This window comes from Ambystoma mexicanum, chromosome 4p, assembly GCF_040938575.1.
Source record: "Ambystoma mexicanum isolate Mex_15411 chromosome 4p, UKY_AmexF1_1, whole genome shotgun sequence".
Lineage (NCBI taxonomy): Eukaryota > Metazoa > Chordata > Amphibia > Caudata > Ambystomatidae > Ambystoma > Ambystoma mexicanum.
The window spans coordinates 835852705-835924793 of NC_090927.1; positions in this window are offsets into that span (position 1 = coordinate 835852705).

The following is a 72089-nucleotide window of genomic DNA, read 5'->3' on the forward strand; positions in this document are numbered from 1 at the left end:
ACACAAATGGATGCCCCGTGTCCTGCTCAGTGTTCCCATCCACGCGAATGTCATCCAAAGTTAACATCACATAAGGGCAAGGGGCGAACCCACTACTGGATGCACTTGGTACGAGTTTCTACTGAGAAGTAAAGGATGAGAGGGGCCTGATGGCCCCTCGCTCCCACACACTTGCCTGCACGCCCCAGGCCCATCCATCCCACCCCCTCTATCAAAGGCGGTTTGCACCCGGGGATGAGCGCTGGCATGGGGGGCTGTCACGGGTGCAAACGGCCAAGGTGCCAAACAGCATGTACACTTCAAAAGGTATCCCACGCCCAGGGGCCATTGCTTACATGGCCTCCTCAGACCCCGTGTCTCCAGGCAGGCCTCCCCTGAGGCAGGCCGCCCCCCTGCAATCCACATAAGTGTGTCTCCATTTAGCAGTCTTCCTGTGCCTTATCTGCACGCCCCAGGCCCATCCATCCCACCACCTCTATCAAAGGCGGTTTGCACCCGGGGATGAGCGCTGGGAGCCAAGGGGGGTTGTCACGGGTGCAAACGGCCAAGGTGCCAAACAGCATGTACACTTCAAAAGGTATCCCACGCCCAGGGGCCATCGCTCACATGGCCTCCTCAGACCCCGTGTCTCCAGGCAGGCCTCCCCCGAGGCAGGCTGCCCCCCTGCAATCCACATAAGTGTGTCTCCATTCTGCAGTCTTCCTGTGCCTTATCTGCACGCCCCAGGCCCATCCATCCCACCCCCTCTATCAAAGGCGGTTCGCACCCGGGGATGAGCGCTGGCATGGGGGGCTGTCACGGGCACAAACGGCCAAGGTGCCAAACAGCATGTACACTTCAAAAGGTATCCCACGCCCAGGGGATATCGCTCACATAGTCTCCTCAGACTCTGTGTCTCCAGGCAGGCCTCCCCCGAGGCAGGCCGCCCCCCTGCAATCCACATAAGTGTGTCTCCATTCAGCAGTCTTCCTGTGCCTTATCTGCACGCCCCAGGCCCATCCATCCCACCCCCTCTATCAAAGGCGGCTCGCACCCGGGGATGAGCGCTCGCATGGGGGGCTGTCTCGGGCGCAAACGGCCAAGGTGCCAAACAGCATGTACACTTCAAACGGTATCCCACGCCCAGGGGCCATCGCTCACATGGCCTCCTCAGATCCCGTGTCTCCAGGCAGGCCTCCCCCGAGGCCAGGGTCAGACTGGGACAAGAATGAGGTCCGGTCGTACAAAAAAAAGTGACCCATCCCTTGACTCAAAAAAGTGGCTCACCCCTCGCCTCACAACCCTTGACCACTGAAGACATCACCAGAAGTGATGTCATTTGACCCCACCCCAAAGTGACATCCTGGGAAGCGATGCAACACGACCTTTCACCCCTTGACAAAACAGGAAGTGGCATAAAATAGCATTGTTCCTAAGTATATTAAATTACTGTGAATCCAAGCAGGCGTCCAAGGCCAAATGATAATATGTTATTGCATAGCACTTACGCTTAAGCTCTTTTTTTATAGAACAAATATGCATACAATATCACCCAACCTGTGTTGGTACTAATTTATCGACCTAAGAAGGATGAAAAGCTTTTTGAAAAAAAAAATGAAGGCAGGCCGCCCCCCTGCAATAAACATAATACCACGACATACACACGTCATTCATTCACAAACACACCCCTGTTTCTAATACTTTATAAACCACTTGATATGTCTCATGAGAACATCTTTGTGCTTTGCAAGTCAACTCCTGAACCTTCTACCTGAGAAGCACTGAGATCTATGTTAATCTGCTCCTCGCCGTGCTATCTGTGACCGCTTCGAGCAAACTCGTCAGTGTGCTACCTGTGGCCATCTACCTGTTCTCCAGCAATACTGCTCGGCCTGCTGAATCCAACTGTTCTTTGGTCAAGGTAAGGCCATGTATCATAGTCATATTTCGGTCATCTGTACATTTCAATGTATTTGCTATTACAGTACCCAATAGAGCTATGGTCATTAGTCTCATTGCTATTAACTTGAGTTTCAATTGTTATGCTATCAATAGATATATTTATTTTCATCTGTGTCAATTGTCATCGAATTGCATCCTTTGGGGGTCCAGTCTATAATCTAAGCATGGTTCCTTTTCGTGCAAGACAGAACATCCAAGGGACGAGTCACATGTTCAGAGTTTAGTCACGTAATTTAAAAAATGTCTGTAATTTATGCAAGTACTAAGCCGCACATGATGAACTGGTATAGTTCCGGCGACCAAAACTAACCTTGCATTGCGCATGGTATGGTTCATTTACTTTTTTATGACAGTTTTTATTCATCAAGGTTTTATAATAATGTTGATATTTACTCTTCAGAATTTTCAACAATGCTTGCCTTTTCAATTAGCGGTTGCCCTTCGAAGACCCATGCTAAATCTGAAGGCACTACAATGCATGTATTCCCGAAAACTGTTGATCGAATAAGAGAATGGGTCAGACATTGCGGATATCCACTGGATGAGCTGGAAAGTCCAACAAGTCTTTGAGGACAAGAGGGGTGATCGATACCGCATCTGCAGCTGGCACTTTCCCTCGGACATGTACACCACATCTTGGGTAACAAAGAAGAATAAACGGCGATCGACACGAAAATTGCTCGCAAACGCTATTCCCACTCTATTCGTCCACAATCCGCCACTGGTGAGTCAAGTGTTCGTTTTTAGCTTTAGGCCTTGCGGTAGTGTGTAGGTAGCCAAATGGATTCATTGATATTTTAGGTGTTGTTTCCAATTTGTAATACTTTCGACATTGATATGAGTGTATAGCTTTTTGAATAATGACATTTATCAATATATTATTTTTAGATTTCATAACCCACAAATGAAATCTATATATGGGCACAAGGAACTGTGCTATATTGCGCATTACTCAAGTATTCTGTCTCCTTACATGGCATTTTTAAATATTGGCATTTCATTATCAGACAATAATTTACCTTTACAACTTCTTGACTATCCCTTGAATCTGAAGCAAGAACATTCTACTTCTGTCACGTGCTCACAGTTATCAACCACTTCTAGCGCGTATCAGGTAATCATACTTGGCTATTCCGCTACAGACTTGTTTTATGCATGTCAAGTAATAGTTTGTATGTATCGTGTGATTATTTTACCAATTGTTTGGTTAGTGCTTTCCAATTGATATACACCTTAGTTGTCGTCCCCTGGTGTTTGTTTTCAGTTATAATTAGTGTTATCCATACTAATGCAAGTACTGTCTTTCAGGGAGATGCTGAAGCGTCCACCACATTGACAACAGCCCTAGATGTTCTTCAGCAGCACAAGGTATGGATACTGACAGCTCAATCGACCGTGATCATCAGGACTGGAAGACTTGTCGTTTGATTGTTCTACACCATGTTTCATTTGTGGTTAGCCGTTGATATGTACCTGTGCGATCGACCCCAAGTGCGTGTTGTGTTTTCAATATTGTAATCCTTACTAATGCAAATACTATGTTTCAGGCAGTTGTTGAATCGTCAACCAACGCACTTGATGCGGAGCCTGACATTCAAGTAATTCCGGTGGAAGCGGGACCATGCGGATACAAATCGGCACAACAGCTTTCGGAAGTGCGCACCACATTGACAACAGCCCTAGATATTCTTCAGCAGCACAATGTGTGGATATTGACAGCTCCATCGAGCGTGATCATATAACGTGATTCCATTTGCTATACTTTCTTCCCTATTAACGCAAGTACTGTGTTTCAGGGAGACGATGGAGCTTCCACTACAATCACAGGATCCCATTTAGATGATGCAGATGTAAAGAAATCGGAGAAATAAGTCGATTAAATCTGATCATATTTAAATATTCCTTGATTCTTTTAGACAATGCAACATTTGTGGTTATCTCTTTATATGTACCTGTGCCGTCGACCCCAAGTGTGTGTTATGTTTACAATACTGAAAACCATACTAACACAAGTACTGTGTTTCAGGGAGACGATGGAGCTTCCACTACAATCACAAGATCCCATTTAGATGATGCAGATGTAAAGAAATCAGAGAAATAAGTCGATTAAATCTGATCATATTTAAATATTCCTTGATTCTTTTAGACAATGCAACATTTGTGGTTATCTCTTTATATGTACCTGTGCCGTCGACCCCAAGTATGTGTTATGTTTACAATATTGAAAACCATACTAACGCAAGTACTGTGTTTCAGGGAGTTGCTGATGCCTCCTCTTCAATACAATCATTAGTGGCAGTCCATACAGAGCCATAGGTATGGATACTGACAGCTACATCGAACTAGGTCAACAGAGCTCGAATACTTGTCGTTTGATTGTTCCACACAATGTTTAAATCGTGTTTGGCTATTGAGATGTACATGTGTGTTCGTCCTCAAGTGTGTTTTATGCTAACAATATTTTGATACACAGTAATGAAAATACTATGTTTCAGGGAGTCGATGGAGCCTCATTCCTTGCTGTCTATGCGGATACAGAAAATATAGTCGTTGCAGCGCAAGAGTAAGGGGAGACATGCGAATACGTATCGGAGCAACAGCGTGCAGATGTTGAAGGTCGAGTCAAAAAAGATGCAAAGAAAAGAAACAAAAATGAGGTTAGTTACAAACAGTTCATAACTTTAGAAATTTTTTTGTGCTGGGGACTATTTTATGTTTTTTTCAAGTCAATTGTACTATACTTTATCTTGTGTTTAAACTGAACATCCCTTTTCCAATCTGTCCTCTAGTTACCCGTGGGTCTACGAACTATACATACACAGACAGTGAAGCGAATGAGAGATGTTGCTTGCCAGACCATTTACACTATGGAGGCTATGGAGGAACTATTAATTCAGACGAGGCGTGTTGAGACTCGGGATGCTCATGTCCAATGTACAGAAAATGAAATGAATGTATCCGGAGAATCCGGCAAAGTTGTGTTGGACCATTGCTACAGTACGACCGCACCACCGCAACAACATGATACTGGATGTATTGAAGATAGCTCTCAAGTAGTCGCAGATCAATTTACACAATCTACACCCGCCAAATAATTGCCACCAAAAAAGCTGTCGACATTGTTGTGTTCTCCCATCAATGTTGAAGTAGCAGATGTTGAAATGACAGAGAATGAACCAGCAGCAGCATTCACCGACGCATCAGAACTTGATAGCAGTGATATTTCTTTCAAATGTGGTGATATGTCCTCAACGTCAAAGGCCAAAACAACTTTGATGCAGGATGACAGTCTAATGAAAGAGGACAAATACATAGTATTCGACAGTTGTTTTATGGATATTATAAGTATGCTGAAATGTGGGCATTCCATCAGAGGGAAAGTATGTGGGAAGCCATTGATTCATGTGACTCGTCAAAAACAAGGCAGTAACGTCACAATACATGCCGCATGTAGATTACATCATACGTTCTCATGGTCTGCACAACCGATGCTGGGGAAACTGCCAGCAGGCAATCTACTGTGTGCAGCTGCATCACTTTTTAGTGGCTCCAGTTTTAGAAAGTTAAAGTCTTTCTTTCAGTTTGTGGGACTTCATTTCATTTCAAAAACTTAGTACTACAAATACCAACATGATTATCAGTTTCCGGCCATTAGTGATGCTTGGAAAATTGAAGAATTGTCTCTAGCAAGTACATTCGAAGGCAAACGATTCAGGCTAGCCGGCGATGGACAGTGCGACAGCCCTAGATTTTCTGCCAAGTACTGCACCTACCACTTTCTGGACATGGATAGTAAGAAAAGTGTGAGTTCGGTGGTCGTGCAGGTAACACAATGTACATCCTCAGTGGCCATGGAAAAACTAGGATTTATAAAATCAGTGGAATATCTGCAATCAACGGGAATGCACATCGACCTCATAGCCACGGACAGACATGTTTCAATTGCCAAGACAATGAGAGAGCAGTTCCCACATATTAAACATCAATTTGACGTATGGCAACTTGCTAAATCAATCAATAAGAAAATCTCGGCTGCAGGGAAAAAAAAAGGTTTGGAAAGTATTTCAGAGTGGTCCCAGTCTATCAGCAACCATCTTTGGTGGAGCTCCAAAACTTGTGAAGGGTCAGTGGAAATACTACTTGAAAAATGGTGGTCACTGATGCACCAATGTACCAACGTGCACTGCTGGTCAGAAAACCTATATTTCCACCAATGTGAACATGGCCCTTTGTCCCCAGTTGAGGTACGGAAGAAGAAGTGGTTGAATCCATCTTCACCGACACACAAAGCCATTGAGAAGATTGTTTTCGATAAAACTCTATCAAGAGATTTGAGGGGACTGACAGAATTCTGTCACACAGGAGGTTTGGAGGTGTTCCACAATATGTGCCTAAAGTACAGGCCAAAGCGCTTGCATTTCAGCATACAGGGCATGAGACATAGGACTCTACTTGCCATCTTGGCCCATAACGAGAATCTCGGCCGTGAACAATCTAAGACTAAGGGTAATGAAAGGATGCCTCGCTACACTAAGGCCTTTTCAAAAAGAAGTAAGCAACGGGTGATCAAACCAGTCTATGAGGAAATGGAGTTCGACTTTGTCAAAAGCCTTATTGTTGCTGTATTAGAGAAGCAAAGATATGGAATTTTGAACGTTTCTGTGCAGAGCACTGATCCATTGCCACCCAACATTGCCACTCTGCCATGTCCACCCAAAGGAGAGCTGGTTGTGAAGTACGAATCCCGGTTTAAATAATTGTAATACGATTGTCTTTTTGTAAATAAATGTTATTGTACAGTGTGCATACAAAGTACGCTAACCCTAACCCCTACCTTCACCATCCTTGGTGCCAAACAACCTGGGTGTCATATTTGAATTCTCTCTCTATTCACCTCATATTGCTGACCTTGTCTATATGTGTATGTATACATTTTTGTTGATGTAACTAATTTTCGCAATCTCTTCTAAATGCTGCGCACCGTTAACCGAGGCTTGCGTATTGCAAATAATAAAACAAACAAACAATAAATCTCACTTTCAACTCAACTCCTCGGGTACTTTATACTTTCCCTGACCTTCCCCAAAAAATTAAAAGTCTCAATAGTTATGGTTCTTTGGGGCTTCAAAGCTCGCAGACAACGAGGACAAAATTGGGGGCCTTAGAACGCGCCAAGCGAGCCGTTGCAGATAGGAGAGAAGCAGGTTCACATTTGCACATTGAGGCGCACTACATAGATGGATTCAAAACTTCAAGTTCTCACAGATGGCTTTACTACGGGATGTTGCAAAGAAAGAATGTATGCTCATTTCTAGTGAAGGTCAGCGACTTTGATTTTCAGCTCGCGCCCTGAAGAGGCCCACAACTCGCACTGGCACTATAAGGTTCTATTGTTTTTTGACCTTGAGAGACAGGGACCATGCCGAAAGAACTTCTTTTGAAGGGGGGGTGCAATAACGTAAGAGACGATAAGGCAGAAAATTCTGAAACTAGACCGAGTTTCATGTTAGTTCAGTATATGAAAAATCGTTGTCAAGAGCACAGTGGGATTTACGGACTGCATTACGCAGAGACACAATGGAAATTGCAAATATAATGTAATTAACTCTTTAGACGCTTTTATACCGGAATGAAGAATTAATGAATGGATGCATGAATAAATGAATGAATGAAGAGCTTGGAAAACGTTTGTGGGATCGTCCTTGTAGCGGGCACATGTGCATGCAGGTCCACATTCCACACGCATGTAGACAAAAAGTAGTTTCTCAAAGTGTACTAACCTCAATTTATTTTGTTAGTTTTCGCATTGATTTTAGAGCCGAACATACTCCATTGCACTATCCTTGAAAGCAAATAGTTTCAGCTCGGCCGTAATAAATAAAATGAATAATATTAATAAAGATCGGCTGGCGAGACTAATTATACATTTTATGTTTTCAAAACAGGTATATCCTTCCCTTTTGCTACTGTCACCAGTTTCAGACACCGGCAGATGTTTTTTTTAACCGTCAGCTGCAGCTTAATGTAAACAACTGCACAATCCTGATGATTTTATGGGACGATAGCCAAGGGCCCATGTGCCCTTATGTGGTACTAGCGGCTAGAAGCAACATATCAACATTTACGCTGGCCTAGTGCCTACTTGATGGAACAGCCTTGCGGTTCAACATGCGACAAAAGTGCTTCTTTGAACAAAAACCAACACCCTGTGTACCATAAAGGAACAGCGCGTGACTCACGATAAACCTTTACGGATTTGCGGATAGAGATAAAAGAAAATAAATTACTTTCGGAGTTCATATGGCAATTGCTGAATATTCTATAAACATTTAATGTCAAATAAATGTACTTTACCAAATGTACTGTGTTGCTGTTTGATTTTAAAGTACAGTTTCATATTCCGAATTGTGGCGCGCTGTGTTGTGAGTTGATCTGTGTTGGTTTCTGGGTTCTGTCTGAAGTCGCGTAGAAGATGACTGGGCGCGTTTGCCTACGCAGCACAGAAACGTCACGGGGAGAGGTGGGGAATATGAATGTTTTGATAATGTCAGGCTCATTGGCGGGGGATATGATTTAGTGCCGCAAAAGCAGGTCAGCCGGGGCGATGGGGGAAATGATAGGATTATCACAACATGGCAGCGCCCAGATGCCTGTTTTCGCGTGCGTTTAGTGGACGAAAACTTGGGTAAGGTCCATAGAAAATGTTTCTAAAATCGAGCGACTTAGGCTTAAAAACACATGGTCGACCCGTAGGGGCAATAACATTTTTTAACCGAACCATTCCTTTAACTCACTGCAGGGTACTATCTGGAAACAGTCATTTTTTCTTTCTTATTCTGTTCCTAACTGCATAATTAGGCATGAGTTTGGCCTGATGTCTTTGGCTACTGTTGTACTTAGGAATAAAGGATGCCTATTCCGAATAATGTTTCACTCCCCCAGCAAGTCACTCTTTGAATCTTTTTATAGTCGTTTGGGAAATAAATCCATTATGCCTATTCATATTTTTAACAACACTATGCTTTCAGCCGTGGCTAAATTAAGATCAGACCAGGGAGAACTAATTAATTATCCAAATAAAGTTTAAAATGCATTATTTAGATTGTAGTGAGACGGTCGACTGTATTAGCAGTTATGCACTTTATGTTGAATATTCTCACTTTCCAAGAAAGCAGACGTCTTTGGCAAGGTACATTACTTTATTTCCATGTAATAGAGCTTGAGATGTTTATGTGAGACTTAAACTTATTCAGCCCCTACCCTAGAAATGGTTGGCCCTATGAAGAATGTAACAATGATGACAGAACATATCGTTTGTGTAGAAATCAAGAGAGTCAAGAAACGCTGAAACATCCAGTGCTTTTCTGTGATGTTTCTAGGCCTTTTAAGCAGAGAAGCTTTAGATCATTGGAGGCTTCCTGCTCTCTGGATGCCGACAAATTCTTTTGGGTTAACTTGAAGAAGGGGAATCAAATTACTGAACTGCTAGATTTGTAAAGGTTTTTACAGGAAATATTTAAGATGCTGGATATACAGATTTGAATAGTCTTTTATTTGATCTTAATAGATATGATGTATTTTTCTATTTCTATTAAGTGCATTTTAAATCTTTTAAACAGCAAGGGCTGGAGCCCAACATCGCAGAAGCTGCAGGAGCAGCTCCCCCTCCTTGACGGCTGACTGCTGCAGGAGCAGCTAGACTTCGCCCGAATTCACTCTGCAAGCGCCGCTTCATGAAATCAGCTGATGACTACATTCATACGATCAATTGAAAGGCCCACTTGGCCTGAGACTGAGGTCACGTTCTGCCTGATTGCTGCATCCCACGTGGAGCCGCTACTCCGTGGTCCCTGCCCGATGCAAATTGCCCACTAAAATGTCCCCCGCACCAGTGTTCGTATTTTGATTAAACTAGGTTGCCTAGCAACCATTACCCTCACCGTGCCTATAGGATACGAGGGCAGCCGGAAGGTGGAATCCGGCCCCCCGCGCTTAAGGACCCCTAGCACAAGGCCCTACTGTCTGTGCTCTCATATAAACAGCAAGGGCTGGAGCCAAGCATCGCAGAAGCTGCAGGAGCAGCTCTCCCTCCTCGACAGTACACTGCTGCCGGAGCAGCTAGACTTTGCACGAATTCACTCAGCAAGCGCTGCTTCATGAAATCAGCTGATGACTACATTCATACCATCAATTGAAAAGGCCCACTTGGCCTGAGACTGAGGTCTTGTTCTACCCGATTGCTGCATCCCACGTGGAGATGCTGATCCGTGGTCCCTGCCCGATGCAAATTGCTCCCAAAGATGGCCGCCGCACCAGTGTTTGTATTTGATTATACTAGGTTGCCTAGCAACCATTCCTCTCGTCGTGCCTATAGGCCACGAGGGCAGCCCGAAGGCAGAATCCGGCCCCCCATGCCTAAGGCCCCCTAGCACAAGACCCTCCTGTCTGTGCCTGTCCAGGCCGCTACGGCTAGGGGGGCATCTTACGCTGACTCTTCGCCATGAACCTTAAATCTGGTACGCACAGTTCACTTGGTGCCCAACTTTCCCAAATATCACTTTGCACTGAGAGGACACTTTCAAACATTCAGGATACTCACATAAGAACCACTACACTACTGTGGCTGCCAAACCTTAACCAGAGTGCTACACCAACATATCTGCCGAATCTTGTGGTAAGCCTAGGAGCAGCTGATACTGTTAACTATGCGATCGATAGTATGATCCTTCTAATTGTAACATCCCTAATGTACTACGCTACAATCGACCTTGCCAATACCATTCACCAGCTACTAATACACCATACTAGTCTTGTCCCTACTTATGTTGTATACTAGACTCAGCTCGCTGCAATCATATTATATCAATTATAAACTCCTCTAGTTTGAAGCCTATGCTGCTATTGCCTACACCTCACCTTTTGTGGTAACATTGCCCTGGAGATCTCATAGCACTAGACCACACTACTTGATGACTGTGTCTGTATTGGATCATAAAATATTTTGATTGTGAACTACTGAATATTGGCTACACCTTAATACCTGTAGTTAGGATTGTACTATTGTTTTGAAGAACTTATATGTCAGACTGTCTAAATGTACTGTGACCACATACTTGTAGTTATCCTTCTAGCATTGATCTTCTTGCTGTGTTTTAACCTACAGCACACCCATCACCTTTTCCCTAAAATTACAAACTGAACTAACCAGCCTCCCCTTCCTGAACTATTGCTCTTCCCATCCCCAACTACAAAGAGAAGACCCTCATACATGCATATTAGACATGCTCCTGAAGTCATGTACTTCCTCACTACCACTATTCTACTTATATTGTCAGTGTTTAGTTCCCTACTAACACCAACACTACTCACACATACCATTGCTACTATGGCCAACCTCCAGTCACACAGCACCTTGGTGACAGCTAACACCACTATGGTATTGCCTCACAGACACCGGCTCTCTCTTACCATGACCACCCCACTACCTCAGTCGGATCTCATTACACTGACCAAATTCCTGCCATCATTTCATCCTGTCATCGCTAACCCCACTCAGATTGCCGAAACAACTATCAGCCCCACCTGTCCACTCTCCCCAGCTCAATGGATCCAATTATATGCCACTCTGCCTACACCCAACCAAACTTGCTCCACTAACCTCAGAAACTATAGGCTCCGATTTAGACTTAATAACACCTATTAACCATTAACTAATAACAGTGACAAATTAAATATCTCAACTTTACTAAAAAGAGAATTAAACAAAAATCAAACAACAACACTTCTACTAACAACCAAACCTGCCAGAATACTGTTTCCCAGCCGCCAAACTCACTTGACTATGACACACCATATATCAAAAGGTGCATTGGTAAATTCCAGATCCATGGTAGCTCATGCATTAGACATTGTGGACCTTATTGTTTGTAACCAACTAGATTTCCTAGCCATAACCTAAACCAGGCTTCATGCAGCAGCCGGACCAACCCTGTCACTAGCTATACCAGATAACTATACCATATTAAGGCTAGGCAGAGAAACCACTAGAGGAGGCAGCATTACATTCATTATTAAAACTAAATTGGGACTAAGGGTCCTCCCACACCTCCCTTTCCCATCAGGAGAACTCCTGAAAGTCAAATTGCCACTTACAGCATCACGCACCACAACCTTGCACATCATATATCAACCACCCAGCCCTATTTCATCTTTTGAGGATAATATCACTTCACTACTCACTATAAACATGAAACCTCGCTCTCAAGTCATACGAGGCTTTAATGACATGAACAACAACAATGCCTCAGTACTCGCTAATACTATCACGGATCTAGACTGCACCCACTGTATCAACACACTAACACACACCAAAGGAAGAACCTTAGACTGGCTAGTCGACCTCAAGTGCAATACTAAAATCATATCGAATGAATTGTGTGCTTGGACTGATCATCACCTTATATCCTTCACCTTACAAGACAGTTTACAATCTAATCTGACTAATCCACCACCCCCCCGGCACTTACTAGAAACAAGCGTAATATAACACTGGAGAACTCATTACTGTTACTCCAAACTATTGCTAATCCCACATCCACTAGCCTAGACCCTTCAGCACTAGTAGAATTAAACAATCAAATGATCAAACAAGCCACTGATAAACTAGTACCTTTAAAACTGAGCCAAGGCAAGCCTCAAACTCACTTAAACTCCTGGTTTACTCCTAATCTCAAAGTATTACGCCACGAAAAAAGAAGTGTGGAAACCTCATGGAAGAACAACCCTACAGATGCAAGTAAGGACAAACTCTCTAAAATTTCCAATAGATAAAAATCTGAGACCCTTCAAACCAAAAGGGACACCTATAATGACAGAATTAACAAAAGCAAATTCAAGTACTCTTCATCATCTTAAGAGAACTAGAGTCCCCTACACCTCCAACCTAAACTTGCATAAAGGAGAAGACCTGGTGTACAAATATTCAAATGGATGAGCTAAAAGATAAAGGGAAGCTTGCCCTCCTTCTCCTTCTGGATCTCTCGGCCGTATTTGATTTAGTTAACCACAAAGTCTTATGCAGTCACTTGACGTCAGTTGCACACTTCTCTGCCGAAGCCACTGCCTGGATACAATCCTTCTTGGATAATCAAACAAACAAAAAACAAACAAACAATATTTCACATGTTTAAATTGTGATTCTATTGAGTGTGAAAAGGTTTATCTATGCAAACCAATTCACCAATAAAAAAATAAGAATAAACATCTTGGCCAAACTGAGCTATAGGAATGCATGGATTTCTATTATAATATGCTCTAGCTAGCCTAATCTAAGCATATTCATGATGTAACGTTTTACAATGATTTAAATGTAACATTGTTTTTGATAGTCTTCCTGGATAGGGGGCTGGGCATTACCAAGGTGTGCCCAATGGGGAGCCCTAGCATTTCCTGTCCGATTTGCCCCCCTATTTGCTGTGGAATTTTCCAAGGGTCAAACTGTGCTTGACTCTCATGGCTGTGTAAGAGTTTTGCCATTCAATTAGGAGGCATGATTGCGGCTATCTATTCAGGAGTGGACACTACAGGCTCAGACACAGGAAGCATTTTAGAGTGTTTTTGGTCAGTTTACAAGAGTTTTCAAGCAATTTATTAGCTGTCATGTGGTGTTTGCAATGTTTCCCGATCCCTGATTTACCTCCTGTTTTCTGTTTGTGTGCCGGCATCTACTTTACTTTTTGCCTTTTAACACACTTCCCTTTTGAAAGACATTAAAAAAAAGCAAAACGAGTTTCCTAACACCCTTTTTCCAGTATTCATAGAAACATTTGCCTCGACCTGAAAAGTGTTCCTGTTTTGTGAACGAGTCAATCAGTCACCTTGTTTGCTGCTAGAGCCTTTTCCTATTTGATGAATAACGTGTGAATCCCTTTGTCTTTGTCATGTTTTGTGTTTTCAATTTATTTGCAAATTGACATCTAAAGCAACGCAGCCTTTTATTTGAATGCAGTACTGTGCAGAAGATGAGACACTTGACTGCTCCTCGCCCTCTATGTCAGGTGAAAATGGTAGTCTGCAAAGAAAGGGAGATTAAACTTGAGTAGGGGCAGATGAAAGATGAGATTAAGCATGGTCTGAAGATGATAATTGAATAGGGGAGAGGTATTAATTGAAGAGGAGCAAATGGAGCTGGAAGAGGAGGAGAAGTTGGAACAGGCTGGTCTTTGGTGGGGTCATGTCTGGGCAGGTGCAAAGTAAGGATGTGACTACAATTCTGGTAAGGTTGTGGTAGCTGACTTTGAAGGTGGAAGGGGAAGGTGTAGTCCATCAGCTGCAAGAAAATTTAGCCTCAGATGGGCAGAAGGCTCAGGAGAGGAGACTGGTGCCACTGCACTACTGCATAATTTATATCAGATCTGAACTTCAATTTTGGTAGGATACATACATCAGGGGTTCATTTGTTGATTAGTTAAGTACAACTGCGGGACATTTGAAGCCAGGGAAAACAAATGTTATTCTCTGTGTTTAAAATATATGCAATAATTATTTTGTTAGTACCATTTACAGATCTAAGTATACTTTGCTACTTTCAAAACATAAACAGGGTAATTCATGGAATAAATGTGCACCGAAAAGGGGAGCGCAAGCGTGAAAATCGCAGCGCACACGTGCTAAAGCCGCACACGCAGTCGTTCGTCGATTCATGGAATGCGCTGAGTGTGTAAACCCTGGGATGTGCGCCAAATCTGTGGGTGGCGCACACGGGCGCACATGTCACTAAACGCTGTGCGTGACACGCACAGCGAAAGCGCACAATGTGTAGCACACACAAGAAAAGGGGGCGTAACACGCGGAATGGGGAACAACGTGTGAAAATGTGGGCGTTATGGGGGAAGTACCGGAGGTAAATGCTCGCAATGCCCACATGCACGCTAACAACACGTATTCATGGAATCGAACAGGGGAAACATTTGCGCCAAAAAAACGCGCTAATCCAGAAACACGTACGCCAGCAGGAAGCAGGCATAAGCAGCCCAGCGCAGCATAAAAGTGCGTGCAAACAACAAACAAGCTCATACGCTACAATGAATATACCGTTCCTCGCAGCAGTGGTCGTGGGACACCGCAGGAGGAGGAGGATAGCCAGGCCCCGCATTTTCTTACCCAGGACCAGCCTTTTTGGGATGCCTGATGACCAGGTCTATGGGAGGTACAGTTTCCACCACTAATAATCCTAGAATTGGTCAGCCAGTGGGAGGATGACCTCACATCACCCACCCTGTGCTCCCAAGCACTGAGCCCCTTGGAAAAGGTACTCAATGTACTGCACTTCTTGGCAACTGGGTCATTTCAGCGGACAAGTGTTATAGTTGGGGGTGTCTCACAGGCCACACAGTCACGCTGCCTACGCCAGGTGTTGGCGATCATGACTGCACGCCCCTCAGTCTGCAGGCACATATGCATGCCCAGAACACCTGCAGAAAGGCAGGCCGTCGTCCAGGACTTTTACGAGGTGGCACACTTCCCCAAAGTGCTAGGTGCCATTGATTGCACCCATGTGGCTCTACGTCCTCCCAGGCCCACTGAGCACATCTAACAAAACCGCAAGCCCTGGCATTCCATCAACGTGCAGGTAGTATGTGATGCCAAGGGAATCATCACCTCAGTATATGCCAAGTATCCGGTGTCCAGCCATGATAGTTTCATATTCTGAATGTCACCCCTAAATTGGGACCTGGAAGCTGGGAGGCATGGCGACACATGGCTAATTGGTGAGTATAAATATCTCTGCACATGCATGCATGTCAGAAAGGAAGAAATGGGAAAACCCAACCAGTGACAACCATTATCACCTCCCCAGGGGACCGTGCCTACCCTCTGAGCACCTACATGATGACGCCAATACGGAACCCCACCACACCACCCGAGGTAAGATACAACACAGCCCATATTGCAACCCGGGGCATAGTGGAGCGCACATTCAGAGTGCTGAAGTCACGCTTTCGCTCCCTTGACCGCTCTGGTGGGCAGCTGCTATATGCGCCCCCAGTAGCGTGCAGGATCATAGTGGCAGCATGTGTCCTGCACAGTGTTGCAACCCAGTCGGGCGTGCCGGTGGACATGGTGGCGCCCCCACAACCCCAACCACATGCACGGCCGCTGTGCATGGGAGGTGAAATGGCATGTGGTGAGGCAGCCCGTACCCAGCTTGTGGCAAATTTCTTCACCTAAAATCCCAACCTTGCGGAGTGCATACAGGCCTGGCACATACCAGCTGACAATTTATGATGATGACAAAAGGGACAGTCAACTGTCACAACCATAGCACCCTGAGATTGTTTACCTGGAAGTGCTATATTGTGTGCATCCCTGGCTGCTTAAACACACCCAATGCTGTGTCAGTAAAAGGCACACATTCATGCAGCATGAAGGACTACCCCCTTGCAAAATACTACAACCAAATAGTGGCATGTCACCCAACCCCTCCCTAACCCCATCTCAGCTACCCAACACACCATGGCATGGCATGTGATGTGAAAGCAACAAAATTAATGCACAACACATGACACAAGTGTCACAAAGTGCACCGTCCCAAATGGAAACAGGCCACAGACAAATTTCTCTCACTAATGAAAAAAAACCAGCGCACATTAACAAATACTTCCCAGCAAGACAAAACATCAGTACAGGATCCAACAGTGGCAACATATGACAGTATAAAATGAAAGTAGTGCAAGTGTCAAAACCTGACAAAGGCAGCACATCGACCCCTTCCAACTGCAGTGTGTTGCTGGTAGGCAAATGTGGCAGTGTACTGCATACAACATGAACTGCATCTGCAATGGAGACGGGCTCGTTAAGACATGAAGAAGCCACATGTATATATACAAAAAGTCCTGTATGTAAAACCATATACAAATCCACCATGCAGTGGAGAAATCAACAGCAATCCCCACTAGGGATGTAGACACAGTTTGGACTACATACTTCCCACACAACTTATGGGAGCCCAATGCCTCTGTGTAAGTTACTGTCACTTGGTCACACCCTTTGCGAGCCCATGGAAAGGGGAAGCAGGAGGGGCGTGTGTGTCAGGAACCCAGGTTTCTACCCCAAAGACAGGACAAGCCTGCATGTGCCCAGCTGGAATACACAGTGGATGCCTTCGGGAGCCACAGAAAGCAACACACTGTAACATGAATTCACAATCTGAAAGAAAATGGTTATGAACAAAAAAGTTAATGCAAATTAAATAAAGAAAAAGAAAAAGTAAATGTAAAGTAAACCAAATAAATAAAATAATAAAGTAAAAATCAGAATACAATTTAAATAAAAAAATCTATGAAAATTAAAATAAATTAAAGATGAAAATAAAATTAAAATAATAAATAGAAAAAAGAAGATGAAAAAAAGATAATAAATGAATTAAATACTAATTATATTTTGCAATTCGGAATGAAATATGAAAAAAGCAAAAGAAAAAAATAAATAAAAAGAAAAATCAAAAATGGCAATGTGTGGACCAGGGAGGGGGTGGCACCAAGGAGGGAGGAGGTACAGGGTGCACCCCAACACCCACATGCGTGGATGTTGAGAAAAAAATAAAAAACCCTCCATGGGCTCATGGCCTGCACGGCTACCCTACAGTGGGAGAACTGCCGTTGCTGTCATCAACCTCTGGTGGTACATTAGAAGGTGGGTGTGATATGGGAGGCAGACCACGCAAAGCCCTGGCATGCTCCTCCATGGCAGCAAGCATGCAGGTCTGAAATGTTTGGTTCTGCAGGATGATGGTACGGAGATCCCCATGCAGCACCTCACGGGTAGCATGCATTTATGCCTGCAAGGCCTTGCGTGATGCCCGGTTCTCCTCACAGGTTGCCTGGAGCTCAGCTGACAGTGTGCATGTTAGCTGCTCAAGCTGCTGGTCTGACCTTGTACTCTGGGACACGTCAAGTGCACCCAGAGTATCTCTGAGTGACCTGTGTTCTAACCTCAGGGCATCCCTGTGCACCTGTGATTCTGCAGATATGGCTGTGCGCAGAGTCTCCAGTCCAGCCCGTCGGTCCCTGTTGGATGCCAACATGTCCTCCCTGTGTGGGCGGCACATGGACTCTGTTGCCTGCTGCTGGAGCTCCACCTGCCTTTCAGGGGGGAGAATGGAAGTGGCCACCCTATCCACGGCCTGAGCCATCATCTCACACGATGCCCCCTGTTGTGCTGCAAAAGTATACATGGAGTTCTCCCACACAGTATTGCCTGGTGGCACACGGCCACCGCGTTGGCGGGCCCCACACCTGTTTGGGGCAACGTGATGTGCACCTTGCTGTGCTGGCACTGCTTGAGGCTGCAGGACTGCATTCCTCCTTTGATCTGCTGGCCCAGGAACAGGAGCAAATATAGTGGAGTGTGACACTGCATCCGTAACCGCCACAGGCGGACTTTCCAACACTGAATGGCCCATCGACGGGTCTACCCCCAGTGCAGGTGGGTTGGACAGAACAGCATCCCTGCCAGAAACACTCACCTGCCACGGGACATATGTCTCAATGTCAGGTACAGCACCTGATCCATAGAGGTCTCCGGAGGTGTACCCAGAGACACCCGTGGACAGGATAGTATGTAGGAGTAATGGATTTGCACCCACCACCACCCCATGTCCTCCACTGGTGCCTGGTTGTGGCTGTGAGTACTCCTGCCTCTGCACCATCCCCTCCTCCTCAACAGCATCTAGTGCCTCATCACCTGCAAAAACATAACAGCAAAGTAATGAAAACAGGCATGAGCAGCATAGCCCACACACATAGGCATGACGAGGTAGACATCGAATACATAAATGACACATGTCACACATGACAATAACTCTGGCATGCATGCACTGGCAATGAAGTGGAAGGGGAGCCAAAAAGCAGACACTGAGGAATCCAAGATGGAAAAGCAACACATGTGCTGCATGCTGCATAGCACCTGCATCACACATCAGCCTGTGAGTGGCATGAACAATCCACATACATGACACATGCCAGCACACAGATGGCACGTAGCATAGCCATGGCAGATTTGACAAGGACACCCCTTTGGTAGCAAATCAGTACCGTCACCCATCCATGTGAAATGGACATCATGAAATAGAACATGCAAAAGAGTGTGACAAAACATGCATGTGCCACACGCTGCAACAAAGCCAGTGTTCACTAATGCAGTGATGGGAGGCACATGGATACATCAATGGTTGGTCACTTGGACATGACAGAAGACAATTGTCATGTTGAACATTCAAACAGGACCCCAAAGTGATTGTGTGCAGGGCATGTGTAGGTGCACAATACTCAATCAGCCTGATTGATGAAATCACGCCCATAATAAGTAAAGAAATGTGGGGCATTGTGGGGTGTCATCTATGTCTGAAGTATGTCTGAACGGCACACAAATGTGTGTTAAACATGCAAAGGTTTCCATCAATCAGGCAGAATGAACAGGAAAACAGTATGAACAATGTTGTAGCATGATGGCAGTTGAAGGGCAAGTGCAGTAATCAGGTGGAAATTGTTAACTGCGGTCAGAAGGGATACTGTAAAACCCAAACCCAAGGCTGGGGGATGGTTTGGAGGCACCACATGGGTGAACAATAGCAGTCATGACTACACAGCCTCACCTGGCACTCAATCAGAACACATAACCCAAGCAACATACACATGGTTTGCACACACATGCATGCCCGCTCATTGGACATTGCCTCAAGATCTGGTAGGTCTCCCACACCTTGGATCTGATCCTCTGCGATGAAGCCTGCAGCGATTGACTCATGTTCTGTGAGTACTTCCTCCTCTGGTGGAGACCCACTGCCAGTCACCAGAGTAGAGGCATGATTGGAAGCCAGCTTGTTCTTTGCTCTGCGTTTGAGGTCATTCCACCACTTAGAGCAATCATCAGCTGTGCGCCTCACAAATCTAAGGGAACTAATCTGGTCCGCGATGCACTGCCAGTGGGCCCTACGTTGAGCAGTCGTAGTCTTGCACCCTGCAGTCACCAGCATTTTGCGGCTATGGGCCAACACGTAGCCCACAAGTGCGTCTAGTTCCACATCATTGAAACTGCTTCCTTGACGTGCCGGAGCGGGGAGCCGTGTCTGGGGTCCCAGCCTGTACCGCAAGAGCACCCTTCTTCCTCTTGAGAGGTGGTGCGGACCCTGGGTGTCTTACGCCGCTCTGGCCGGTAGGGGCTGAAGCACAGGCAGACTGGGCACTGGAAGTAGCCAAAGGCATGATGACCAAAGGTCTCACTGCAGGCATTGGCTGCTGGGTGATGTTGGCAGGACCAATCTTGGTGTGATGGTCTTGGATCAACACTGTCCCGGCTGGGTGACTCGGAGCTGGGGTGGATTGAGCTGCAGCTGCCCCTGCAGCCTCCTCACTCTGGCTACTTGGGGCAGGAGTTGACATTGCTGCCCCAGATCCACGTGGCCTGGTGACAGCAACTTTCACCGCCACACGTGGCTTTGACTTGGTGACACGGAAGTCAGCCTGCCGCATGTGAGTCCAGTCATGTGTGAGGCACATCAATGGTGTATGTGTTCAGATGCATGATGGGTGCACACATGTTTACATTTTTGTGTATGTACTGTGGCATGGTTGTGGTGTGACACATGGATGCTGGTTCCACCTTCATGTATGTGCACAATCTACAAGTGCGTGTGTGTGTGTATTTGACATGTGTGCCAGTGTGATACACCATGGATGCATGTGACACCGACATGTAGGAGGCTGATTGGCAGATGTGACATGGATGCCGATTATTTCACTGTGACAGGTGGTGGAGATGTACAGATGCATGTATGTCTGGTGGCGTGGGTGCCTGTGTTTGGCACTCCCTGTGTTGCATGTGACGTCAGGCTAACCTTCGGATGTTCATGCTGTTGTATGTGTATGGATGGTGCTGCCTGCTGCAACATTCCTGTTAATTTGCGCATGTGTGTGGGTTCAAATGATATGGGTGTTGGGGAGTGTGATGCCATGTGTGAAGTTTGACACTGCCACTCATGTGCAACTGTCATGTGTGTATCAGACCATTGTACAGTGCCCTGATGCCTGTGTTCTGTCTCTCCCTGTCTGCAGCGTCAACTGATGAAGAGGGCGCAGACGGTGCTGTGGAGCACAGTGGCAGGGATCCCACCGCCAGCCGGAGACACAAGGCCCATCTCCCCTCCCATGTTGTCATCTCGTCGGGGAGTGAGGAGTCTGGTGCCACGTCCGCAGCCGCAGCTGCCGAGGGTAGGTCCAAGAGGCAGAGGTCGGAGGTGGACTCCTCGGCAGCAGAAGGGGCAGCTGAGACCCCACAGGGGGCTATGGAGGAAGATGGCACAGAGTCATCCAGGTTGGTGGGGGTTTGGTTGAGGAGGAGGCCGTGGAAGGCCCACACACAGGGTCCGGAGGGGGGGATTCCACTGGTGCTAGTGGGGCAGTTCAAGGGCAGGAGGCAGCACAGGCGGCCACGGAGGTACCTGTGTGTAATCCTGTCCCCGATCCTGTGACTGCATCATCCCGCACCAGCAGGGATGCCTTCGTCCAGACCCATTTTCAGGGAGGCGATGCACGCACAACAACTGGCCTTCCTCTCCCTGTCGACATGGCAATCCGGGACCGTGTTGAGCCTGTCCTGGCTGGGGTGGCGTTGCGTCAACGTGGCATTCGAGATGACATGCAGGGTTCTCGTGAGGATACTGCATGTTATTTCGGATGCCTCGTTGACCATGTCGACCTGCAAGGACAGGTCACCAGTGCAGGGTTCCTCCTTGTGCTGGACCTTCTACCGCGCCAGTCATCCTCTGTGCCATCTTCCTGCCCAAGTATCACCTGGGCACCCTGTGGAGCAGCCCATGACCCAGCGGCCAGGTTGGTGGAGGACACATCCCTGCCACAGTCGGGAGTCGGAGGTCCAGCAGGGGTGGCCACCACAACAACTGGACCCCAGCAGGAGGAGGACGTGCAGGCATCAACAGGCAGGGCACATGCACGGCAGCAGCATGCTCAAGGTGGGAGCGATGATGGCTCTGGGCCATCAAGATCAGAGGGGCAGGCATCGGCCAGAGGGCAGGAGGACCCTGGATTTGGAGTGTCTTCTGTGTGGCAGCGGTTGGGCCGGCAAATAGATGTGGAGTGGCGCCGGGCGGAAGAGGCATGGCTCACCATGGTCAGGGCGGAGAACTCCATGCGCAGGGCGTTGAGGCGGGCTGAGTGCCTCGAGGCAACTCGCAGGGAGTTGGAGGAGGCCATGGCTGCATCCCTGCAAGTCCTCGGGGTCAGGGAAGAGGCCCACCTCCGGGACGTTGAAGAGGAGTTCGATGAAGCCCTGGCCCAGAACATCAACAAGTGAGCTGTTGGACTTTCCCGCCGCCTTTGTAAATAGTTCTGTAGGTGTAAGTTTCCTTTCAATTTTTTTTTCCTTCGGGGCACATGGACTATTCCCCGCCTTTTTGTATATAGTCATTTATTAGGTAGGATTTAGGTTAGGTTTCCTTTGGATTGTTGGGCTCATGGACCCTTGGATGTTCATTTGTAAATTGTTTTGGACCTGGATTTAATTTTCTTGGACCCAGGGTGGAATACTTTTCTTTTTTTAAACTCTGATTTTTGTTTGATGGACGGACCGATTGGAGCCATTTTCGTTTGGATTTTATTGGTTACAGCATTCATTTTTTTTTCATTTCTGGACTTCCGGACTTGGAATATTATTTTTTATTATTGTGTGCTTTTGTTTTATTCATTTGGTTTAGTCTTCAATACACTTTTTTCTATACTTTACTTGTGTGGTCATCTCTCATTTGTTTTGTGCATGTCATTATGTGGTTTTTCACAGTCATGTGTCGCCATTGTGTGGGTCTGAGGGACATGTATTCATGGGCAGGCTGGTTATTTATTTTCTATCATGACATTGGGAATTCAATGTGGAGTGGATGGAATGCTTGGTTGGGTGTTTGGACTGGGGTGGCGTGGGGTGGGATTTGGGTGGTCATAAGGGCCCTGGGTCTGGAGTGTGATGACGTGTCGGGTGGGGGACATGAGTCGGGGCCTGCTGGCAGGTGCCCTTCAATAGTGTGTGGGTGGGTGGGTGTCGGACATGAGTCGGGGCCTGCTGGCAGGTGCCTGTCAATGGTGGGTGGGTGGAGGACATGAGTCGGGGCCTGCTGGAAGGTGCCCATCAATTTGGGTGGGTGGGGGACATGAGTCAGGGCCTGCTGGCAGGTGTCCGTCCATGGTGGGTGGGAGACATGAGTCGGGGCCTGCTGGCAGGTGCCCGTCACTGGTGGGTGGGTGGGGCACATGAGTCAGGGCTCACAAGTGCACTCACAAGTGCATGGTGCCATGTGGGCTGCCTGCAGGGCATGGTGAGGGGTGTAGGGTAGTCCCCTGTGGTGTGTGCTGCCTGCAGGGCATGGGGAGGGGGGAAAGGGCACACCCGGGAGGGGCCACAATGCCAAATCACTTGTTAAACTCCCCTTGCACCGCGAAATACAAGTATCCCGCTGGCCCAAGGCCTATCACGTGTGAAACTTCCCGCACACCCCTGAAATACATGTACTCCGCTGGCCCAAGGCCTATCGCGTGTGAAACTTCCCGCGCACCCCCAAAATGCATGTACCCCACTGGCACAAGGCCTATTGTGTGTGAAACGTCCCACGCACCCCCGAAATACACGTACCTCGCTGGCCCAATGCCTATTGCGTTTGAAACTTCCCACGCACCCCCAAAATACACGTACTCTGCTGGCCCAAGGCCTATCACGTGTGACACTTCACATGCACCCCGAAATACATGTACTCCGCTGGCCCAAGGGCTATCCCGTGTGAACCTTCCCGCGCACACCTGAAATACACATACCCCGCTGGCCCAAGGCCTATCACGTGTGAAACTTCCCGCGCACCCCCGAAATACACATACCCCGCTGGCCCAAGGCCTATCGCGTGTGACACTTTCTTGGCACCCCCGAAATACACATACCCCGCTGCCCCAAGGCCTATCGCGTGTGAAACCTCCCGCGTACCCCCTAAATACATGCAGGCACCCTAACCACCGTGGGCAGGCCCCACAGGCACCCCACTCACCCTCCCCATGCCCCGCAGTCAGGCCATCCACCCTGGGCATTCCCCACAGGCAGCCCACACCACAGAGGGTACTTATTCTACGCAATCTACCTGATGCGAGCGGGGTACGTGTATTCCAAGGGGTGCGCGAGTACATTTTCATATTTTGCTGCTATGAGTGGGTTACGCGTAGTATTTTCACGCGATTACAGTGTAGCCCCCCTGTAAGCTGGTCCAGGGTTCGCGCGGCCCTTTGCGCTGCATTGGGGATTTCAATGGCTTTTCCTTGTGCAAGGGGCCTTCCTGGGGGCGTAACTGGTGCTGCGGGATGTTCGCTGTGGCAGCGCTCAAATGGCTTGGAAATTCCATGAATACGCGGTGCGCAAGAATGCTGTTTAGTGCACACGGCTGGCGCAAGCTGAAGCACGCTCCCTCTCTGTGCTGCTCGCGTGCCCTGCTTCTGCGCTGAAATCTATGAATTACCGCCAAAATGTATTATGTGTAATATGTGTAATTTGGTTTCTCATTAAATCATAATGATTTGTTTATTTAGAAACTTTTAAGTTATACTTTATGCAGGCAATAGCCAAAACGTTACTGACGGTGTTACATGTTTGTAAGAATATGAACTATAAGCTGCTCTACTCTACGAAAGCTAGAATCTCTTAGTTGCTGTTTGTTTATGAGAAACAGGCATAATACAAATTGAAAATAGAAGAAACTGCCAACCTTATGGTAGTACAAAGAAAGATATCATGGGCCTGATTCACAGAAGCATTTTATAATGGCTCAATCCCATAGGAAAATGCTCTGTGAATCAGGCCCTATGTGTTGTGTCCTTAGTCACCTGTATATCGGCAACAAGTATATAGAAGCTATGCAACTCTTTTTATTAAATGGTTGTGAAAAAGGAAAACAAACACAAATAGTCAACAAAGGAGAAGCTCTCTCTGGAATAATATTGGGCCAATGGATGGGACATTTTTTATAGCATATATCGATTAATCCACATTTTTTTCCCAATGCATTTTACCTTCAATTTTCTGACATTTAGACATGCAACCTGCACGGGTCGGAAAACACCATTTTGTGATAATCTTATCCATTGATCAATCACCCTAAATTCAAGAACTCTGGTGGCAATACATTATAACACACACCCCTGTGGCTGACAGCAGCAGACTCTAACTTTAAGCTTATGCCCCTTGTCACCATGCCAGTGCACGTCTTATTCAAACTGCTGTGCGCAATCTATTGATGTGTCTCCATGAAAATAGCAAGGCGCCTCTTTGCTCAATAAATATCAACAAACACTTTCTGATAAGACAACATTGGAGTTTCTCCTTCCTTTGTGTCCGTCTATTTAATTCTGAGCCTCCTGATTGCTCTGTTCAGCTACCAACTTGTATACAACACAAAAAGTTACTTAATTTTCTCTACCAGCATTTTGCCTTTCAATAATGATTACATAATTGACAAATGTCTTTGCTAAAGCAGATGCAAATAGTATTTTTAGATCAGTAAGTTGTTTCATGTTCAAATGATTACTTTCCATCTTTGGGCCTATTCCTCTTGTCTTTGCACTATGGTTTTGATAAAATGTCTGTGTATTCTCCTCTCACTTTTCTTATAAGAACCATCAATGCATTCATTTAAACAAACTTTTTTTTCTCCCACATTTTATTTTCTCCAATTAAAATCCTCAAACATTATGGCCGGAATTCAACCATTCCTGTATGAGCTGGAGTACACAGATGAGGAAATGCGTGAGACAGAAAGACAACAAAAACATGGTGAATCAAGTAAAAATGGTGCTGAATGGTAGCATGATCCTGATTCTCGTCACATGGAAGATGTTTCCACTTGCTGTACATGCCACCGACGTGAAGTAACACCCACTTTGGTGAAGAACACATGCTGTAAAGAACGCTCTGGCTGCTTGGCCTACATGGCCGAAGATGAACCTCCACCACTATGCATGACCCAGCAGCGAGACTTCAGGGCAGAATGCCTTACACGATTGGTGTTGAGAATGGTGATGGTACTGATGCATGAACTTACTGCAGCAGTTAAACCGTGTGTTCTTAGTAATGAGTAAGTATTGTATATAACCCTTTTACCTGCACCAACCATGCATTATAGCCTTTTATGCTGGTTTCTAAGCACAATGAGACATCATGGGTTCATTCACAATATATGTTTAGATATATTGAAAAAGGTATTGTATTGTTCTTTGGTCATACTAAACTCTTCCATCTTTTATTTTGAGAGTCACAACATTATTTTTCTCAATTACAAGCTACTACCAAATGATGATCCTATCTAGTTATGTGTGTCAAAGCACATATAACCATATTTTAAAAATATTGCACTGTCGACTCCTTTACTCACAAAGTATGTTTTTGAATTGCTATGTATGCATGATAAATTCAAATATTCATTTTATTCAACGACATTATTTCTCTAGATGGTAAAGGCTTGTGGCCTGTAGAGCATTTACGTGGTGGATGCACGGAGACTGGGATTCTGCGATCGCTGTGTCATACCCGCTTGTGTTGTTAGAGCCATCCGTCAAGAATTTCCCAGTGTCTCCTGACAATACAATGGATTTATGCAGACAGTTCCACTTCCACACTGATATAACCTGTAGTTTGTATGCCATTCTAAGTGATTATTTCAGATGCTGTTTTTATTAAAATGCATTAATTTCAAAAAAACAATATATCTCTAGTAACTTAGAACTGATTACGTTCTCATTATTTCAAGTTTGAGTATTTCATTTTAAATTAGTATTTTTAGTACCTAGCCACATAAAGAGGTTCAAGTTGTTTTCATATGCTTCACAACATCATACAAAAAGGCATAAACACAAAAGTCAAAATACCAAATACTCAGTACTTGCATTCAAAGTCAATTGCATTTCTTATTCTTATATTTTCTTAACATGTTAGTTCTTTGTGTACACACTCATGTGCATTTCATGTGCTTTTTGTATTTGAATACACAAGCCCTTTGTCAAATGTTACCAATCCTGATACTTTTAAAGTTGTAGGAAATAAAGGTAGCAAAGTAATATGATGATATGTGAATTAAAGGGTTTGTCCTAGTCACCAACACCATATATCAGCACTAAATATCCGTCTATGAATATAAATTATACCTGCCCGATCAACACATGTTATTGGGACTCCTTGGATTAAGTTATCACTATTAATTAGACATAATAATAATCTAGCAAACCACGTCTCCCTTATCACAGCACTGTTGTCAGTTTGTCTATGTGTTCTCATTTGGGTTGGGTTTTGGGCTAGCAGGTCCACCGGAGGATAAGTCAATGTACATTGCAATGTGTTTTTTTTTGCACTATCGACCCTTGTCCACCCCAGACTAGGTGTCTCCATACTCCCCTTTGAAGATTCTGTCCCTTCAGTCAGAATATGTATTTGTCCTTTGACAAGATGCAGGGCCGATTCTGCTTCCATCTTGCTTATCCATCACCTCCCCTTATGAAAGCCAGTTCTCACTTGAGCCATGAGCTTGCAATGGTCTGGGTGGCTGGGCACGTACAGAGTGCCAAACAACATGTACAACTCAAAGGCAGCTTTCACATAGGGACCATTGGCCACATGGCAAACACCAGACCCAGTATCTCCATGCTGCCCTTTGAAGACCCTGGCCCTGCATTCAACATATCTGTGTGTCCTTTGGCAAGATGCCAGGCCTCTTCCGCTTTCTTAATCCTTATACACCCCCACCCTTATCAAATGCAGTTCTCACTATTGGCCATGCACTCACAATGGGTGTTGGTAGGTGAGCATGTACCGGGTACCGAACAACATGTACAACTCAAAGGGATCTTCATCTAGGGATCATTGGCCACATGGCCACCTCAGACCTGGTGTCTCCACACTCCCCTTTAGGGGTCTTCATGGAGCCCTTTGAAGACCCTGGCCAGGCAATCAACATATCTGTGTGTCCTTTGAAAAGGTGCCTGGCTTATTACGCTTGCTTCTTCCTTATCCATCCCCTCCCTTATCAAAGGCAGCTTTCACCTGTGCCATGCACTTGCAATTGGTGTGGGTGGGCATGTACTGCATGCCAAACAACATGTACAACTCCAAGGGGACTTTCGACTAGGGACAATTGGCTACATGGCCACCCCATATCTCCACACTCACCTTTGAAGACCCTGCCCAACTGAATCAATATATCTATGTGTCCTATGAAAAGGTGCCTGACTTTTTTCGCTCATTTCTTCCTTATCCACAGTCCCCTTATCAAAGGCAGTTTTCCCTTGGGCCATGCGCTTGCAATGAGTGTGGGTGAGTGTTCACTTTCCGGGTACTGGACAACATGTACAACTCAAACGGGTCTTCTGTCTGGGGACTATTGGCCACATGTCCACCCCAGACCTGATGTCTCTGCACTCCCCTTTGAAGACCCTGTCCCACTGAATTAACATATTTATGTGTACCTTGACAAGGTGACATGCATCTTTTGCTCCCGTCAGCCTTAGTCACAGCTGCCCTTATCGAAGGCAGTTCTCACTTGGGCCATGCAATCACAATGGATGTGGGCGGGTGGGGACGTACTGGGTGCTGAACAACATGTAAACTCAAAGGGGTCTTTCGCCTGGCGACCATTGGCCATGTAGCCACTCCAGATCCATTTTCTCCTCACTCCGTTTTGGGGAGCCAGTCCCACTGAAAGAACATATCTGTGTTTCCTTTGAAAAGGTGCCTGACCTATTCCGCTCACTTCTTCCTTATCCACTCTCTCCCTTATCAAAGGCAGTTCTCACTTGGGCCATGCACTTGCAATGGATGTGGGTGGGTGTTCAGGACCCTAGTGCCAAACATCACGTACAACTCAAACAGGTCTTCTGTCTAGGGACCATTGACCACATGGCCACCCCAGTCCCAGAGTCTCTAGACTCACCTTTGAAGACCCTGTCCCACTGAATCAACATATCAATGTGTCCCTTGAGACAGTGCTGGGCCCCTTCTGCTCACTTCCTCCTTATCCACCCCTGCCCTTGTCAAAGGCAGTTCTCTCTTGGACAATGCATTTGCAATGATGATGTTTGGGTGGGTGGGCACGTATAAGGTGCTGAATACCTTGTACAACTCAAAGTGGGCTTTCGCTTCGGGACCATTGGCCAAACCCAGACCTGGCGTCTCCATACTCCCGTTTGAAGACCCAGACCCTGCAATCAACATATCTGTGTGTCTTTTGACAAGGTGCTCAGCCTCTTCTGCTCCCTTCTTCCTTATTCACAACCTCCCGATTGAATTTCAGTTATTACCTAGTCCCTGCATTCTTTTACGAAACTTGACATCATCAATCCTTCAACTACCTCAATGTTTCCACGTACCATAATACGGCTATGTCCCAATACCATATAAAGCCCAAAAAAAAATAATGGGCCAAAGAAATTTAAGGGTAGTCCTTCCATGCGTCAAATTCCCATACACCCTCACTTTTCAAAGTATTTATAAACAACCTCAAATCCTTAGAAAGAAAATATCTCTGCAGTGTGCTATGGATATTATCATTGCACAGCTACTTCAATTATTTGCAGAATCTCCACATAGATGGGATGTTCAAAGTACCAGAATTTTTTTTTCCATGTTATAGACCATTGACATATAAGCAGGTGTGTAATGTGACTAGTCAGAGTTGTTCAGAGAGGTGTTGACAAATGCTAAAGTGAGTAGTATTTGAGAGGTTTTTATTTTTTTGTAAATCACTGGCATGATTTGATGAATCTGGGCTATTCACCCCTTATCTCCATAGGGGAGCCACACTCTTTGAGGCTAGGGAGGAGAGCCTGCTAAGCAAGAACTTCCCTAGGGGTATGGGCATGGGGGACCTCACTGGGAGTTACTCCCCTCATGGGGACAAGGACTCCTATTCCGACAAGGAATTCCCTGTCCAACGTATGTTATCTGCTTTTCTGGAACATGAAAAGACTGTTATTACTCCTGTTTTGAAACCACCAAACAGTCAAACCTCTTCTATCTCTTTGCCTTCAGGTAATGCTCGATCTCACCTGAACGCCACCATCAAAGAGCATCAACAGAGCCCTCTTACCTGTGATATTATTTTGGATTCACTGATTAGTGATGTTTCCTCAAGAGAGGCTTACTGGATCGACCGTCTGGAACCACTATCACTGCGAGGAATGAACGAGGAGTTCGACCTGAAGTGCTTCCTATGATGACTGATATGACAACGGAACACAGGCATTACCATAGTCGTATAACTGCAGAACAATAGGGGGTTACCAACCAACATATAACATTGGACTTACTGAATGTAGATACATGAAAGTTGACGTTTATGTCTATGTGCATGATGGTAAATTTACTACCTGCAATTTTATATTGCATATAAGAAGGAAGCAACAGATGCGCAACTATCACCAACCACCTCATAGCAATTGATGCTATGTCCCATGTAATGGTAACACGGGATACACCATGCCTAGTATCATGCACTCATTCCGAACATTGGAGCAATACATGCTAAATCAACAGCTATTATAAATACTGCGCGAGTACACTTCATTAGTCTGCAACATTGTTGACAACGTTTTGATGACTCACTAACAACTAGGGCACCCTGTGACTATGTTTGTCATCTCTGACATTTACTTGTTTAGCACTTGCCATCCTACACAGATATCTCACAAATGCAAGTATCAGGATATTTAGATCGGATATTTAGATTAGATTAATTAAAATAACACACAACAGTGGAGACCGCAGTAATGTAATGCCTTTATAGTTAGATCAAGGAGCAACGTAGAAGACTTAAAGATGCATCAATATCCCACACCAAGATAGCCGACGGCATTAGAAGCGATTGGCCATCCTGTAAGGAGACATCGTCATGACACCCATGCGGTCTTGAAATAGCAACGCACACCGAACCGCAGTTGATTTTGGTATGAGTGCACTCAATATGCTTCGATACTGTACGCAGGTAAGCACATATCATCCATCAATGCAGAAATTGAGTGTGATCTAGTTTCAGCTATGGCCTGCAGACTAAAATCACTTATTGTATCTAGGAAAAGATTACGAGTGCCTCGCCACACGTTGACAGCAGTATTACACACTATCCAGGTCCGATTGACTACACAGTCACAGAGCAAACACGATTAGAGCATTACGATCACTAACCAAACTCACTGACTAGCTAAATAGACCTCTACACTGAACAACATTAAACATTAGGTGGCGGTATAAATAGACGTACCACACAGTTCTAATTTAGCATACAGCCTTTCATAGATTTCACAGATCGTTATTAAACAGTACACTATATACAAAACGGAACACAGTTCTTTCATAGATTGCAAAACAGAACACAGCCCTTCATAGATTTCACAGATCGTTATTAAACAGTGCACTATTTGCAAAACGGAACACAGTTCTATGGCTATGTTGACACCAACAGTAAAAGGTAGTGTGATGGTAGCACAGCACACTGTTGACGATTGTGTTGGGGTACATGAATATATGAGATGATTCAGGTTGATTAACAGATTCAATGTATCTAATGTTCTCTACATGTCTGTCTACATGGCATTCGTCTCTCCTTTTGGGTACCCTGTTGCTATACTAATGTAATACTAAAGGGGATTATGTTGCAAATGATATATAGTGGAAACATTATTAGATAAGGCCCTGATGAAGGATTAGTATCCGCAATGCATTGGCCAATTCACATGTTTGCTTGATAAACGATTGGTGAAATTCACAATATGGTGAAAGGAATCAAGATTAAAAATGAAACCACTGGCAAAAACTACTAACAACTTAAGTGATTATTGAAGGATGCAAAGTGTCTCAAGAAACTACATAAGCCCTAGTAGGGTTTAAGGGTGTGTGGCCCACACCGAAGGCTATCAGCATAGGTCTCCTCTTATCCAGTTATATTTTGGGCCCTACACATTGGCACACAACAGTGGGCTGCACCCCACGAAAACATTCAACTTCAGACCTACACTTATTTGAAAACAACTGATAAATACTTAAAGCAAGCAGCGCTCATCCTCTTCTTACTTTGTAATTCTCACTTCCGTGTAACACAGAGCGGAGGCACGCTAATATGTCTTGCAACGAAATAGAAAAACGTACAGAATTACAAGCAACAACCTTAGGCTTCTCATCCGAAGAAGCAAACGCGATAATCAGTGCAATCAAAGATACCAATCTTTCCACGCAACATACCGATCCCAACAAAAGGATCAAGCAACTTCAATACACTATCTGGATAGCAATCAACCATAAACTTCATGCAGTTACATTAGGACGGTACAACAAAGCACAGCAAATTCCTCTGAGATTAAGAATTGCTCTAAGACCAACCTTATGCAAAGAAGATAAATACTTTGTATTAAAACGGGAACAAATACTCAACAAATGTTCTCTTGATTTGATACTGTTAACCATCAAGGAATTGTCAGTCAATCTAGTGACCTTAGAAAAAGAAATCCAGGATCTAACCACTGAGATCACAGCACTTACCAACAAAGACACTTTTTCCGACATCCTAGTAGACATCAACAAACAGCTTGAAGAGTATAAATCGGACTTGAAAGCAAGAAAAATATGCACATTTTGTCGCGATACATTCGATTACTTAAGAGAAAAAGTATATGCGTGGGCTGATAAATATTAGTACCAACCAGCACAATCTAAGAATCTGAATTCTGATAACAGCAGTTCAGACACTGACTCCAATAGGAGTGACAACAACCCCCAAGGTCCTCCTCAAGGGCAGAAGGTAACAGCACAACTGGAGGAGCACCATCAGGAACCGGAAGGGGCCCTCAGCCTTTTTTCACCCACGAAACACCCTGTGCAACTTGCCATATGGTCAAATGCTATGCTTAAAAATAATTGTTAGTGACGAAGAAGAACTTGACAAAGAATTAGCCAAACTACGAAGTAAACTACAAAACCGTGGATATCTAGATGAGGACTTGAAAAAAGCATCAGACAAAGTAGACACCAAATCAAGGGCAAGCACCTTGACAGCCAAAACCAGGACTGAAACACCTATGATTGTACATGTTTCTAAATTCTCAACACAGAGCTCACAAATCAAAAGGTGTAACAACAAACATTGGTCCATTATCCCTAATGATGACAGGACCAAAGAACTATTCTCAACAAAACAGCTTTTTGCATATCAAAGAACAAGCAACTTAAGGGATCTGCTTGTAAACACCAGAGACCACAGACACACACTCAAGAAGCACAAACAACTCATCACATGCCCATGCCTTAATTGCAGTAATTGCAACAATGTAATCAAAGTAGGCGTTGTACAACATCCACACACAGGAGACAAGATCAGGCATAAATGTTTTGGGACTAGCAACACAGAGAACCGCATATATTACATATGCTGCCCGTGTGGCCAATATTATGTAGTAGAAAGAAACTGGATGCAAACTAAAAACAAGATTGAATGAACACAAATCCTGCATAAGAATCAGAAATATCAACTCAGCTGTGGCTAGACATTTCAATGAAAAAAAACATAGTGTGGCACAGTTTAGATTCCAAATTTTGGAGGTGATCGAAAATCTGAAGCCAGGCATAGATACCAAAAAAAGAAGACAACAGAGAGAGGCTTACTGGATCGACCGTCTGGACACACTATCACAGCGACGAATGAATGATGAGTTTGACCTGAACTGCTTCCTATGATGACCGATATGGCAACGGAACACAGGCATCACCATAGTTGTATAACTGCAAAACAATATTTATTTATTTATTTATTTACTCACATTTGTTGAGCGCACAGCAGACCGCAGGCATTGTGGCACTTGTTACAGTGAAGCTTAAACTTAGTTACATACAATTAGTGTCCGTGGTTACATTGGACGCTGTTTTGCTTTAATGACATACATGTTTTAAGCAATGGGAGATCAAGTGAGCAGGTTAGTTGAAGAGGGCAGTTTTGAGTTGTTTGCGGAAGGAGAAGAGGGATGTTTTGGCTCTGAGGTCAGTGGGCAGTGCGTTCCAGAGCTTTGGTGCGAGGAAGGGGAAACCTATACCTCCAGCCTTTGTTCTATTGATGCACGGTATGGTAAGTAGGTTGGTGTATATAGATCTGATTGGTCTGGTGGATTGAGATCTATACAGTGTGTTGGAAAGAGGGTGCTGTGTGGTTGATGCATTTATGCGTGGTTGTGAGAATTTTGAAAGCGATCCGATCCTTGACTGGGAGCCAGTGGGCTGCCTTCCTAGCTTGAGTGATGTGCTCTCTTTTTGGTATGTTGAGGGCTGCTCTGAGAGCGTTGTTTTGAGTAGTTTGGAGCCTGGATAGGTTTTTATTGGAGGTGCCGGCTTGGAGCGCATTACAGTAATCCAGTTTAGCTCCTATGGTAGCTCTCGCGATGGACAGGCAGTTATCTTTCGTAAGGAATGGTTTTATTGCGTTGATGAGTTTAGTACCCAGAGCAGAGGCCGAGACTATGGCACTGACTTGCTTGTCCATGGACAGAGTGGCGTCTATGTGCACCCCTAGAGTTTTGACTGAGGATAAGACTGGGATGATACATTTATCTATGTTGAAGTTGATGTATAGAGGGTTGAGGTTGGAGAGTGTGGGTTTCTGACCTAGGATGATGATTTCGGTTTTGTCCCCATTCAAGGAGAGGCCGTTAGTAGCCATCCATTCTTGTATGGTGGAGTAGATTAGTTATAGGGTAGTGGCATCTTGATGATAGTTCCCTGTCAGTGGAAGGAGTATCTGCGTGTCGTCGGCGTAATTTGTGTAGGTGATCCCCATAGCGTCTAGTTTGTCAAATAGAGGCTTGGTAAAAAGGTTATATAGAGTGGGGCTGTACAAGAACCTTGTGGGACCCCACAGTGAATGATGGAGGGTGCTGCATGAGCTGTATTAGAGAACACTTTCATAGCTCTGCCTTGTAGGAAGGAGGTTACCCAAGATGCATCGTCCTCAGAGAAGTGTGCTGCATGCGTTAGGTGACTGGTGAGTGTGGTGTGATCTACCAGATCAAATGCCACAGAGATGTCAAGGGCTTACCTTTGTCCAGAATGTTGGTGATTTCATTTTTTAGGTCTAGAAGGGCGGTTTCAGTTCTGTGTCACTTGCGGAACCCGGATTGTCTCTTACCTAAGATTGCATTTGATTCAAGGTAAAGTTGAATCTGTATGTGGGCGGCTTTATCAAGTATTTTAGGAGGAATGGGACTGTGGTTATGGGTCGGTGGTTTTTGGGGTTAGCAGGATCTAGCGTTGTTTTTTTTAAGAGGCGGCGTACCCAAGCCTCTTTGAGGCTGTCTGGGACTATGCCCGCCTTGAATGACGCATTGATGAATGCCGTGAGGAGAGGGGCGAGCTGTTCTGCACAGTCTTTGATGATTTTAGGGAGGCATACATCACCCTTACATTGTGAGGGTTTGAGATGTCTGAGGATGTCAATGACCTTGGTTTCAGAAATTTCAGTGAATGCGAATTTGGGTAAGTTGCTAACTTTAACACTGGGTTTCATCTGTACGTGTGTACTTTGCTTGGGTAGAGTGTTGTAGTGGTGGGATATCTTGTTTTGGAGGAGGTTTATTTTTGCAAGCATGGCTGATTGTATGCCTGTGCACCACGCCTCGTCTTTGATGATCTCATCAGGGCATGTTGGTGGTACGGTTAGTTCTTTAAAGATACTGAAGAGTTCTTTAGATTGGGAGTTAGCAGCAGTGATGCGGTGGTTGTAGGCTTCAGATTTAGCAAGGAAGATGGCATCTTTGTATTTTTTGGCTATGGCTTTGAATATATCTTTTGTGTTATCACAGGGGTTACATTGCCAATTTTTGAGCGCCTGGCGTTTGTCTTTGTGCAGAGTTTGGAGATCCTCTGTGAACCAGGAATTGGAGTGGAAGGATTTTTTCTCTTTTTTGTTTTCTAAGGGGGCAGCGGTGTTGACGGCCCTTGTCTGGAATCTTTGAATATTTCAGCGAGGATATTGGGGTCTGAAGAGAAAGGGGGCTTTAAACATGGCACATTGAGGAGTGCGCTGATATTGGCTGCAGTGAGTTTTTTGGCGCTTCTAGCTAAGGTCGCCACAGCTATAGTGGGCACCTTAGAGCTCGTTGTGACGGGGATGTCGAATAGGAGAAGGTTGTGGTCTGTCCATGGGAGGCTGGTATTGGCAGTGATGGCTGTGTTACAATTGTGGTCTGTAATCCAGTCTAGACTGCGTCCTTTTGCGTGTGTGGGCGATGTGATCTTTTGAGAGAAGCCTAGTTTGTGGAGGTCTTTGGCTAAGGATATAGCAGCTTTGTCCTTGGGGTCGTTGAATCCTAAGTTTAGGTCTCCTATAAGTAGTGATTTAGTAGATTTTTTAATGTTGTTTCCTAGGAGATGATTAACTTGACCTAGGAAGTTTGCGGTGGGGCCGGGTGGACGGTATATTGTATGAATATATATTATGCTGTTAGGAGAGAGTTCTAGCTTGACTGATAGAATGTCAACATTTCCTTCCTGTTGGTGGGGTAGGGTTCTGATGGATAGTGTTTCTTTGTGGATAAGGGCTACTCCCCCTCCAGATGTGGCGATCCTATCTTGTCTGATGATGGCATACCCTTGGGGTAGGGCTAGTGCGATGGCTGGGCCATACGCTTCGTTAAGCCAGGTCTCAGTGATGGCGAGTATGTCTAAGTTATGGGTGGTGATTAGGTCATATACTTCTAGGGCGTGGGCATTGAGTGATCGCACATTGATTAATGCACACTTGTATAGTGTATGGCTAGGGTTCTTAGGGAGAATGGTAGGAGCGTCTGGTTTAGGTATAGCGGTCCATTGGGAGCAGGGGTTGCTGTTAGGTGTGGTATAGGTAGACTTGATGCTATGGCACGTGGTGGTATTGTTGCGGTGGTGGGGTGTGTTAACTTTTGTGGTGCGTGGTTACCAACCACCATATAACATTGGACTTACTGAATCTAGATACATGAAAGTTGACGCTTATGGCTATGTGCATGATGGTAAATTTACTACCTGCAATTTTATATTGCGTATAAGAAGGAAGCAACAGATGTGCAACTATCACCAACCACCTCATAGCAATTGATGCTATATCCCCTGTAATGGTAACATGGGATACACCACGCCTAGTATTATACACTCATTTTGAACATTGGAGCAATACATGCTAAATCAACAGCCATTATAAATATTATGCAAGTTAATTTCATTGTTCCCTCCAACACGCTCCCTCCCTGCCTCCCTCTGCCAAAAAAACACACACCATTTAAAAAAAATAAAGGTACCATGGGGAACCTCCTTTCAAAGATGAAAAATTTAATTTTACAAAATGTACTCTTCTAGATCTTCCTTACATGTATGCTTAAAGTAGTTTGACTCTATAAGAATCTCTAACATTTCCTTTAGCATTAAACTGTATACTAATGCAAATACTAGAGCATTTGTATAGCAGAGAAGACCAAAGTGTGACAGTAATATGTTTTTTCCAGTCCTTTTTCTATGCAATACAAAATATCAAACATAAAGTGTAACATGAGTAGAAGGTGTTTCAGTCATCCTTAAGGCTTTTACACTACCCACTCACATTACACCATGGTACACCATGACATACTCCCATTTCCTGCCCAACGAAGTCTGCGGACGGTAAATATGTCTACAGACTATATTGTGAATGAAAGTGGGATTTTAACATCACACATCTTTATATGAACTATATCTACTAACAAATATAGTACTACATACCTTTCTTTTTCTTTTTCATTGCTTTCACAAAAAATGGTTCCAAAGCATTCTGAATATTAGAAGGAAAAATCCAATTTCCAATCTTAGATGTACTCCATTTTTGCAAAAAAATATTCACTCCATCATATCAGACATTCTCATTGTGAAAACGTGCAATTCCGACAACCTTTAAAAATGCACATACAGTTTTGTTGACATTCTGTCTGGCTTTTTCAAATTTTGGGCAAAACAGGTTTGATCTCTTTCAAATTTGACTTTGTGTAATGAGTAAACAAATAATCTTTATAGCTGGACACATTTCCATTAGCCTTCTGAGACTATCTTTCATGGCAAACTGCAACAATATTCGAGTTATGTATCCTAAACTATTGCCTCCAAAATGTACTATAATCATTTCTGGGTGTTTCAAATGCACCAAATATTCATACATGGGCAATAGTTGACTCCTTTTCATTTCACACATTCCATGCAGTAGCTCCTCCCCTTCTTTTAATCCAAGATCGTTGGAGATGCCAAGGTGCTCTGCATATACCTTCAACCAATGAACTCACCCATGAATCGCCAAACATCCAAACACTCCTCTTGTTCATAGCCATGTTTGCAGCAAATGAAACAAGAAGCACTTCCTACCCTGTCCTCCTCTACAGTTCATCTCCTCCTCCAGAAAGAGGAAACATGATTGGCTCATCCTCCCACCATCCATGGACATGTACGAGTGTCCACAGTCTGCACAGTCCTCTTTCAATGTAAGGCACAATTAGATGACCCACATGGCAAGTGCGGATGTTCGCAAACAGTCACAAACATCTGTGGATGTCAATTCCCAGGGCAGCCCTTCTACCCTTTTTACCTTTATCCGTGTAACACTCCTTGAATGGCTACTTTCAAACAGTCACACATCCATCCACCAATCACATCAAAAAACTCTACATCTAACCATATCACTCACTTCAACAGGTCAGATGTACCTTTCAACTCTGAGAATGCATGTGTCCAGTGATTCAGAGCCTCCTCTGTCACAAACTACTGTTCAAAGTGTTATAAATGTATTTTTGCAGATTCAAAGACATCTACATCTAAGAAGACATACTACAGGTATGCTTACATTTTCCAAAGTATTTTTTGAACCACCTTTTTTTATATGTATAAGCATTTCCATAAGGATATGCTGCTTTTTATCCACTGCTACCAGAGGCCATGTAATGCCAACATATCCCACTTACTCACATCAAGTGACAGTTAATACTACCATAGCAGTGATTACCAAGTGCATTTTCCTTACCTTTACAGAAATGTAAAAATGTTGGTGTTGCTCATACACCTATGCATTGTGTGTCTTTACAGCGATACTGTTAACAGTGTGCATCCCTAAAACATAACAGGTTTGCCTACATATTAGGCTACACTATTTTACAAGCACTGCTACCACATTAAATGTAGTTCGAACATATTGCACCTGCTCACGTAAAGTGCCAGTTAATACTGCCATACAAATGTTTAGCAAGTGCATTTTCCTTAGCATTACACAAAAGAGAAAATGGTAGTAGTGCTCATACGCCTGTGCATTGTGTGTATTTTACTAACATGATGCTAAAAATAGGCATTACTAAATACATCAACTTTGCCTAAATATAAGGCTACACTATTTTAGAAACAGTTTACAGATTCCATGTAGTGCCCATGTAGTCCACCTGCTTACAACAAATGCCAGTTGGCACTATTGCACAAACATTTTGCAAGTTAATTTTTCTTACTTCTAAAAATGATTGCAATGGTTGGGCTCCAAATGCACCTATGCATTATTTGCCTTTCAATGATGTGCTGCTAAAAAGAGGCAATCCTAAAGGTAACAGTTTTCCTTAAATATACATGTCCATTGTTTTCCAACGAGTGCTCACATGCCATATAATGTCACCATTTTCCACCTACTCACATCAACTGCCACTTAATACTACCATAGCAGTTTATAGCAAGTGCATTTCCCTTACCTTTACAGAAATGTAAAACATGATGGTGCTGCTCATATACCTATGCAGTGTCTGTGTTTTACTAAGATCCTGTTAAAAATAGGAATTCCCAAAAGGCATCAGTGTTGCCTACATATAAGGCTACAGTATTTTTGAAACGGTTGTACCAGATTCCATGTAGGTGCAAATATTCAACCTGCTAACAATAACTGTCAGTTCACACTATTGCAGAAATATTTTCCAAACGTATTTTCCTTACATCTAAAACAGGTACAAATGGTAGGGCTCCTATTGCACCTATGCATTATTTGCCTTTCAATGAACTGCTGCTAAACAAAGAGGCAATCCTAAAGTCAAATGTTATCCTTACATATGAAGGTCTAGTGTTTTCCAACCAGTGCTATCAGAGCCAACATATTTAAAATACTTCAGTGCATCACACAAAAAAGAATATCATTTGCTGCTTTTTCAATGACTGGTGCTGCCATGATGAATGCCAAGCCCTACTTCTTAAACTAGCACAACATGATGACATATACCAACTACCTTTGTTTTAAATTTACAGAAAAAAAGATTGACAAAGACACCTACATGAGAAAGAAAACGCTATAAGTGCTACAAAGTAAGCATATGAATATACCATGTTTGTTACTTTAATTATAATTAAGTCAATTAACTGTGTATTATCCTAAAATATTACATTCCATGCCACACGTTTGTATTACACTCTTACTCACTCCATTCCATCACTGCGTTCTTCCTTAAGCAATCTATCAGCTGTAGCGTGTTCATTACCACCAGCACGTTCTCTCATAAACCTTCTCTATCAGGAATTGGTTCATTTATTTTTAGATAGCCCTTTCCCAATGATATTGCTGAAATCAAATCCAATAACTTTCATACTCATTACATTACGGACTACTAACACACATTACCACACATACACACTCTTCCTCATCCCTTTACAATTACACCCACAAAACACTCATACCTCAACAGTGACTGACTCCATTGTAGCAAGTGCTGTGTTTTTCACCACAGCACAATATTCCTCCTTATTCAATAACACCACCACTCCCTTATTCAAACACTTTAACATACATTAGCCATCTCACACACATACTTATTCCACACAACACGTACCAATTTCAAAGTCATATTTACAACAAAAAAACACTATTCTACAACCTCTCACTTTAACAGCCTGTCATACCTCATCTACCGTACATACATCTCTGTGTCTTATGTTAATCCCAAAGTAACCTTCTTCCTCTTCCCAGTAGAGGACATTATTCTCCACAATAATTCCTACACTACTCTGTCTCGCATTTCCCTTCACAACAACAAACAATTCAGTCATTATTTACATTTCACCATCCTTACACCATTTCTGAAATCACATTATTTTACATTACCTCCTCGAGAAATCCTTTTAATACAGTAATTTTACTACATCCGTCACACTATAGATACATTCCTCTTCCACGTCACACTATCCAACTATAGTCTATATTATCCAACACTCATTGTCCTCTTGCCAGTACACAACATTCAGGTATATATTCAAATGTCCAACACCCTCTCTCATAGAACTTAAGTAAGCATGTTACATTCCTTCCATTATTTCCTCATCTTCATACCATCCATTACTGATGGCACATTACTTTAATTATGTTCACCTCCCTCTTCCTCATACCACTTCACCACAAATGTAGCACATTAAATAAAAAATGTATCTCCAGTGTAACTGGAGGAAGACAGATCAACAAAGCAGTGGAACCCACAACTCCTGACTGGGCCGGGAAAAAAAAAACAAAAATCAAAGTTATACATTGGCTGATCAAGTTGAGGAAGAGGTGGTGGGGGAAAAATCTGTCGTTACGAAGACCTCTATTGAGGAAGATACATCTGAAAAGCCGATATCAACTATTTTGGGCTGGATTAGTGCTCCTGAAATTAATGGCGACCAAGATCTGAACAGATCATTTATATTACACACCTTTAAAAAAATCCCTGCACTAAGAACGCTGGTATCAAATGACATTATATGGATTACTCTTCCATCCATAAAGAATCATAGGATGGTCTTGGAACTTCAATCCCCAATAATCGCTGAATTAATTTGGAATTATAGACGAGAGTTAAAAATGTTGGGACTGGCAGTATTCCAAATTCCTACTATTGATGAAGCAAAAATTTTTAATGAGGTACTTCCCTTAACTATTACAAGCAAAAACAATCATGCATCTGTGGGCAAGGCTGATAATTTAACGGATAAGGCAGTCTTGGAACAGTTAGTTGCTATTTCTGCGGTATCGAAAGATTGGTCCTGGCTACCGACATTATTGGGGAAGCGAAAGGAGGAAACAACGATAGAACACTCATAGTAGCAAAAAGCTTCTGCGAGTGATATCATGGAACTCATGTGGTCTGAAAAACTTAAAAACCTGGGCAACTAGATATGCTCCGCATGAGCTTGTTGATATTGTATTATGCCAAGAAACCATGGCTCTGAAACCATTTGAAATTAGAGGCTTTACAGCATATTCAAAATCTGCAACACGGGTACATAGAGGGAGACCATCAGGAGGGATCTCCATTTTGGTAAACACTGCTCTGATGTACTCGCTGTTATTAACCGTTACAACTACATCCTATATTGCAATTGTAATTAATATAGGACCATCTTCTATGGACTATGTTTTAATAGTATCAGTATATTTTAATCCATTAGGTACCGCAATGGATTCATTACTTAAAGATTTGGATATCCTGTTTGACGAAGTTTATTGTAAATGGTCTAATGTAAAAATAATCATAGGAGGAGATCTCAACTCAAACTGTACTGAAACTCCATCAAATGAAACTCAATCTAAGGTACAAAGTCACCCCCTGACCTCAAAGAGACGGGGAATATGCCTAAACCAATTTTTTAAAGATTGGAATATAGACTTCTTACCCTTCATCACAAAAGGAAATGTGACCACATGGTTCCGAAATAATAGAACCTCATGTATTGATTACATTGCGGTATCTGGGGAACTATCATCTGATTGTAAAGGGGTAGAGATCGCGAACATTGAATTGAGTGACCATTGTATTTTATATGTAACTTTCAAATTAATGATTCCAAAATTGCAATTAGATCCATTAAGCATATTTATACTGGAAGATCGACCAGGTGCCTCCCTACGATGGAATACTAGAACTTGCAAAAACTTAAATGTAACCATCAAGATGTTAATAGATAGCGCTAGAAATAATCATCATAGACAAACAATTGTTTTAACAATCAGACAAATTTCACTAATTATGACTATAGCGCTTACATACTTGGTATTTCAAAAAACTAAAGAAATAACAAAGCCACGGGGAGTCGACTTAACGGCTACCAGAATTGCAATCCTAAAGAAACAAAAGAAAAATGAAATCTTACAATTAAATGGAATGTGTTTGGCTAGCGATGAATATCATATACAGAAACGAAAGGTACTTAATAAATATCGAAATCGTATAAAAAATTATAGGATTTACCACTCCCAAATTGTATTTTACGACAGGAGTTGGGAATCTCTGCTTTATCAACCAGGTTCCATTGGCGACAGCTAACTAATTACGGAAAAATGATCTTTCCACAGCAACAGTCATTATATGGGGAATTTCTAATCATGATTGGGAATCGAGAACCTAAATCGTTGATGAAGTTCTCGGAATGTATGATAAAAAAACTGGTCGATTGTGGTTTGAAACCAATAGATCTAGAATATCGTATGGGACATGTAAAGAAACGCTTATATGAGCAGGATTGGTTACTAACAATAGAAGATATGCAGGAAAAAAAATTATATTCTGAAGCAGCAAAATTTGCAACATCAAGACTGCCTCGCAAAACCTATTTGATTAAATTCCCAGCGAATAAACAGAGATATTTCTATCTAAGATTTAAACTCAATCTGTTTCACACCTATGAGAAAACCATTAAATGGGAAAAAAACACGAATGCTGGACTCAAACCATGGTGTAGATTTTGCGAGGGCAAATACTGGATAGAAAATCTGAAACATCTTACAGTATACTGTGAGCATTTTGAAACTCTGTGATATACTTTAATCGGCCCACAATATCTAGGTATGACTCAGGAAGCTAGGGAATGGTGTTGGAAAAAATTCATGTGGGGATACTCAATGAAAGCAATTGTTCGATTGTGTGCATTTCTTGAAAAACTCGAATTTGAATTAGATGAGAAAGAAAATATGAATAAATCCTAATGTTAAACTTGTCAATAGTTAAATGTACGAAAAAGTACGAACACGTTTCATCTATTGGTAAGGTAAACGCACGAGAAAAGCATGAATTTAGCTTATCTACTAGGATTTACTTTATACATGTATTATGATAAGTAATGATGAATTCTAAATAACATACTGTGAACTTAATTTAATTTTCTATGTAATAATTTTAATAACAAAACTTGACGATGTTGTAAATGTTTGTTAATCAAACTTTAAAAACAACTTTTAATAAAAATGCTTTATAGGCCAAAAAAAAAAGAAAAAAAAAAATGTAGCACATCTACAAACATGTCACTCCATACCTCTCACTAACTATGCAATTCATCTTCCACATACCACTATAACACCAGATAGCACTCTTCTCAACCCTATAAAATTACACCCACAGAACCCTAATCTCTGTGCAATAACACCAACAGAATTATCAAAAAAGAAGGAGTCAAAGGCTACCCTTGTCATTGACGCACAGGTGTCACCTTTTGTTAGCAGTGAGGCTAGTTCGACATGTATATGCTAGCTCTTAAAAAAGGATCACCAAGAAGTGGAAAGGTTTACAAACAATAACAAAGCTTTTTAATTGCATACATAAAACATGGATACTTTTTTTTAAAACAAAGTGGGAAGAAACATGTGCTGTATTAGGTATGAGACAAATGCTTCAAGTACAATCCAAAATAAATATGCATATAGGTGGGTTAGTAAATAGTAGATGACTATTATTTCAAGTATTGCTCAGAATGTAGCAGTACGCAAACATTGTCGACACACAAGGTTCAGGTGTTTCTGGTTCAGTGACTGGTTTAAGAGGAAAAAGACAGGGGCTGTGAGGATTTGGCCCTTCTGCTTGTGGCACTGAACTGTTTTCAGGACTATGGAATCTTGGAAGGACGATGTTGCTTGAGAGAATGGCAAGCACCTACAGGTAGTGAGACAAAGGGTGGGAGGGAGGTATTTAAAAAGGTGTTTTTTAAGAAAAGGTGGTGATCATGGCCAATTAAATTGCACAAGGTGGGCACTGCAAAGGAGATCTACCTAGGGTAGTGAGAGCATAATGGCTTGGATGTTTTTAAGGTGCAATTTTTCGTCATGTGGCTGGCTTAGTTTTGTGTCCGAGAGACCCGGACACGAGGTCTCTGAAAAAATGAGAGAACCACTTTTAGATGGGTAAATCAAAAGAGGGATAAATCGATATGAGACAATGGGCCTCATTACACGGTAGGCGGTAAGGGTTTACCGGTACCGGTATTTTACCGGTACCGGTAAACCCTTACCGCCTTACTACGAGGTCCCTTTGCGGGTTGGAGAATTTAACGCCTGCTTTTTGCAGGCGTTAAAAACCAACCCGCAAAGGGACCAGGGAGCTAATTACGGTACCGCAATTTGCGGCACCGTAATTAGCGCCTTCCCCATTCCCATAGAGCCCTATGGGGCAAAAATGGGAATGGGGAAGGGCAATGGGGGAAAGGGGAATTACCGCCCCGCCAACCTTGGAATAGGGCGGTAATTCCCCTTTTCACCAAGGCGGTGCCGGTATTTTACCGGCATGGACCAAGGTGCTAATAGCACCTTGGTCCACCGCCATCCGTGTAATGAGGCCCAATATATTGCTTCAGGAAGGTATGACATACGAGTTACTTGGTGTAGCCAAAGAAGGAATCCAGGTAGGTTAATTGGGAGAGATTGTTGTGTCGCTATCCGAAAACACGTGATGGCGCAGAGATCTTCTGTGGAGAAATCATGATAAAACTATTTTACTAGTTGATGCGGGTACGTGCTGAGAATAGACGTGCATTTTTATCATAGACTGGTGGCAGTGCACTAAGTATACGAATGTGCACTAAGTAGTTAGGATTCAATCAAACTAAATGAGACAAAATGGTGGCTCGTGTGATCTAAGGCTTCGCGAAGAGCGAATGCCAATGCTTGTTAACATTACGGAGTACAAAATGTAGCAGCGTGATTGAAGGAAAAATGGGGGGTAGTGATGTGCCTGATCGGATCGCGGCCGAAGGGGGGGGGTCTTACCTCAGGCTCACGAGCTGCAAAAGATGTCAATATATTTCAGAAAAGCTTTATTGATACGAAATCAGGACAGGGATCGCGCATGCGTCAGGGCTGTCAGTGTAGTATTCTGATCGGAGAGCACTACATGTATATGCAGATTAGTGGCACAGCAAAAGGAAAACAAGATGTCCATATATGCACAACGTTCAAGTGTTACAAGAGCAAATGAATGAAAAATGAGAGCATGGATAGTAATTGTAACATTGTTCTTAGTGTACATGATTAAAAACAACACAGGTTATATACATACCATTGTGTATGTATTTAAATCCACAAGACTCGAGTAATAAAAGTTAAGTAATAAAACCAATGAATGTAGAATGTAGAAAACACGGATAGTGATCGTTACATTGAAAAATTGACACACGTGCCAAATGTGGAAGAACTATAGAACATCATATAATTAATGTGTTTTATACGGCACAGATGGATTAACATATATAGAAAACTCATAAAAAGCACTGAGAGGTTATCTTCTGTACTGTCATGCAAAAACAAGGATTTTCAGTAGAATTCGCATAGACAGCAAGTCCAGCTTCTTATGTCCTGAAGGAAAGGACAAGAGACTTTAAATAAACTTTAAATAGACTGTTGTTTAGGAGCATAGCTGAGTAGTGCCCCATCAATCTATAGTGGGTGCTACCTGTATGTAAGGTTATTGCATGATATGAAAAAGATTTGGAAGCTGGAATGTGAGACTAGCCAACTGTTCTGATGTGTGAAGTTGCACAGGTGTGGTAGGGGGCGTGATGCATGTTCGAGCTAGGCCTACCCCATAAATGTCAGGACAAAGCTAGGAAAAATATGATGACAGAAAACTGTGGAGAATCATTTAGTTAAGAAAAGGTTCCAGTCAATTGCTATGTTCATGCCATGTTTTACAGAGTCTATGCAGTAAATCCATTTTTGTTCTAATTTGCGAAGGGCCAGGTCTCGGTCACCTCCATGAAATGGATTTCTGGCTGTTTGTAGGACCACCCAAAAAATGTCATTGTGGCTGTGGTTCCTGGACTTGAAATGCGCGACTAGGGGTTTGTCCTCTACTAAGTTCTTAACACAGGAGCGGTGTTCACACATGAGTTGTTTTATCTCTCTCTTACATTTGCAGACATATATCAGGTTACATGGGCATTTGATGGCGTAGACTGCCCACTTGGTCTTGCAATTCGTGAAAATTTCAAAAGTCCACAGGTTGCCGTTTAGATCGATATTTTTGATGTTGTTGGTAAGGAAGCAGACAGAACAATTGCTGCATTCAAAATGGCCCTTGACGGGTGGAAGGTTCCACAATGTTGTTTGGGTGTTTTTTACACTGGCATGGTCTTTGTACGTGTATACTAAATGGTTTCTCAAGTTTCTGTTGTGTTTGAAGGCAAATCTTGGTTTCTCGGGTTTAAAGCAATCTGTATAGAGTTTGTCACAGTGGTGGAGTACTGTCTTCTTGATGGGGTTGCTGAGGAAAGTAAAGGTCGTCACATATGTCATCTTTGTGGTGTGTTTTTCCCTCGCTGTCGGTGTGAGGCATGATTCCCGGTTTGTGTGCTTGGCCATTTTGTTCGTGCTTGACGTATAGTGTGACTCGGATATCCACGTTCTTTCAGACTTCTTTCCTCTCAAACCACTCACCGAACCAGAAAACCCTGAATCTTGTGTGTCGACAATGTTTGCGTATTGCTACATTCTGAGCAATACTTGAAATAATAGTCACCTACTATTTACTAACCCACCTATATGCATATTTATTTTAGATTGTACTTGATGCATATGTCTCGTGCCTAATATGGCACATGTTTCTTCCCACTTTGTTTTTTAAAAAAAGTATCCATGTTTTATGTATGCAATTAAAAAGCTTTGTTTTTGTTTGTAAACTTTTCCACTTCTTGGTGATCCTTTTTTAGGAGCTAGTACATACATGTCGAACTAGCCTCACTACTAATGAAAGGCGACCACCTGTGCATAGTGGACTTAAACAATGTTAAACATGCCCTAGAATATCTTAAAGAAAACTACTGAGATGTAAACTTAGAAGAACATTTAAAAGAAAACATCCAAATATTTGAAGATGCACTACAAACTGGCTAATTTAAACGTTTCGATCCTTTTAATATGGACAATAATTTGGACCAGTATACATTTCACCCACTACATTCCAGAGACACCATTCAAGATGCATCAGAAACATATCAAATGCATCAAGCCAAAGGGTCTCCAATGAGCATATGGGACAAAAGGGTAGGAGCATGTTGTTTTCTATTACTCTTTCCTACAGCAAAAGGAGGAAGATACGATGACAGACCCACACAGAAGAGTACATCAGAATGTAATTCTTTAGTAATCTATTCTGAAGACCCAACATACCGGCAAAATGTTAAATACATTTTCCACATCTTGTTCAAACGCAAACTAGCAACCTAATGTCACGGGGATGCACACACACTTAAAACAGGTTCTCATTTCTTAAACATGTCAACTTCTCTACTTCTTCAAAAGATAAAAGACAAACATACATTTTTTTCAGTCAATTATCACAAATCTCTTGGCAAACATGTGTCATACAAAAGAATACTGGTTCCAACACCATGTTGATGTTCATTGTATGTTAAGGAATCTATGCCCACCTAGATGGTTTGGTACTTTAAGTTGTGCAGAATATGCATGGGATGACTTGTTGAACTTCCTATGCACTGCAAAACAAAATAAAGAAGGAATCGACATAAATAGTCCAGTGGCATTGCTATGCTGTACTTCATCTGCAATGAAAACCCTCCTCACTAGGAGAAATCAAGTACTTCTTATGGAGAAAGGAATGTCAATCTAGATGATCACCACATATCCAAATGCTTTTGTGGATAAAAGATGCTATTAAATTTGGCCATGAAAGTGATGACAATGTTTTAAAATTCATTAAAAACTATATTACCTGTGACCTCCCTTCAGAATATACACCTAGTGATGTATGGACACAGATTTTGCGCTTCCATAGACACGAGAGTGGTAAATACTGCCAGGAGCAATATAGAAACAAAGGTAAATACTACACCAAATGTCCATTTCGCTTCCCTAGACCAGTTTGCACCAAAGGTCAAATAAATAGTTTCATGTCTTCTGTTAGGCATAGTTTTAAAGGAGAATCTCCCAAGAACACATAGAACATTAAAAGAGATGAGGCATCCAAATACATCAATGATTACAATCCTATCATTGCCCTCTTGTGCAATACAAATATAGACATTCAATGCATTACAGTCAATTCAAATGCTGTTGTAAGAAATGTCACAGTATATCTCACCAAAGCTCAGAAGACTGAACTAAAAGACCTGTGGGAGAACAAGTGATCCAAAAAAAAACCCTATCAAACAAGTTATACAGCTTTGGTATCACATTGCTGTAACATAGAGAATGCGGATCCTGCAAAGCTGCAGATCGTTTAACAGGTACAGCCTTATATGGGAAATCTGAAAACATTATTTGGCTGAACCTTGGTCCAGTTTCTTAACAAAAAGGAGTACTTGAATCCTATCAAGAAATTGAAACAATAGTAAAAAATTATCGCAACAGCCAAGATATTTAAAAAAAACAATTTGATTGACACATACTATCCAAACAGAAGTACTGCTTTGAAAACATTTGTCTATGCGACAAAGCCCAAAACTATTCCTACAAAAATAGTGTTATGCCAGATCAGACAACTGGCAAACGTTTCATCTGAAATTGTGAAGGAAGCCTAATTAGCCATTCAAAGTTCTCCTTCAAATCACCTCAGCATAGAGAACTTTATTAAATGGCCCTACTGCAACTATTCAAACCTTGGTGAAAAGAGGAATAATTGCTAGGTGACCGTGACACATTTGCAGCTGCATTCAAGGTGAATGAAACCAGCATAACAAATGACAATTTAAAAATATATATATATATTTATTTGTATTTGGTTTGGGGGCATTTACACATTTACAAATGTTTCCTCATTAAGATCCTTTCCATACAAAAACAAAAACTGAAAAATAAAAGCAAAAAAATAAGATAAAAATAGCACGATAACAGCTGTCTTATATCGGGTCACAGTCTCATGAAATCTTCTCATATTTTTACTTCTGGGTTATATTTGAGGTCTCCTTTCTTCATTATCAACAAATCAGTTTAAGAGATTGAGAGCCCTCATTACTTCTACCACTGCCGATGTGAGAAGTATTTCCTGGCCCAATATCATCCTGCTCCATAAATGCTCGGACGTGAATCTGTCCACCTCCCTAGTGAATCTTCCAATTTGTCTCTCCTCAGGGCTAGAGCCCTGAGGAGAGACACATTGCATTCACAATTCCATTAGGAGATGGAGAAGGGTCTGTTCTGTTGGGATGGGGCAGGTTTGGCAGAAAGCAACCAGTTTGATGGACCGGTGTCGAATGGCGAGTATCTCACCTGTGGGCAATAGATTCAGCCTAATCCATAGGAAGCTGTTCCTAACTTTGTGGTTGGGATATTTCACCAGGTATCTCGGCAGGTGACCTAGTTTTTTATCAACTACCAAGAAGGAGTTTCTTGGAACCGAGTTCCGGACTTTTGATGTTGTATCTATCCAATCTAATAGTTCCAACTCTCTCTTCACCTTTAAGGGATTGGTTACAAGAATATTTTGATCTAATATTGTTCTTGCCATAATGGATTCCACTTTTTCTTTTAGTCTTCTCAAGTGTTTGGATTTTGATTTGTCAAACATATCCTGTATATCCTCGTATAGAGTCTTTTTCTTGGGGTTTATGATTTCTCTATATAGTGAGGATAACTTCCACTCTGCCAAAAATTCTAATGATTTGAGCCCTAATTCAAAACGCAGATTCCATCCTGGGGTACTTGATGGAAGATTCAAGGTCTCTTTCCATAATCTCCCTTCGATTTTGGACCAATTTTGATCCCAGAGGTGAGGTTTGGCTTCTAGGCCATAAAGTAATGGGGACCACTTTCATTGTGTAATATTTGATCAATGGCAAAATGGAAAATGTACAGTATTTGTTATTGATTTTTTTCATTTGTTGAATCAATTCCTTTATTTTATTTAGGATGTCCATCTCCAGTTTAGTGGCCGTTGGGTTAGCAAAGATCTTATGCCCCAAATAAGTTAGGTCCTCTACTTGGGGGATGCTCTGCCCATTCAGTTGCAAGTTCTTAAATGTGCTTTTCTTTAATGGGTGTTTGAAGGTCAAGATTTTAGATTTCCCAGGATGTATTACCAACCCGTTCAAAGTGGCTTACTCTCCTTGTTTTGTCAGCAGTCTTTGCAGACCTATAGCCGTCTTATCAAGTAAGACAATGTGGTCTGCATAGGCCAACCAGAATATTTTCCTCCCGTTTATGAGTGGACTGGCCAATGCTGATGCACCCAGAAAGTCTCCCAGGTCTGAAAGAAATAGATTGAAAATGAGTGGTGCACCTAGGCACCCTTGCCTTACACCCCTTCTGACCTGGATTGGATCTGAGAGATGACTCTGTTCATCTAGGTGAAACCTTACGGTAGTACCACTGTGTAGCTCCATCAACATTGATAGCAGGTTTTCTGGAATTCCCTTTATTCTGAGTTTGGCCCAAAGTTTTGCTCTATCGATTTGATCGAAGGCCTTGGAGAAGTCTATCCATGAGCCATAAACTTTTTCTGTAGCTGTTTCACTTGCCAGGCTCATGACTAGACCATTTAAAGATGTTGAAAGGCCTCTCCTGAAGCCTGTTTGGAACTGTGACAAGACCTCCTCATTATCTACCCAGGTGTTTAGCTCAGTTAGCAGCAGCTTCATAAAAATGTTGCTCTCAATATCCAAGAGGGTGATAGGTTGATAGTTCTCCAGCTTTGTCCTATCACCCCCCTTAAAGAGTGGAATAATAAGAGCGGTTTCCATGATGGGGGGACTGTCTTTGTCTTCAGTATCTCCTCGTATAAATGTTTTAGGAGATTAGAGCACAACACTACCTCATTTTTGAGGACTTGATATTAAAGGCCGTTCGGGCCGGCAGCATTGGAGGATGATGAGTTAGAGATTATTTCTGCAATATGATCTTCTTCAATCAACAATTTCCAATCCCCGTTTTGTGATTTTGGCTCTTCTGTGCCTTGTGGTTTCTTGAATGTTTCTGAGCGATATTGTACCCAGATCTCCTCCGGAACCAGGTTATACAAAGTACTATGTGACTGTGAGTCTGAATCTCCCATTACTGACCAAAAGTTTCTTGTATTGGTTTCTGCTAGGAGTTTTAGCATTAGTTCCCTGTCATTCTGAAGTTGACCAATGCTTATAGTTGTTTTTTACTTTTTTAACTTCTTTTGTGTATGTTTCCTTGTTTTGATTTGCTGCTTTTATCCTGCGTATATCTCTTCTTAGCTCCTGCCTTTTGATCCATGTACTTTCATCATAATCATGAATGTGTTTATGTTTGGTACATGTGTTCGGTGTTTTTGGAGGGACCACAGACCAAACAAAGTTGACAAATTTCTCTGGGTGGCAAAACTCCTGGAACCCAAAATACGTGATTTCTTTTAGTTCTTTATTTAAGTCCTTTACTCCATGTCCATATTTTACTAATTTGATTCGTCCCCTTTGTCCTTTGATTTTCTGATTGTGCACCATCTTGGGCGCAACTATAAAATTTGGAAATAGCAATTCCAGACGAGAATGATCACTTCGTTGGTCCTCTTTGACCAGCAAATTAGAGGCAAGCTGGAGAAGGCCCTAGCTAACAAATACATAGTCTATGGTTGACGAGGAATTGCCTCTATGCCATGTCTTGCTATGGCCCTCATTACCACTTTTTTTTTCAGTTAGCATTTTAAGGTCCCAATCTTCCATAAATTCTAGCCAATGCTGTCCTTTTTTGGAGATCTTCTTCACAGTTGCTGGTCCTGACCCATTGTTTGATTGAGTACAGTCAGCGTTGAAATCTCCAGCTATTACAATGTTGGCTGCTCCCATTTCTAGTTTGATTCTTGTTAGAAGCATACTTTCTTTCCCCTCCTGCACTTATCAGACCCACCTGATCTGCTGCCTCAAACCTAGCACTTGCCACTTGGCTGCACTACCACTTTGTGCTGATTTTATTATTTATTTATTTTTGTTATGAATATTTATCCTGTTTCTCCTTTGCTCTGCACTTTCCACTTTCTCCCTCCCCTCCCCCATGCACTTGCATTTTCTCAATGTCACTGGGCCTAGTAATGATCGTTGTTTCGTTCTCCCCTGTTCCCCTCCCTTGCCTTGTCGCTCTCTGAAACACCTGTGTATGAGCGCGATATGAATAAAATATCATATCATATCATAACTCGGCCAGAAATAAATGGAGTTTGGAGGATGCAGGGTTCCAATAGATGTTTATCTCTACTAGCACCGGGTTCTGTATCTTCAAATATAAATGAATTTTGAGGCCAAGATTGCCAGGCTATGCTTATAAAACAGTGTTGTCCTTTTTATTATACTGTTTTTAATTGCTATGAGAAGCCCTCCTGCTGGTCTTCCTTTTGGCTTTTGACTAGCTGGTAGACAATATATCAAGAAGCCCTCCAGGGATATAGGGTTTACCAACCAAGTCTCCTGAAATAGGAGAATGTCAATTTTTTCTAGTAGGTAGTCCCGTAAGTCCCTTGACCTGAGTACACTCGATTCCCATGTGTTCCAGCTAGTCATATTAAAGCCTGTCCGACTAATGTTGTTGTAGCCCCATCTCCATGTTCGTTAGAACCTGAGACAATATCTCTGGCAGAGCAGCTATCACTTTGCCTTGAGTGGTACCTTCTCTCTCTTTCTTGTTTTCTTCATTTCTATGACTAGTTCGTCCTCTTCCATTTCTCTCCATGCAAACCCCTCCATCATCCAGTCTCTGGGAGAGTTCTTCCTTGGTTGTTTCAAATGGGCCCTTTGCTACTTTAAGACCTTGATGTTCTATATCTTTCATGGCCATTAGAATGGCTGAATAAGCTTTTGTTGTACTTAATCCTATCTCCACCGAAAAGCGATCATTAGAACTTGGGAATTTTACATATTCTATGTCTACGTTGGAGAATAGAAAAAGACTTTTAATTTTTTTGAATGTAGATAGAATCACTGTTCTGCTTAGTGATGACTGGTTTATGTTTTTTAATAGATTTTAACCAAAGTCTTGGTATTTCACAACCAGTAGTAGCATCTTCTTTGAAGCGATCTATCTCTATCAGCTCTTCTCGGGGCCAATTGCTACAGCCCTGGCCATGCTCGACCTCTTTTGATTTCCCTACTCTGTTTCCTTCACCTGGGAGGGTTTTACATTTCCCTTCCCCCAGCTTCCTCGAGATCTCGGTATGTGCTATTAGCTGCTCCTCTTGTGTGGTTGTCTTTCCCAAACTGTTCTTCAAGAATATTGGTGCTATTTTTATATGAGAATTTAATGATCTAGTGTCGGCTCCTGCGCCTTCAACACTGGGTTATTTTGTACTGGTTTCATTTTCCTGAATATTGGTGCCAGTTGTAAGGCTTGTCCTCGGGGGCACTGAGTGATCCAGATATAGTGATAAAAGGATTAGTGAGGTCTGTGGGCAGTTGTTTTACAGCTCTGGATACTACCTTTTCTCTCAATGTTGTATGGTCTCTGGGCATGTTCTCTTGTAATTCTGTCTGAAGACCAACGCTCACTCTCACTATCTCCGGATTGTCATCATTTACTTTTGTGTGTTTTGATTTTATTTTGCTCTGTTTCTGCCTGACATTATTTAATTAGATCTCTTGTAGACTTTTCTCTGGGTTCTTATGTTTCCTCTCGTTTTTCTTATCCAAAGCAGGTATTGTAATATTGTCCAGGAATTAATGTGTGCCAGTATTTCTCTGCTTGCTGACTTTCTGATTTTTGAGTTTTTTCTCCATCTTTGCAGTTGTCTGCCGGGGAATACTTCCTGGTTTCTTATTCCCATCTGTTTTCCTTTTTTTGTTTTTCTTCTTCTTTTATGGTTTTGATTACTTGCTGCAGTCCAGCTTTGATGCTCTTTTTCCCTGGGCGTTGTTTGCTCTTCTGCCTTTAGAGACACCGCCGCTCCTTCCACGTCCCGTTGTTCTTCCATCACATGGGCTAGTCTCCTGAACTCTTCCAGAACAGACTCTGAGGATGGCGTTTCATCAAGGGGTTGTGATCCTTCATTGGTCTCTTGCACAAGGAGCTCTTGGCACGGTAGCAGTATCTAGCATCCCTCAATATGTCCTGCAACTGTTGTCTAGCTTTTTCATTCTCCGTTTTATTATCCTTGAGGTAGCTGAGGATCGCTGAGATGTCAAGGCCATGTTTTGTCACTTCCAATCTAGTCTCATTTAATGTTGGAATAATTGTAGTTTTAATTGTATTATTCAAGGCCACCAATGATTCATCGTTTTTGGCCATTTCATTTGATAACTCAAGGAGGATCCCTGCTTGTGATTGCACTTCACCCTTTAACATTTCAAAGACCAAGACCAGTGAGTTCAGGACGAAGTTCAGTGCCTTCAAGGTGGTGTAATTTGGTTGTTGAATTTGGGTGGTCTCGCAACCCAATGGTGGTGTATTTCCTTCCGGTTGTAACTCTCGTAATATTTCTGGACCCCTCAGTGGGGTCATTCCATTCAACTTATCTTTGTCTTTTGTGTTCTGTCCACTTAGGAAGGTAGCCTGCAATAGCCCTTCCCTTGGGCGGAAGTGGCATTCTTCCTCCCTTGGTGATTTTTTAAAGCAGCATGTTGGTTCTATTTCGCTGCATGTGTCATTCCGGCTTTTATTTCTTTTGCTTCCAAAGTGCTCATTGATTTTCTTATGGATGTTTTTTGTGGTAACTGTGTATGCCAAGCCTCGTTTCTACTGACTTACCAATTCATTACGAATATCACTTCCATCTTGGTCCTCTACGTTCTGGGTACTAGTTCTATGAACTTGTGCCATGGTAATCAGAGGCGTTATATTTGGTACAGTCCCACTTTCTGACATTATCGGTGTTCCAGTTACAGTTGATTGTGCTAGAGGTTCCAGATATGATCCATCCCATACTAATGCTTTGCCTGTATCCGTGTGTGCTGTACTGCGTAGTTTCATTTGGATGTAATGTTCAGGACACTGGCTAAGTGAAATTTGAATATAGTTGATAGTAGATCTTAAATAATAACACTAGTTACTTTGAAATGGATGCCAAACCAGCACTCTGCTTGGTGGATAGGGCTTATTATGGCGCTTCTGAGTCCCTCAGGAGGTAACTGGGGTGTGCTTTCTTTATCACCTCCAGATATGTTTGTATATTTTTTTTAAATTATTAAATTAAATTATTTATTTTATTAAGCCCACTATGCTTGGGGCTATTCCGGATTTAAAGCTCTTGACCAAAAAGGTCTTACTGTTGTCTACAGTGCTCGAAATGAAAGCTCTGAATTTGTGCTTCACTTTTGTTTACTTTTCGTCCACTGATAAAAAAGGATCAGCACAATCTCACTTTATGTACCGGAACGGCCAGCAGCAGATAATCTACAAACTTTGTGTGAACCTGAGCAAATAGACAATAGATTTATGGGTGTTTCCGGAGTTAGTCTGTGGCCCCTTTTACTCGGTTTCTGCTTTCACAGAGTGCTTTTACAGAGTACAAAGCCTGCTGCGCTCCTGCTTCTATTTTCAGCTTTGCTCTTACCTTCAGCTTGAAGCCATATGACGTTTCGGCTCAGCTCGCAGTTTGTAGCACTGTAAGCTGCTGGATAGACCCAGTGATGGAGTTTGTTTTGTTGGTGATTTCAAATCCGAATCCCCAATCCTCCGACTCTGGGACCGATATTCGCTGTATGTGTGGTCCTGGCTTGCAGATGCCCTCCAGCCAAACAGCAAAACAGAATTCCAGCCCTTTGCTCCGCAGGGCTTCGTGTCCAATATATGTGCACGTTGACGTGCTCTTTGAAGGCAGTCTGGGAAGCCTGGAAGGCTTAAAGAGACAGCTTGCAGGTCGCTGCTTCTCTCGTGATGCTGCCAACAAACTTCTTTTCACTTTCACAGCGAAACAGAATTCCAGCCCTTTGTGACTGTGACACATTTGAAGCTGCATTCAAGGTGAATGAAACCAGCATAAAAAATGACAATTTTAAGCAGTACAAACAAATGTTCGACAATGAACACCACCAACAAGAAGAAATAGAAACTACACTAGAGAAAGACACTCCTGAAGGCAGTCAACCTTCTCTTACAGGAAGCCAAGAAGCACTTGGAGAACTACTCATTCAAAATGAAATAGAAACAGCGATGAATGAGGTAGAAAACACTATCAATCCAAACAATCTGAAGATTTGTTAGTGCTAATATCACAGCTAAATGATGAACAACTTACCATTTACCTAGAAGACACTATGTATCAATCTAAACAATGGGAAGATTTGTCAGTGCTAATATCACAGCTAAGTGATGAACAACTCACCATTTACCTAGAATTCACTGAAGAAATTGAACATGGACGAAAACATGAATGTAAAACCTGCAGTGGTAAAAAGTATACACCTCTGCTTTTGTATCTTAGTGGCGAAGCTGGTTCTGGCAAAACCTTCTTAATTGAAACAATCAGGAAATGTACAGAAAAAGTAACAAACAACAACCTTTCAGCTGTTGTAACAGGCCCCACAGGTCTAGCTGCTGTGATGAATCTGATGATGGCATCACTCCTTTCCCTAGGATTGCTGCTTCCGATGTGGTCAGGGGACGGCAGCCGCTACATGATCCTGACACTGGGTACAGCAAATCAGTGAGGACCACATGGGAGGAGGAGACCATCAGGATGACAAGACATTGTTCGATAAAGACACATACACCACCTTATCCTTTTATGGACACTCCTTGTCTTCTACATGCCTCAATGGTATATTGTAACCCTCTCCCTCAAACCCTTGCCAGCTCTACTTTGTATAGTCCCCAACATCAGACAGGGAGTTATATGTTAATAACTGAAATGATTGAGAGGCAGGGAGCAGTAGAGATCACTCCCATTAAGATCCATTGCCAATTTCCTCAACATTATACTAAAGAAACTGTGACCGCAACTGAGACGAGAAAGAGTAATAGAGCAATGAAGATTACTGGAACTGATAAGCAAACTCAGCGATCTAGTCTTTAGAAGTTGTTCAATTCTGCAGGGAACCTTTAATTCACGACAGCTGACAAACAGCGTGAGCAAGAAGCGTAGAAGCTGGGTAATGCTGCAAGCCGTGCAGAGACTGGAAATATGCTACAGGAGAGCACACTGTGCGAAGCGAAACCGAGGTGAACCTTGACAGTGCAAGAGGAAACCAACTGACAGAGGGCTTGCTGCCTGTATCAGAGAGGCTGTGGGAGCTGCGCAGAATGGAACCAAATCTTGCAAAGCTACAGTAGCTGACGGGACACATGCTGAGCCAACAAACTGCATGGAGAAGAAACAAAGAGGTGCCAGAAGCACTAAAAGCACCCAGTAAGCCCGGGGAAGATAGACAGGTTACCGGGTTGCCTCAAAATGCATGCCACTCCATAAAAGTAACAAGAGACACACTGAATGAAATCTGGCAAGGGATTAACGTGGTGTAAAACCATGCCACAAATGGATCCATGAGCCCATACCTGAAAAGAGGAAATACAACAAATACAATTACGAATGTTGAAGCAAACTTTGTGAAACTGGAGGTGATAAGCCAACATTGGGCAAACATCACTTTGTGGGCAAAAGGAAAGATAACTGCATATGTGCATATAACTGCATATAAATCCTGGCAGCAGTGTACACCAGGGAATGTCAAATATTGAAACCCTGGCAGGAAGCTTTACTAGGGAAAGTTAAATGTTTGGAAGACTTTTTTTTTAATGTATAATTTTTTCCACATTTTGGCATTCGAAATTATTTAATTCGAAATAGTCACTATAAACCGATTCATGCTTATGGGATTTTGAGTTGTCTTGAATATAAGGAGGAGTATGGTCAAGGGAGTTACCCTCATGGGTTATAAGGAACTTGCCCATTTATTCTTTGAAATCTTGCAGATTGTAGAAAAAGAAGCCGGGAAAGGGAGCCATTCCCTGGAGCTATAAACGTTGTCCATTTGGAACTTTTTGGTTTGACTCATACCTTTATGTTGAATTTGAACATTTTAACACTTTTGAGAAAAGAGACAATGGCCCTCATTACAAGTTTGCCGGTCCGGAATCAATGGTGCTGCTAGATCCGTACCGGCACCGTTTCCCGGACCAGCACATTCTGACCTGCGATGGCGGAAACACCATCTCCGCAAAGTGACCCCCATGGTGCAATCACACCCATTATCACTGTGACCACAGTGGGCCGACTCGCCGGAGCTCCCGCAATTACTGGCATGTTGTAATACCAGGTGCATTACGAGTACCTTGTACACGGAAATACCAGCATAAAAATGTCAGGAACACTGCGAACACCACGCCGGTAACACTGGCACCGTGGACTAGGCGTTAAACAGTGCCAGGTGAGTTGCAACAAGCCCCAGCTGTGCACAATTAGGCCAGCTGCACATCATAGACCAATGGGAACCTACAAAATGGCCACACCAACCCATCTTCCAACAAAACCATGCTGTCAGTCGGCCTAGCAGCAATTTGGATGGGGAACCTGCAAGCAGCAGTTGAGCTAGAAGCAGCACTGAGGCAGAGGAGGAGGCGGCCTAGGCACAGGAGACAAATGAGGAACCCTGTGGCCATCCCAAATATTAATGTACAGAAGGTACCACCCCGCAGGCAGCCGGCAATCCCCCGCATTAGTGCCTCAGCCTGGAACCTGACCCCGAGTCAAATTCACACATTATACAGGCTTGACAGGGCAACAATATTATCAATTTTCACCCTCATTGATACAGACATCAGCAGCAGAATCAACATCTGGACTGCCATCCCACCCCTGCTGAAGGTAGTCTCTGTACTGCACTTTCTTGCCACTGTAACCTATCAGCACACTGTTGAGGAGCTGCACGGGCTGTCACAACCCTGTTTTTCAAGGATACTCTTCCAGGTACTTGATGCGCTGCTGCGCCATGTGTCAGATCACATTGCCCAACCCCGAACCCCTTGCGGGCATGCCCAATTGCATTGGCACATTAGACTGTACGCATGTGGAGTTGACTGTCAGACATGCAATTGAGGCAATCGGAAGCAATTTCACTCACTCAATGTACAGATGGTCTGTGATGCACAACAACTCATCACACATTGCTGTACACATTTCCCAGGGTCCACACACGACTCAATGGTATTGTGGAAGTCAACATTGCCACAGTACATGGCACGTCATGCAGGAGAAAGGACCTGGCTGTTGGGTGAGTAGACGTACCAATGCATGACCTCTGTGTAGTTGGGGGGGGGGAATAGCCAAGCACCAAAGTGCTCCAGCCTGTTGGGTGAGTAGACATACCAATGCATGACCTCTGTGTAGTTGGGGGGAATAGCCAAGCACCACAGTGCCCCCACCTTTTGGGTGAGAAGACTACCAATGCATGACCTATGTGTAGTTGGGGGGGAATAGCGAAGCACCAGAGTGCCCCACCTGTTGGGTGAGTAGACATACCAATGCATGACCTCTGTGTAGTTGGGTGGGGGAATAGCCAAGCACCACAGTCCACCCAGCCTACTGCTACAACAGGCAAATGTCATTTTGCCATGTCACCGGAATACATACCCTTTCTATCATTAGGAATACCAAAGCCAAGGAGTGGCACAACATGCAATGCAGGTGTCTGCAGGTCTTCCGATCCCGGCCGCCTGACTGCTAGTTCCTCCACAGCCACTCATTGATTGGCTGGGGCAGGCCAGGAACTCAGGCAGTGTTGTCGGCTAAGGAAACAGACTGGGGAAGACAACAAGGCTGGCGTGCCGAGGAACAGTCTTTCAACGTGGAGAATCGTGAACTGTTCGGACTTGAACCGGACGACACTGATTCGGATTACGTGTATTTCTAATTTTGTGAAGAGACTCTATTTAAGACAGTCCACCCAGACGCATTCATGCAGATGGGTTAGACCATTGTGATGAAGGCCATCGAGGATCCGCCCTCTTGAACACATGTGCTCTATACAGTTGTGCCTGCCCCCATGAGTGTTGGGCACTTCTTTTTTATCGGTAATTGTGTACCTTCATGATTGGCGAAAACAAGTACAACCAGTGAAGACTTTTACCAGAGATATACTGTGATCTTTTGGTGTAGTCTACGCATTCCTTTTTCCATCGACTTTCCATTTGACAACGCCAGACCTTTGTGCCCTTGAGGAATTTCTGTTGAACAAGATTTGTACAGAAAGAAACATGTCGGGTCGGGGAGTGTATTGTTAGTTGTAAATAGCTTTGTAAAAGAAGAGCTAGAGCCCTTTTTGCTATAATAGACCATAGAATTAACGGTGGCTCAGCTGTGACAAACTTGTTGTTCATATTGGTAATGGACACAAAGTTGTATTGTCGTATTTTAGCATGATTGTTTTAGATTGATGAATTAAATGCTATGAGTGAATGAATTGATTAACTGTTTGAGTATGAATGAAGTATGGTTGGCGTGTGGTTTGTTGTGGTTTTAGATGGGAATGATGTATCTGACCAGTCGAACTATTAACTCATTGGAATGGCTGATGATTGTATTGTTACTGATATTTGTGATTGTTTTTTATAATAATGAGAACAGTCTTTTATAATGTTTTTCCTACCTGTTAATAAAAATGTTGAAATAATGAGAAAGTGTCTATTGGGTTGAATTGAATGCTTTTCACCTCATCACATGGCTAGTGAAAGACACTATTGCTTACAAATGTTGAGTCACGATGATATCGTGACTTTTTAGTTAGGTAGACTATTCCTGAACTCACCACATAAAAACACCAGTACTATGACCTTCGATGTTGATATAAATATGTGTGTTCTATCCAGGCCAGATCATAGTACTTAGATATTCCTGGTACCCCTTGTTGCTCCTGTTTTTTGGGACAACATGCAATGCCAACATGTGGTTGCGAATATCTCCCCTGGTGAATAAATGGTAGCTACACCCATGTGCACGATGGGTACACTTCGTGCTGTGTGCAGAAGTCACCTCATCAGTGTGGTCTGCGTCTGCCTGACGCAGATCTTGCCAGCACCTTACAATACATGAGCCAACTACCATATTTGAACACATGTACATTGCAATGATTGAGACATGTAGTTGCCTACCATCATTTAACGAATGGAACCATCAGACAAAACTATCTCTGTAGGAATGTGTGACCTAAGTGTGCAGGATAGAAATGTCCAACAGAGGAATACCAGATAGGACAACTGTGGGTTGTAGTGATCACTGTGCTGATATAATACAGAGAGTCTTGACATGCTATCTTATTCAAACAGTAACACCACAAACACTAACATGTCTCCTTACTGTCACTCCAATGCAGGTGATGCCAGATATGCACTCACGCCATTGCTCATGACGCCCATCCGACGGCCATGGAACAGGCATGAGGAGGCATACAACCGGGAACACATACGGACATGTGGCGTGATAGAGCGGACCTTTGGACTGCTGAAGGCTAGATTCCGCTGCCTCAGCCGATCCAGCAGGACATTGCAATACAGCCCCGTGAAGGTAGGCAAAATTGTGCTGGCATGTGCCATGCTGAACAATATGTGCATACGCAGGAACATTCCACTGCCCCCGGACATTGAGCCAGCAGATGAGGATGAAGATGATGATGATGGGATGGGTGGACAACCAGGCCGGGGTAACATTGATGGTCTACATGCACGGGGAGCACTCAAACAATTTGTTCTGATCAACTTCAAATGCACATGGTGCACTTCAATTTGTGACACTTAGATTAAATTATTTCAACACACAATAAGATTGTCCACTCATAATTTACATTTGCACACCAGTGTATTAAGTAATTAACAAAAAGAAAAGGTGTAATAAGGAAAAATGCCCACACGTGAACTCCCACCTCCCCAACGTACCCACACACCGACCAGGCCCCAACTAGCAAACCCCACTATGACCACCCCCACCTCTCCAACTTACCCACCGACCGACCAGGCCCCAACTAGTAAACCCCGCTATGGACCACCCCCACCTCCCCAACGTACCCACCCACCAACCAGGCCCCAACTAGAAAACTCCACTATGGACCACCCCACCTCCCCAACGTGCCCACCCACCGACCATGCCCAGAACACAAACCTGTATGACTTCAGTGTCACACTGTACACCCTATTTTGTCCTGCGCTTGGGCCCATGATTGTCCCTTGCAGTTGCTCCACTCAGCTGCATAGACTTCCCCCTGGGGTTGCTGGCCACAGAGATGGAAGGTGTGGTGTTGGTGTAGGGCAAAGCGGGGATTGGGGTGGGGCAGCCGGCTCATAATGGCCTGCAGGGCCAATGACATTGTCTCTGCAATGTTAGATTGTATGTTGTTACCCTCTCGTACCCTTCTGGATACCAACATGTTGGTTGTAGAAAAACGGCCTATTGCGCGTGATAGGCACCGGACTAACTGCTCGTTGCTCTCCCACTGCAACTGAGCCTCCTCATGTTGGAGCCTTGATTCCTCAAGGTGTCGCTCCACATGTCCCACTAGCGTGTCCTGACGTTGTTCAATGCACTGCAGGCGAGTGGTCAATTCCTGAAGCGGTGGCGTAGCGGTGCGCATTGGACTGTGTAGGCTGGTCCAGCTGAATGTGCCAAGTTGTTCTGGTGTACAGGTGCACCCCTCATTCCCTGACCCTGGTGCCTCACTGGCCTGATGGTCTTGGGTGCTTTCCACGCCCTCCGACTCTGTATGGTCTGGAGCTGCTGCAGCACTTCCAGGTGCACTTGGAGTGGCAGCAGGGGGGGTTCTCCAGTGGTGCCTGCTGGTTGACTGGTGCTGCAGGTATGTTGGTCTCCGGAGGGTGCTGCACCTGGACGGTAGTCACACCATGTGTGGTGGAGTTGCTAGCACCGGATTGCAGTTCTGGTCTGTGATGATGGCCACAACCAGTTCCCCTTGACGTTGTCTGATGACCCGAGTCAGTGTCAGATGATGTTCCTGTGGGGGGTTGTAAGGCATGCTGTTAGTGGTGTCACAGGATGTGTATGGGGCAATCACATGCAACACAGTCCTTAAGCTTCATATAGTTGCAGTTACATGCATTGATGGGTGCTGCAGTCATGTGTGTGAGTCATGGGTTGCACTCTGGGGAATGCCGTCTGGCTGGCTGGGGGTTGTCCCATGGGGTGCTGGCTGTGGTAGGCTTGATGGGGACTGTGGTATGTGGCTCTGTGTGCATTGCTGGGGGGTCCCATGGGGGTTGTAGCTGTGGTAGGCTTGATGGGGAATGTGGTATGTGGCTCTGTGTCGATTGTTGGGGCGTCCCATGGGGGTGCTGGCTGGGTTAGGCATGATGGGGACTGTGGTATGTGACTCTGTGTGCATTGCTGGGCGGGTCCCATGCGGGTGCTGGCTGTGGTAGGCTTGATAGGGACTGTGGTATGTGGCTCTGTGTGCATTGCTGGGGGGGTTCCTTGGGGGTGCTGGCTGTGGTAGGCCTGATTGGGACTGTGGTATGTGGCTCTGGGTGAATCGCTGGGGGTTTTATGGGGGTGCTGGCTGTGATAGGCTTGATGGGGACTGTGTTATGTGGCTCTGTGTGCATTGCTGGGGGTCCCATGGGGTGCTTGCTGTGGTAGGCTTGATGGGGACTGTGGTATGTGGCTCTGTGTGCATTGCTGTGGGGGATCCCATGGGGGTGCTGGCTGTGGTAGGCTTGATGGGGACTGTGGTGTGTGGCTCTGTTTGCATTGCTGGGGGGGGCAGGTATACCTTTATTCACATTCTTTGCACTTTATGTACTTACCAGCCTCGCCAGGTGTATCTGCACCAGCCTCGGCTCTGCCTACCCCTCAATTCCTTCAAGGTGCAGCACGCTGCTATACCTCTCCTCCCATGGTAGCAGCTTTAGTGGGGAATGTGGTCTGCCTCCTGTTGCACTGCTTTTCTGTCTGTGGGCTGACAGCAGGTTGCGCATCCTCAACCACAGGTCGTCCCATCTCTTGTGGCAGTCTTTTACCGACCGCCCGGTCACCCCCACAGCTGAGACCATGTGACCAGGCGGTAATGGCATTTCCGGAACCAGTGTTTCTGCCCCTGTTAATTCTGGCATGGCCGAGGCAGATACTGATGTACCACAGCCATTTGGACCGGTGCATCTGACTCCGTGGGTGTTACTGTGATGGTGGTGGTACCAGTTCCGCACTGTGCATAGGCGGACGGCCGCCACGCTGCAATTATCCCTTATTTCCACATCCACGCAGTCACGGAACCGGTGTCACCGCCATCACGGTAACACCGGATTCTGGACCAGAAAACTTGTAATGAGGGCCAATATTCTTTGCACCTGAGTCTTAGTTTACAGTGTGCTGGCCAGAATAAGATTTCAGACACAGGACATATTTTTCTTTGGACATCTTTACAAAGGATAGACCCCTTTGTTTTGGTTGAGGTAGGGACAAATCTCCTAGTTTAGGTAAATTAGGCATTTTCCAACCCCTTCTTGGTTTGAATAAAAATGTATACCAAAATGCATTGGTCTTCTGTGTCCGCTTCTCATTCCCAGATCCTCACACTGCTTAAAACATAGGATGTGAAACTTTAAACCAACTACTACTCCTCCCAGTAGAACAACAAAACAAATTAGAATATTACAAATTGTCAACAGAAGGTGTGACTGAAGTATGCAGAATTCTACGACTAATGATTTTCCTCCTAGTGGGTAACCTAAGCATGGTTTCCAACCTCATCCTGGCTTTAATTCTTCTAAGAATGCAGGAAGTCCTGATCACTGGTTACAAAGATCTGTTTGGAGGAAAACATGTTATTGTTTTTGTAGACCTCCTACAGTTAACACCATTGAAAGGCCAACTCATATGCAAAACATTAGACACAGAGAATGCCATAATACACTCGGCAGCATAGGCAATGTGAATTTGTGGTGTGATTTTTGTTACAACGAACTAACCCAAAACATGTCACAGTCTGCAGATCTAATTTATGCTCACATTTTAAAAAGCATTATAACTGGTCTGCTTACTGAAGATGCAATATCCACATTAAAAGTAGACTAATCCATGAGCCACATGGACAAAACACATCTGCACCTGATGCGATGGACAATTAACTGAGCAAAATCAAAAATGCATGCACTTAATGCCAACGCTTGCAAGCTGTACCCAATTTAATGAAACAAAGTTGAAAAAAGAAATGCAACCCCTAGTGCATATCAGCTCTGCAAACAAACTAGAAGTTCATGGCATGAGAGTCCCTATGTGTCGACAAGCAAACAGCACAATTAAATAGCCTACAGAAATGTATCTCCAACACAGCTGGATTAGAAAAACTGTTAACTCTCTGTCTCAACTGCAGAGTGATACTAAAATGTAACATTGATGCAGAACAAGGTTTAGTCAATGGAGCAACTGGTACAGTGTTTGGCTTCGAAACATATGCACATGAAAACAATATCCAGTTTGTCGACATCCATTTTGACAAACTTTCAGAAACTAAGAGAATACCCTGCAAAACAGCATGTTTCCTTCTTTTCAAAGATATGCATGTATGCAGTGAACAATTCTCTCTGTCTCTTGCATCTGCTGCCACTCTACACATGTCAGAAGGTCAAACCCTCGACCACACACTTATTGACATTGGCAGCACAGTCTTCAAAGACGCTATGAGTTATGTAGCATTTCAAATCTTTGTACACTCAATGGTCCATTCTTAGTTAACTTTGATGCAAACAAAGTCAACGCTGAAATTCCTTGCATCCTATAATACAACAGGCTGCATGCACTATACACTCTAAATCTGGATATGTAGCCTGCACCCAAAAAAAAGGAAACCTTTGAAAAGAAAAGTAGCATAAAGAGAACCCATAGTACATTGGTCCACAAACCCAATGAAGAATTAAAAAATAACTGCAGCACCATCAAGTGAAACAGAGACAAAACTATCTGATCTTTTTAAATTCAGTAACATAACTAGAGTAAATTGCTAAGCAAATATAGCAATCCATCTTCTCTACCAATTTACACCATTTGTGGACAATATTTACTTCAACGCCTCAGACCAGTTGTTTTTGCAAATGCTTCTCCTACACAGAAATGCCAGTAAGAACTCTAACAATACCTACAGTGTCTGAGGTATAAGGGAGGAATTGCACTACTGTGTAGGAATGGTTACATTCACCTCAAACACACAGGAAGAGCCACAAGAATTCCTAATGCACTTACTACATGTGCTTCCATTTGAATTTGTTTCAGACAAAGCACGTTCTGGAAGTGAGAAAGAAAAGGAAGCAGCGTAACTTCCAGTACAGAATGTGTGATTGTAAAAGAGAAACCCTATATCATTTGATTTGAAAATGCCCAGGACTGGGAACTATGAGATCAAAGTGGTTGGGGAAATTTGTCGAGCAAATAACTACCTTGACGGTTGAAGACTGGTGGACAAAGCTGATGTTGAGGGGAACAAATTATCCTCTGCCTGGCTTTCTTAGCTTCTGTAAAAGAACCATTTGCAGTTTTGGAGGGTCTTGTTTAGAGGTCCAACTTGACAAGATATCTCTAATATGTTCTGGCTGTTGAGTCTTCTAAACGTTGGAAAGGGAAGAAGCCTAAATATGGTCTAACAATGGCATCTGTTTAAAATTCTTGTCTCTGCTGCCTTAGACCTTTGTTAGTCACTTTTTGCTTTTTCTTTATATTCATATGCATATTTGCTCTATTTGATGTTTTAAATATTATGAGGTTGAGGTTTTGTCTCTCTCTTTTGTCTTTTAATCTTATTTTCTTTCCTTGTTTTGTAGCTTATGTTAATGCTAAAAGGTTTGTATTTTAAACCGAAAGCTAATAAAAAAATAAAATAGAAAAACAAGTACTAGAAACAAAGGACATCCCCATAAAATAAATCTTCCAGATTTCATACACGTGGAAACATACATGCACTCTGTGCAGTAATGTTTCACAAGGGAACATCCCTAATGAACGATTTGGTAATGTATCTATACTAAATTGTGAATCCATTCTATTTCAGCCTCTTCTGCAACATGCAAATCATGGCATATTATGCACTTTTTTCAATTCAGATAATCGATCCAGTATACAAATAGATTCACATGCCATATGTCATTACGACCCTGGCGCTAAGTGAAAAATGATGGCGGTAAATGGTTACCGCCATCGTTTTCCGCTAGGTCCGATCATGACCCGTGACCGTTAACTACGATGCCATTAGCGGCATCGTAGTTAACGCTGCCGCTAACTGCGCCAAGGGCGCGTGCACGCGACCTCCCACACCGTACTTAGCGCCATGGCGGAAAGGTACGCGAATGCCGACCCAAGCGGACATGCACCTAACGCCATCACCCAGCCCGTTAAGTACCTTACCGCAATGGTGCTAATTACGCCATCGCGAACCAACCGTAAATGGCCATGTAAAGTGAATGCAGCTGCCACAGGTGCACAGAAACAGCACAGGTGAAGGCAATACAGACTCAGGAAGTACAAAAAGAGCACACCCCACCCCTTCCCACACCCAGTCACACTCCACAATGATACCAATACGACTAGCAATGTTGGGGCTGGAGACCTGATAGCAATGCAAGTGCTACAACAGCAACAATAACAACAGGCAGCACAGAGGAGACGCAGGAGGAGAAGGAGGGCAAGGCAGGCCCAGCAAGCCCCACCAGCACAGCCAGTGCCACCACGCAGGCAGCCCCCAATCCCACGCATCAGAGCCAATCCATTCAACCTCACTGCTGAGCAGATCCACACCCTGTACCATTTGGACCGGGACACCATCACCGCCATCGTAGACATGACACACAACGACATCGTCAGCATGATAGAAACTCCAACCGCCATCCCACCCCGACTGAAGGTAGTGTCTGTACTCCACTTCCTGGCCACAGGCACCTACCAGCACACAGTGGGGCACTTGCATGGCATTTCACAACCATTATTCTCATGAACACTCATCCAAATGCTCAATGCCCTCCTCAAGCATACAGACGACCACATCTCATTACCACAGACTGCCCAGGAGATTGCAAACACCAAAGTGGGTTTCCATGCACTAGCCGGCATACCTGGTTGCATTGGTGCCATCGACTGCACCCATGTGGAATTGGTGGTTCCACGTGCCATGGAGGTACCGTACCACAACCAGAAACAGTTCCACTCAATCAACATGCAAATGGTCTGTGACTCCAACAAGATCATCACACATTGTTGTGCCCGATTCCCCGGATCAACCCATGATTCTATGGTCCTGAGGAACTCCACAATACCACGCTACATGGAGCGACATGCAGGCCCAAGATCCTGGCTACTCGGTGAGTCCAATGTCATGACCATGGAAATGTGAAGTGGGTAGGTGAATGACGTACCGATGCATACTCCACCTGGCTGAAAGGGGGGGGGTAATGATGCATACTCCACCTGGCTGAAAGGGGGGGGGAATGATGCATACTCCACCTGGCTGAAAGGGGGGGGAATGATGCATACTCCACCTGGCTGAAAGGGGGGGAATGATGCATACTCCACCTGGCTGAAAGGGGGGGGTGATGCATACTCCACCTGGCTGAAAGGGGGGGATGATGCATACTCCACCTGGCTGAAAGGGGGGGAGGATGATGCATACTCCAATTGGCTGTGAGTAGCAGAGAGAACGGAGACAGATGATACCCTAAAGCAACCCAAACTCCACCCAACACCAGTAAAGCCAATACCCAATGTATGCAGCCCTACCATGTGAATGAGGTTGTGTCCCAACCATGACACAACCATCTGCAAGTGCATTCTACCAATTCAGACCACATTGTCAACAATGAAAAGCACCTACATGCACGTCACCAAACACCATCACCCGATAGGCCTGTCCCCCATAACTGCCCACGAAGGAGGCACATGACGGACAGAAACATCAACACACCATTACACAGACAGCAGGGCCCCCAAAATGTCCCTGTCTACATCAGCATTGCTCACTGGGGTCATGATGAGGCCCACAGCAATGTTGCAATGATGTGCGCATTGCCATCACAGGACATGTGCCAGGCCAACTAACCAAACGGCATGAACGGACACAGTGGATGGGCACTCACAATGCACTCCACCCCTCTGCATACATTGGGTGATGGCATGCAAAACAGGCCATGGGAGCCATGAGCATATACTGGTTGCATTGTGTGAATCAATTAGTGCATGTAGAAGTGAGCCAAAGTAACAGTTGGATGCAAGCCATGGTGGCACATCATGTTCTTGATCAGACGTCATGACTGACACATACATTCTCGCCTACATACAGGTGATGCAGGCTATCCCCTGAAGAGGTGGCTCCTTACACCAGTCCGGAACCCGCAAAACCAGCATGAGGAGGACTTCAACCGTGCACATACACGTACCCGTGTGGTCATAGAGCAGACATTCGGCCTATTGAAGGCACGGTTCCGATGCCTCAGCAGGTCTGGTGGGGCACTCCTGTACCGCCATGAGAAGGTGGCAAAGATCGTCATGGCATGTGTCATGCTACACAATATGTGCGTCAGACGGAATGTGCCCCTGCCCCCTGACGCAGAACTGCAACCACCTGACGATGAGGATGAGGAGGGTGCAGATGGGGCGGCACCCCATGGAGGAGGCGATGCACAGGAGGGGCGTGCAATGCGCTAAAATATCATCGACCACTGCTTCTAGCACACGCGGCTGGTGGTTATCACATGGAGACTGCACTTGGGGCACTGTGTGTCTCTGGGACATGCACACTGTGGACTGTACACCAATAAAGCACACATATGCAATGAAAATGTCCACACATTTAATTTCGGAAAAGCAAAAAGTGTATTTCAATCATAAAACGTCGTGACACCCCCCTCCCCCTGCACACCCCAACACACTCCCTCCCACCTCCACCCTCCCCCCTGCACACCCCAACACACCCTCTCCCACCTCCCCCCTCCCCCTGCACACCCCAACACACCCCCTCCCACCTCCCTCTCCCCCCTGCACACCCCAACACACCCCCTCTCACCTCCCCCCTCCCCCCTGCACACCTCAACACACCCCATGTAAGTGTCAACAGATGCCTGTGACAGTGGCCACAGGCTGTTACAAGCCCCCTCTCCCGGCCCCCGGGGCACCCCTGGCTGTGGAGCGCAGGTTCCGTCCGGAACATCGGACGGGGCTGCTCTGTGCAGAACTGGCAGCGGAGGATGTCCCTGCCTGCCCCCGTGCATGCACGTCCTGTAGGGTGTGGGTGAGCTCAGTGAGCGCATGACGCAACCCGGCAAGTTCACCACAAATGTCCCTAGACATGGCCTGCATAGCATCCCTCAGGGTGGCAGTGCGCTGCGCTATTTCGGCCCTTAGGGTCTCCGTGGCCTGTTCAATGGTTGCCCTAGCCCCCACACATTCCGCAGCATGCTCAGTCAGCATCGTGGACAGATGTTGCTGCCGTTGTATGATGTCCTCGAGGGACTGCTGCCCCTGCTGGGCCATGCCCAGTGCTGGTGGTGTGATGGAGGGGCTGCTCCCCTCCTGTGGACTGAGGACTGGGCATGGGGTAGAAGGCCACTCCTCTTCCTCTGTATGCCCCTGTGTGTGATCCTCATGGGGGCTGGCATTTGACAAACAGGGGAATGTAGAAGGTCAGTGGGGCTTCTGACTTCGTGCTCCTCAATGTCAGAGTCTGAACATGCAGCAATTGCAGCTGTTTCACCCATGTTGCTGCTGGCCGCAGACCCGGTGCCTTCTGTGGCAGGCAATGTTGGTACAGGTGGAGCTGCTGCTGCTGGCCTGCTGCCTACTGGGGTGCTTGCCGGTGGGCCGTCCGGTTTGCTTGCAGTGGATTCTGCTTGTTGTGGGGTCTGCCTCACTGCAGCTGAGGTTGAGGGTGCGGGGATGGTATTATTGGCCTTCTTGACTCTCTTTGTCGCAGGGGTGTCC